The 68,208-nt window shown below is 47.5% G+C and overlaps 9 protein-coding genes across 18 annotated transcripts; 5 read left to right on the forward strand and 4 right to left on the reverse strand.

Moving 5' to 3' along the window:
• Positions 1-4,908: 4,908 nt before the first annotated feature.
• Positions 4,909-9,858, forward strand: LOC101757197 (serine/threonine protein kinase OSK1). The gene is made up of 11 exons (XM_004969771.4): positions 4,909-5,060; positions 5,562-5,743; positions 6,188-6,372; positions 6,562-6,744; positions 6,864-6,995; positions 7,097-7,282; positions 7,885-7,974; positions 8,058-8,141; positions 8,283-8,420; positions 8,511-8,723; positions 9,320-9,858. The coding sequence occupies exons 2-11, from the start codon at positions 5,569-5,571 to the stop codon at positions 9,431-9,433; spliced, it is 1,500 nt and encodes a 499-aa protein (XP_004969828.1). The 5' UTR covers positions 4,909-5,060; positions 5,562-5,568; the 3' UTR covers positions 9,434-9,858.
• Positions 9,859-11,562: 1,704 nt separating this feature from the next.
• Positions 11,563-12,217, reverse strand: LOC101757588. Its single transcript, XM_004969772.3, has one exon. The coding sequence runs from the start codon at positions 12,091-12,093 to the stop codon at positions 11,791-11,793; it is 303 nt and encodes a 100-aa protein (XP_004969829.1). The 5' UTR covers positions 12,094-12,217; the 3' UTR covers positions 11,563-11,790.
• A 2,666-nt stretch (positions 12,218-14,883) lies between these two features.
• On the reverse strand, positions 14,884-17,110 carry LOC101760863 (probable cysteine desulfurase). The gene is made up of 3 exons (XM_004972104.2): positions 16,759-17,110; positions 15,495-16,675; positions 14,884-15,402 (listed from the first exon to the last, which is right to left on the reverse strand). Exons 1-3 carry the CDS (start codon positions 17,108-17,110, stop codon positions 15,010-15,012), a joined length of 1,926 nt encoding a protein of 641 aa, XP_004972161.1. The 3' UTR covers positions 14,884-15,009.
• An 11,869-nt stretch (positions 17,111-28,979) lies between these two features.
• LOC101757985 lies at positions 28,980-33,365 on the forward strand. The gene is made up of 7 exons (XM_004969773.4): positions 28,980-29,829; positions 30,446-30,685; positions 30,956-31,045; positions 31,552-31,701; positions 31,985-32,109; positions 32,448-32,577; positions 32,659-33,365. The coding sequence occupies exons 1-7, from the start codon at positions 29,233-29,235 to the stop codon at positions 32,782-32,784; spliced, it is 1,458 nt and encodes a 485-aa protein (XP_004969830.1). The 5' UTR covers positions 28,980-29,232; the 3' UTR covers positions 32,785-33,365.
• Positions 33,366-33,563: 198 nt separating this feature from the next.
• On the forward strand, positions 33,564-36,828 carry LOC101758397. Its single transcript, XM_004969774.3, has 3 exons — positions 33,564-33,883; positions 33,991-34,082; positions 34,459-36,828. Exons 1-3 carry the CDS (start codon positions 33,690-33,692, stop codon positions 34,545-34,547), a joined length of 375 nt encoding a protein of 124 aa, XP_004969831.1. The 5' UTR covers positions 33,564-33,689; the 3' UTR covers positions 34,548-36,828.
• A 2,698-nt stretch (positions 36,829-39,526) lies between these two features.
• Positions 39,527-42,942, reverse strand: LOC101758808 (F-box/LRR-repeat protein At4g14103). 10 transcript variants are annotated; one of them, XR_002677972.1, is made up of 6 exons: positions 41,795-42,942; positions 41,547-41,687; positions 41,236-41,460; positions 41,040-41,133; positions 40,218-40,487; positions 39,527-39,930 (listed from the first exon to the last, which is right to left on the reverse strand). XR_002677972.1 is itself a non-coding variant. In XM_004969776.2 (4 exons), exons 1-4 carry the CDS (start codon positions 42,860-42,862, stop codon positions 41,098-41,100), a joined length of 1,470 nt encoding a protein of 489 aa, XP_004969833.1. In that variant the 5' UTR covers positions 42,863-42,942; the 3' UTR covers positions 40,218-41,097. The 10 variants fall into 10 exon arrangements, 2 of the variants coding, with proteins under 2 accessions (XP_004969833.1, XP_004969832.1); XR_002677971.1 differs by having other exon boundaries at positions 40,218-40,555; XR_002677970.1 differs by having other exon boundaries at positions 40,218-40,288; positions 40,375-40,487; positions 41,040-41,460.
• A 2,076-nt stretch (positions 42,943-45,018) lies between these two features.
• Positions 45,019-49,592, forward strand: LOC101759626 (probable alpha,alpha-trehalose-phosphate synthase [UDP-forming] 7). The gene is made up of 3 exons (XM_004969777.3): positions 45,019-47,278; positions 48,317-48,590; positions 48,870-49,592. The coding sequence occupies exons 1-3, from the start codon at positions 45,252-45,254 to the stop codon at positions 49,203-49,205; spliced, it is 2,637 nt and encodes an 878-aa protein (XP_004969834.1). The 5' UTR covers positions 45,019-45,251; the 3' UTR covers positions 49,206-49,592.
• A 3,060-nt stretch (positions 49,593-52,652) lies between these two features.
• LOC101760028 (chaperone protein dnaJ C76, chloroplastic) lies at positions 52,653-55,331 on the forward strand. The gene is made up of 9 exons (XM_004969778.4): positions 52,653-53,036; positions 53,317-53,445; positions 53,532-53,661; positions 53,736-53,856; positions 54,021-54,102; positions 54,284-54,334; positions 54,549-54,587; positions 54,726-54,819; positions 54,920-55,331. The coding sequence occupies exons 1-9, from the start codon at positions 52,785-52,787 to the stop codon at positions 55,045-55,047; spliced, it is 1,026 nt and encodes a 341-aa protein (XP_004969835.1). The 5' UTR covers positions 52,653-52,784; the 3' UTR covers positions 55,048-55,331.
• Positions 55,332-55,347: 16 nt separating this feature from the next.
• On the reverse strand, positions 55,348-56,138 carry LOC101760428. Its single transcript, XM_004969779.3, has one exon. It carries the CDS (start codon positions 56,125-56,127, stop codon positions 55,444-55,446), a length of 684 nt encoding a protein of 227 aa, XP_004969836.2. The 5' UTR covers positions 56,128-56,138; the 3' UTR covers positions 55,348-55,443.
• Positions 56,139-68,208: the final 12,070 nt, after the last annotated feature.

Genomic DNA, 68,208 nt, shown 5'->3' on the forward strand with positions numbered 1-68,208 from the left:
TGACTAGTCAATGGGGCCTCGGACAGCGAGGCAACGGGCAACATTTGCAGCGCCTCGACAGCCTCCATGTCAGCTTCTGGCTCGGGGGCTACATGTGCAGCCTCGACCTCACCACTAGCCGCCACCTCAACCTCGTTCTCTGGCTCCACCTCGGCCTTCGGCTGTGGTTCAACATTCGGATTTAGCATCATGGCCACCAAGTTCGTCACCATCGCGGAAGTACTCTCCGCGACTGGTTTGGCCTCCGGCAGCTGGGGGGCTGGTACTACAGAAACGTCAAGTGACAACAACAAGTCGTACATAAGAGCTGCGACAAGAGATACTGCACCTGGGGCAACCTCGGCTGCAGGTTGATCCTCCGGCGGCGGAACAACAGGTGCCAAGGTGGGCTCGGGGGCTGAGCAGATACTGCCGTCAGCTCCAGACCTCGGGATGACTTCTTGGGCTAAGTGGCTACTGCTATCAGCACCAAACTCTGTACTTGGACCCTCGGTTTCCATGCTGGTTGATCTCCTACAGCAAGATAAGCATCACAACATATTACTTGGTGATACCACTCGACGACATCAAGTAGACATGGATACACAGATACTTACTGGATGGACCTCTTTATCTTGATGGAGGGCCCGGTTCCTAGGCGCAGTGCCTTGACGACAGGTGATGACCTCTTTGGTGCGGCTCTCTGGATCACAGGTGGATCCTTGCCAGGTTGGCGTGGTCTACGAGACGGACAAAGACTAGTCGAGAATTAGGAAACTGCTCATAGTAATTAGAGTAGGACTCTCTGGTCGAATCCAACTAGTACTCTTGTACAACAACCGACCTGTAACCCTACCCCTAGCAATATAAGGCAAGGCGGGGACCCCCTCCAAATGATCATCAATCAATACAAACCAACCAACACACAGGACGTAGGGTATTACGCGATATAAGCGGCTCGAACCTGTCTAAATCGTGTGTTCGAGTTCACCTTCGAGTTTCTGGTCTTCGACGAGCCATATGCACAAAACATTACCTCAGGAAGTTGTTTGTGAATGTCGTCTTTAGTTGACTCCACGTGTCGATGGAATGCCCTTCTAGGGACTCGAGCCATGTGAGTGGCCCTGCCTCCATGCAAATGGGGAATTAGATGACTTTGGTGTCATCGTTTCCTCCCGCTGCCTGAACTGATAGCGAATAGCACCTCAGCCATTAGACTGGGTACTGCTTGCCATCGTACTTGGTGATACCCGGAGGTTTGAGCTTGTCGGGTAGAACCGTCTTTCGTACTCATTTTGAGAAGGCGGAAAACCCATCAGAATCTTCTCCTGAGTACTCAACTTCTTGCTCGCGTTCGCGGCGGCACCCTTCGATGATGTTGCGGGCGTCATGACTTTTGTTGATCTTCTTACGGAGGTCATGTACTGGGTGTTCAGGCTCTAGATGAGGCCCACAGTGGCCACGGCCTCCCATGGCTTCCACCCGACTATTTTCTGCCCAGTGCTAACTTGGTCTGGGGTTCTCGATTCTGGACACAACACCTAAGTTTCGGAGTACGAACGGGAATCGACTTGTGTTGTCGACCGATTCGCACGATGGCTTGAGCGCCGGCTCGTGGGAACCAGTTTGACTGGTGGGAGAAGTCGAGTTGTACTCGGATTCATCTCTCGAGCCTCAGAAGAGGTCAAAAATTTTGTTGAATTTTTCAACGAAATCCTCCAAAACTTGGCGATGAAGGTTGATGTCGTACTGTTTCTTCTTCAGGTCTGGCGTGATGTGGCGATGGAAGTTTCCAACGCCGTCTGCGACACAAACCCAGGAGCCGAAGATGAACGTCGCGCCCGCTTCGAATGCGACGGTGAGCTTGATGATGACTTGGGCCATCGAGTTCGCCAGTGGATCTTTAGCGAGTGCCCCTACCTAGCGCACTAGCTGTCGGTGTTTAGACCCAGCAACCTACCGAGGGAGTACCCGAGGTAGTGTTTTATGAGTGGGGCTCGCCGAGATTAGGAACTCGAAGGTAAACTCGAACACACGATTTAGACAGGTTCGGTGTTATAAAAAACGACAATTCATCCACTCTCTTAATTACTGGTTACATTTTGACCCAGTACTAATGCTAGTATTAGTACCAGGTCCAAATTTAGGATCTCGCGGAGGTCTTTTAGTACTGGATCGTAACACCACCTGACCCTATACTAAAAGCATATCTACCTCATCACATGTGCTGCATAGGTGAGATGGCAAGGAAAGCTTGCGTGAGGCTTGAGGTTGTGGGTTCAAATGCTATGGAACGTGTATGATGTGAGATTTTATTTTTTAACGCAAAACCGTACTGAAAGAACGGTAGCTCGCTGGCCGCCGGCGCCGGACAGCCAGGGTTAAACAGCAGCCAGCAGGACACGATCGAAGAAGGTTAGGAAAAAGGGAACATAACAGGGCAAGCTACAGTGATCACAGAGAAGAGAAAGCTGTGGCGAACGCCATCTCCGCCGGCCGCTCCATGCCACCGTACCGTCACCGGCTGCCACGCTGTGTGTCTGTTCAGCGGCGGCGGGCCCGGTTCCGGGCCGAGTGGTGACAGTGCGTCAGTGCGCGTGGTGTAGAGGCGCACGGGCACGCCAACGTGGGGCGCAGGGCGCTGCGACGACGAGGCTGACAAGGAGCGGCAGGTGAAGTGAAGGGCGGTGGGGTTAGCAGGGAGGGATGGCGACGTGAATGGGGGAGCCCGGCCGCGGCCGGCGGGCGAGCCGGGAGTCAGGTACCCTGCGCCCTGGGCGTCGTACGCACGTGTCTCGCTTTGCCCGGTTGCCTCGGGGAGCGCCCCCCGCCGTGTTGGCAACTTGCAGCGTTGCGTCGGTGGCGCCTGGCTTTGGTGGTGCTCGGCTGCTCGCCTGCCGCACTTGCCTGCCTGACAAGCTGCATCGTTGTGTCTCACGATGTTTGACTCGACGTCTCGGGAGAGGGGAGTAGCTGGAGTGGTACTCGTACTAATCTGGGTGTTGGATACTTAGCTACTAATCACATTGAATCTTCCTATACTAATTAGGAGGACTAAACATGAGTTAATTATAAAATTAATTGCATGCTAATTCGCGAGACGAATCTATTTAGCCTAATTAATCCGTTATTAGCAAATGGTTACCGTAGCACCACATTGTCAAATCATGGACTAATTAGGCTTAATAGATTCGTCTCGTGAATTAGACTCCATTTGTGCAATTAGTTTTGTAATTAGCCTATGTTTAATACTTTTAGCATCCAAACATCCAATGTGACATGTGCTAAATTTTAGTGGTGTATATCCAAACACCCCTGAGCAACGATGGTGCATATCCACGGTCCCAATTTTACAGACACACTCGCGATATCTTTGATATACCATCCTATTATTTTAGGAGACGTTTGGTTCCTCAAGCTAAAGTTTAGTCCATATCACATTGAATATTCTAAGGTTAATCAGGAGGACTAAATATGAGTTAATTATAAAATTAATTGGACAGATGGAGGCTAAACGGCGAGACGAATCTATTAAACCTAATTGATCTATCATTAGCAAATGTTTACTGTAGCAGCACATTGTAAAATCATGGACTAATTAGGCTTAATAGATTCATCTCGCCCTTTAACCTCCACCTGTGTAATGGGTTTTGTAAATAGTCTACGTTTAATACTTGTAATTAGTATCTAAACATTGAATGTGACATGTGCTAAAATAAAGCCGCTGGAATCAAATGCCCCCTTAGTATCTGATAATTTGTATTACATATTGGTTCTAATGTATAGAATTGAGATTGAACTTATAAATAGGATTCCATTTCTCTCGCTCTCTCCCCTTTACCTAACATTTTATTGCTTAGAAGTAGATTTTATAGATATAACCAGGTCTTTTTTTCTGCGAAAGAGATATAACCAGGTCTTGTATAGGCTCAAACATATAATGTATAGAAACTGGTTCTATATAATGATCTATTGTATAGAAGTGTCTTAAAACCCTTCATTAGAGAGGTCCGATAGTAAATTCATAACTTAGTTGTCATGTATCTGATCCGAGCCGTAATCTTGAAATACTACAATATTATCGAGCAAAAATGATTTTAACTGTATCTAATGTTTAAATTTTCACAATATTTTGATTCTGTGTGAGATGATTTATGTTTCTTTAGCAACCTAGATGATTCATGTATGATCTAATCCTAACAAAAGAATTTGGTCCATCTGCAAATTCTAACCATCGCTTCAGACCATAAATACTATTAACTCTGGTGAGTGTCTATAAGCTCGATAAATATGGATGCGTCTAAAAGCCGTTATTCCTTAAACCTAGTTTTTTTAAATCATCAAAGGTTTACACATATTCTAGGTATATCTTTCATTGGTTTTGTCACCTCGTTTGGACCTATAGAGCTCATCTTATGGTGACAAGCCCATGGCAAGTTATCGCAAAAAATTCCTTTGATTCCTGATAAATAGAACAAAAAAGATGGTTCAAAGTTAGAAAAAAAACATGTTAAAAAACACTCCGGCTGCCCAGCTACAATGTGAATTGCTCTTGCTTATGTTTGCCGTTTTATGTCCGTAAAACGAATGTATATGCCCGAAATCGTCACTTGTTTGCATCGTGCTTGTGTTTGTCGCCCGAAGTTGAACGATGCGAAGCACGAGCTCCACGACGAAACTGGCCAGATCGCAACGGGAACGTGCCGCCACCCGTAATCGTTGCGCGTAGGAAAAAGGGCACGGGAGCCGTCACATCGAACCCCCCCGCAAAACGACAGATCGATCGATTCCCCCGGCCCCCGTCCGCCGTTGCCCGCCTGGCCCCCCACCGCACCAGCGAGCCGCACGGGCGCACGCATCTCCGCGCGCCACGGACGCCCCCGCCGGCCTCGCGTCGCTCTCGGCCCTGGGCCCCGCTGCCGGAATCGAATCTCGCCTCCTCCGCCCTCCCCCTTCCCCTCCGTCCCGACCCGTGAGCGACGCATCGTTGCGCACCCCCTCCTCCACCCCTCGTGTCTCGCCGCATCTCCGCCGCGCCGCTCCCCGGCGAGCCGGCGCCGCTCCCCCCCTCCAGCGGCCAGGTAGGGGCTCCAACTCACCTCCTCCCTCCCCTTTCTCCGCCTCCTACTCCTCCCTGGTCCGGGAGGATTCGGCCATGCACCTTTTTCGTGGAGCAGCGAATCAGCGTCGGGCGTGGGTTTGGGGCCATTGGCGCTCGTTCTATTGGTCGGGAAAGCGAGTGAGATTCGGCAGCTAGCTACCGTGCAGATCCGTGAGCTCTCGGGCGTGGGATCGCGTCCTGGTTGTTTGGGGGGCTATCGGGTTTTTGACGTGAATCGGGTGGGGAAAAGGTGGAATCAATTTCTTGGGAGATGTGTGTTCCCCCCTTCGAATTATGTATGGCCGTGATTTTCCTTGAACTTATTGTAAGTGCGGGAACAATTTCAGTGGACGAATCAGCCGGATCTGGCCTGCGCAAATGGAATCGGGAGCTTTGATAGCACCGTGTGTGATGTGCATGTGAATTTCACAGCGATTACCTGGAGTTTACTGAATCATATTTGGCTTTGATTGGAATTTAGGCAGAAGATGGAGGGAGCGGGCAAGGATGTGAACCCGTTGAGGAATTACCGGATTGGTAAGACTCTGGGGATTGGCTCATTCGGGAAGGTAAAAATTGCGGAGCATATAAGCACTGGACACAAGGTGGCAATCAAGATCCTCAACCGTCGCAAAATCAAAGGCATGGAGATGGAAGAGAAAGGTTGGTATCTTTCTGTTACTTCCCTTGCCCGAGCATAATTAGTTTTTGGAGGAGTATGCAATTATCTGGTATAGTGGAAAGTGTATGTGTTAAGCTTGTATGCCACCATTATAGTGATTGAACTTCTTGTATGTTGAATGTGGCATGCTGAGTGAACCATGTGGCACCATACTACCATATGCCACTATGCTATCCTTATATGGATGAACATGATAGCAATTGATATGAGCATTGGCACCATCATTTTCTTGCTGTCTGTTTTGAAGGACAAGTTTGCTTACTTCTTTTCATTGTTGGTTGGGACTAATAATTAAATGCAACCTTTAGCTAGTCACCCATTCCAATGATTAGCACTTGTCTTCTGCATTTGCTATTACCATTCTAGTTTCTTGATTATTACTTGATCATCCTGCCTGAATTGCTGAATATTTCCCCTTTTTGCAGTTAAAAGAGAAATTAAGATATTGAGGTTGTTTATGCACCCACATATCATCCGCCTCTACGAGGTTATAGACACACAGGCTGATATTTACGTTGTTATGGAGTATGTTAAGTCCGGGGAATTGTTTGATTACATTGTTGAGAAAGGTAGGCTGCAGGAGGAAGAGGCTCGCCGTTTCTTCCAACAGGTGATTTTCTAATGGTCCTGAGCCCCTTCATTGGTGAATTTCTATTTCGTTTGTTTGTTTTGCTTACATATGCCACAATTGCATGATAAATATAGGTTGACTAGAAGGCTGCAGATCAAACCATCTGTGTTATTCCTCTCAAGTGCTTGTATGTGATAGTATACTCTTTCGTTGCTCCTCTTTATACAGATTATTTCTGGTGTTGAATATTGCCATAGAAACATGGTGGTGCATCGTGATTTAAAGCCAGAAAACCTCCTATTGGATTCAAAATGCAATGTTAAGATTGCAGATTTTGGCTTAAGTAATGTAATGCGGGATGGTCATTTCCTCAAGACAAGTTGTGGTAGCCCAAATTATGCTGCTCCTGAGGTAAGCTTTCTATAATGAGTTTCAGATAAAAGAGAAGCCATTAGATCAGTATGGTTGTACCTTCAATCCCTTAATTATCTGGCAGTACAATAGCTGAATAGCCTTTTTATTTTCTGTAGGTGATATCTGGGAAACTATATGCTGGGCCTGAAGTTGATGTATGGAGCTGTGGGGTTATTCTTTATGCTCTTCTATGTGGTACTCTACCATTTGATGACGAGAACATACCAAACCTTTTTAAGAAAATAAAGGTTAGCAAGTATCTGCAGTCTTCTATGTAGAAATGTACAGCATTACTTGTTCCTGCTGGTTTAGAGCTTATCTATGTCTCCCCTTTTCTCTTGCATTTTAGGGAGGAATATATACCCTTCCTAGCCACTTGTCAGGTGCAGCAAGGGATTTGATTCCAAGAATGCTGGTTGTTGATCCTATGAAGCGAATCACCATTCGCGAGATTCGTGAACACGATTGGTTCAAAATTCATCTCCCACGCTATTTGACCGTGCCTCCTCCAGATAGTGCACAACAAGTTAAAAAGGTATAGTTTGCCTTCATTACTAATGCGCTTCCTCGTTCCACTGCAGTAAATGGGCACCTATGGCGATGTCATTGAATTGGGATTAGTAAATACTATATCTTTTAGGTTCTAGCACCTCTCTATATGAGGAGGCCATGGCCTAGCAAGGAAGTCGAACCAGAAATATCTCCACTCTTATGTCTACACTCTACATGTCTGTCGAAAAAAGATGCGTCCTTTTGTCTGATAACATCCCTTGTGTGGTGCTTACCTCGTTATAATATGAACATCATTACACCTTGTACTTTTGTCGTTATTTTGCTTTGTGTTAGTAAATTCTGTCTATCGTATTAGTATCTTCTGTCTAAACAAACTATCTCATCATTCTCATTATGTTTTCTATATATCTTTTTTTACATTAAGATGTACTATTCATGATATTTTCATACCATATTTTAGATAGAATTGTCTTGTGTGACTTTGTTGATGGTTATTTAAGAATGTGATAAGCTTTTGTAGTCTTGGCCTCTTGGGTCTGCTGTCTGCATTGCGGGAGCATGGGATTTTTTTCTTCTGGTCACAGTACTTAAGTTAACTGTTGAATTTGCTCCCCACTTTTGTAGATTGATGAGGAAACACTCCGTGAGGTTATTGGTATGGGTTATGACAAGAACTTGTTGGTGGAATCAATCCAAAACAGACTGCAAAATGAGGTGTTATTCATTTTGCACTGTTATCTTTATACATCATTTTTTTGCTGCTATGGTCATGACTGGATTACTCGTTATATGTACAGGCAACTGTTGCATATTATTTGTTGTTGGACAATAGGCTTCGTACAACCAGTGGTTATCTTGGAGCTGAATGCCAAGAAGCTATGGTGAGTAACTGGGTCATGTTATTTTTATATCCTTGATACTTCAGCTTCCTTTGTCAAGTAATGCATGTTCTGGCTCACCTGTTGTTAACTTTGGTAATTTGGATCCATATTAATTTTCTGTTTTGATTTCTTGGCACATAGGACTCCTCATTCTCAAGCATAGCATCATATGAAACACCAAGTTCAGCACGTGGGAATCGGCAGCAAATATTTATGGAGTCTCCAGTTGGCTCAAGACCACATTTTCCAGCTGAGAGGAAATGGGCTCTTGGGCTTCAGGTAAACTGATTTCAAGCTGCCCTCCATTATTTTGTTGCTCTCATGCTTCTTCCAACCCCTCCCATTCAACATATCTTTGTTTTGTGTCAGTCGCGAGCGCATCCGAGAGAAATAATGACTGAAGTACTGAAAGCTCTGCAAGAGTTGAACGTTTACTGGAAAAAGATTGGTCACTATAATATGAAGTGCAGATGGAGTCCTGGCTTTCCTGGTCAAATTCATAACAATCATACCTTCAGTGCAGAATCCATTGAAAATGACAGCCTGAGTGAGAAGTTAAATTTAATTAAGTTTGAAATTCAGGTAAATTTCATCTTTTTTGTGTTGCTTTCAGTATAATTAATATTTATGCCTTGAGAAGTATGGCCTCTGGTTCTTGATTTGCTACCTCCTGCTGTCTTTAAACCATTGGGTTGAACACTGGAACCTTTGTTGATCTTATATAAGACTGCAAATCTGATTCTCCACTTGCATTTCGACATCCTTGGATGTACAAAATTTCAGCTGTTAACTTGTGGGAGATATCCCTTTATTTAAAATGTATGGCAGATTTACAAACGTTGAGCAGCAGTAGATAATCGCACTTGTATTCATATTCCATGCATTCGGCCTTGTTTATGTTTGCTCGAATAAAGAAACACATAGCGACTGACTGCATCTGATGCAGATTTAATCAGCCTAATTTAATTGAATTTATCATTATGTATATCTCATAATACGTTATGTTTCCATGTGTTTACTACTTCTTTTGTGCACTCTATGGTAATGATTTGCTGATACACCTACATTTGTGCAGCTTCACACAATCACGAGCCCTATACGATTGGGGCCCCATTTTGTCTTTGTTCGTGTTGTGTGCTTTCTTTTTCATCTTTCTGATGTGTCGCCTTTTGATGCAGCTTTACAAAACAAGAGATGAGAAATACCTCCTCGACTTGCAAAGGTTCAGCGGACCACAGCTCCTCTTTCTTGACTTGTGCGCAGCCTTTCTAGCTCAGCTGAGAGTTCTTTGATTCCTGGTGTCTGCTTTCCATCATTTGTATTCCTTGCGTTTCACTAGAGGAATGTCGAATCGCTCACAAAGCTGTAAATAGTAATCTATCCAGTAGATTGAATTTCTGGAGTATGTAGATTGTATACATGCGAAGCTGTTGTGCCTGGCTATCTTCTGAACCAGACTTTATGGAGCAAGATTCCTCCTGGTTCTTTACGGCTGGCCGGCGGCTGGTGAAGGCACTAGGATATGGATATACAGTGAACTAGCCCAGTGCTTTTGCTGGCATAATGTCTATCTACATGAATAATTTCAGCTATTACAATGGTTAATTGAAAGCTGAGCTGCTTACAGGCCACATGAGATGCCCTTGAAATGTTTACGGTCGTTTATGGATTTCTTTTATAAAAAATTACCTGCCTAATATGCTTTGGCATTATTGAATGGAGAAGTTGTTTGGCACGCGAAGCAATTACGAGTCAGACTGGTTGTACTATGAAATATTATTGAAACATTCTATTGAAGATTTGTGTCCGCATGAGTTCACTTTCGTGTCGGAAGTCGAACCAGACGTCCCAATTTCGCTTCCGCCGGTGCCCGGTAGTGCCGTGGGCCTTGGCGCATCGTCCCGAGTAATGCTACAAATTTATTTATTTATTTACGTGGTGGATAAAAAGAACTAGATAGATCAACGTGACATATCTTGGTTGGTCATTTCAAACCATCATGAATGATTTTTTAAAGGAAAAAGATTTGACTATGATATGTTTGAGCTAACTCTACAAACATATCACAGAGAACGAAATCTTAAATTTAAACGAAGTCACCGTATGTGTCACAATATCGACAAGCACATTAAAAAGAATAACTATTTAAACTGAACACCGTGTTAAATCAGATTTGAACGTACGGAGTAGATGGATTATGCCGCATGTATTATTAGTATATTACTGTTGTCTACATCAACATAATGGTGAAGAAAAATTATAATAGAATAAGCTAAACGACAATCGGATGATTTGGAGGTTGAGCTCACCAAATGTTGGCAAAATCCAATGCTTCGAAATAATGATTTCACCTCTATGCGTACTGATGCTGATTTGTGCGTACCGATGCTAGGCCTGGCGAACAAATTACCATTTCTTAATCACACGGGCCTTGGTTCTTGTCTTCGGTCCATCATCGCCACACCCGGTGGTCGGAGTCCTGCCGTGATATTTTATTCAAGGAATAGGACCCATGTTGATTTCAGCATCAACGGCGAACATTGCGGCTGATAGTTCAAGCATCGTGGCTAAACGACACTAAAATGAGATCTCGGACCTCGATACGATGTGGGTATTAGAGCAAGGATTGAAAGTTGTATGACAAAGGTGGCAAGTACATTACAAGTGGTTGTGCATTGGGCAACGATGGCGTCACCGGTTGCAAGAGGAGGTGGCGGCTGCAACTGCAACCATTGAAGATAGAGAAAAATGACAGGTGATTCTTCGAAAAAGGGATAAAGAACGTGGTTAGTCAACTAAAAACAGAATGATCAGAAGTGTGTGGGTTCTTAAACTCAATTGGGTTTGTCAAGATGTGTGTGAAGGATTTGTCAAGTTGTGTGGCATAATGTTAGCCCTTTTCAAACAAAGAAAAAACTAAAAGATTTTGAAGAATTTCAGTCCTATAGAAAAAAATTCTATATGCCTCTTTGGAACAAATAATTGCACCCTATGAAATTCCTTAGGATTCTCATGTGATGCATGAATCCTTCGAAATTTGGAGAATTAACGTGAAGTTAGACCTCCGGGGAAAAAAATTTCTTTTGGATCTATTCCTCTTCTCCAATTCCTATATTTGTCATGTGTTCCAAAAGTTATGTTACAAACTTCCCTGCATTTTCAGTTACCATATGACTACAAATTTTACAACTCTAATCCTTCACTTTTCCATTTATTTATATGTTTTGAGAATGGTAGAGCCAATCCTATATGCTGTGTCGTGTTTGGATAGATGAAAAGTAAAAATAAGTCAGATTTGTGACTTGTTTGGATAGCTAATCCAAACTGGGCATCAGGCCCAAATCGGACGCAGGAACGGTCGATTGTGTTCGTTCGTCAGCGTAGTTCGCTTGCCGCAGCAATGCCAGCTTACACTTTGGAATCATTAGTATGATTTGCCACGCTCTGACTGGATTTTGACCGGATTTTACAGTACAATGCACAAAGGCAATCCATGAAACAATCACACATCAGCAGTAAACAAGACACGGTAAATCTCAGATCCAGCAAAGAAAAGTAGAAAACAACGGAGGCCCGGCGACAGCAGAGGTCAGATCGAGCGACCCCGAACAAGGCGGGAGCCCGAGCTTCGTCGGCGGCGGCGGCGGCATTACTTCCGGGCATTCGCGGCGCCGGATGGCGAGTCGCAGGAGAAGACCTGGTCCGGGAGGCGCCACGCCTCGGTGGCCCCGAAGCACATGTCGTCGAGCGCCTCGCTGCGGCACCACCGGCACCCGCCGCGCGCCGCGCACTCGCCCCGCGTCGCCAGATCCCGGCACGGTGGCAGCCCGTTGCGGCCCGACCCGCCCTTGCCCTTGCTCCTCCCGGCAGCAGCGGCGGCGGCCGCCGAGAACGCCCCCGCGCAGACCAGGAAGAGCAGCGCGAGCAGGGCCGTGGATCTGCGTCTGGACATCTTCGGATGCAGTCGTCAGAGGTCGGAGAGGAGTCCAGAATGGGTGACCGTGAATCGTCGTCGCGTATGGGAACTAAAAGGTAGCGATCGGTAAGCTGCACCGGTTCCTAAGCCAGACAACACTAGCCTAGATTAATTTTGATCAGGCTAAATTAATGTAAAATACTCGTGTTTGGTTGGTCGGCTAAACATATCATAATTTGCTATGCTCATATTTGATTGTCTGCACAAGGTGATAAGATGACCCTGTATTTGCTAGAAGTGAAGTTACCACCGCTCCATCCTCTCCGGTCCTCTCCTCCCTCCCCTACATCTACTACTCCTCCCAATCCCCAACCCCGATGGTGCGCTACCGCATCGCCGCCCTCCTCGCGGTGTCGCTCCTGCTCCAGCTCGCCCGTCCGGACTCCTCCTCCCTTCCGCCGCTGCCACCACCACAGCGTACGACGAGCTCCACCTCCGGGGCTTCCCTCGAGCCTGCTCCCGACGGAGCGTAGCTATCAAGCACCACAAAGTTGGGTGATGGACCGATTCATGTCCGTATTGAGCTTCGTCGCAATCGAATCGACCTCAAGAATAGTCAAATCAGTCTCCAACGCTACCCATGGGTCCACATCACCACTCACCTGCTCCCCCCGGTTGGGGCCGTCAGCTTGCCAGGCCGCCGGCTAGGCGCCCGCCGCTATGAGCGGCACCTCGCCGTCGCGCCCCCACCAGCATCATCCTGCCGAACCCAAAGTCAGCGGCCTCCGCCACCGCTGCGAGCCAGCCGGGCGGCATATGCCCCACCCGCTCCGTCCACGGTACCTTCGTCCCGGCCAGTAGCGCCGCCCTGTGATGCGCACAGGAGCTCTGATGCGCCGAGGAGCTCCGAGGGCTGCCGCCGTCGCGGCCGATGCTTGCGCAGATCCGTCGGGGATGCGAGGTACGCGGTGTATTCCAGCAGGGGAGATGAGAGGGTGAGGCGACTCTATCAAGTTGGACCATCGGGGCTTGTAGGAGCCTACATTAGTGGAAACGCACACTCGTTGCGTTCCCAGGAAGTCCGGCAACGCCCCCTCTTTTGCACTATCGGAGCCAGGCTTAGGAGCTGGGCAGGCATCCAATCACGTGCATGCTGCTTTACCTAAGCCTATCCAGGGGTCTTTGCAGGAACCTATCACTACCTAAATAACCGAAGGTAGATAACACGATGGCTTATAAAGTTTTAAGCCAGTACGACTAGTGGTGGCTGACAAGCCAACTCGGCTGGTTCATTAAGATTAACGAGCAAAAAATTGAGTTTGGTTCGGCTCGTTAGTAAAGCTCGAGCCAGCTCATTTAGCTTACGAGCTAAGTATTATTTAACATTAATGTTAAGATCAGATGAGATGTTAGTAATATATAATAATTTAATCATGTTTATAATATATAAAAGTATTTTGCTCATGAAAATAAGTAATACAAGTCAATAATAAATTAGAATGATATAGATGTTTGGAGACTCAAAATAGACTTTAGTACCATATTTGACTTAAAAGTCGAATAACAAGTTTATTTTAGCCGAATGATAATAATACCATCATATTAATAAAATAAAAGTTTGGTATTGTTATAATTATCGAGCCTAATGAGTAGTCAAATGCCTCACAAGCGGCTTATTAGAAAACAAGTTGAAATTAAGGTTTGGCTTGGTTCGTTTAAGAGGTCGAGCCGAGCCGAGCTGAGCGAAGCTGAGCCCAACCTATCAACGAGCTGAGTCGGCTCACGAGCCTCGAGTTTTTCTACCAGCCTTAAGTACGATCCATCACTCGTCAATCCATGCCTCGTCCTCCCATATCGTGCTCGTGCCACCACATCTTTCTCTTGTCGTGTGTCGCGTTTATTGTGGCTTTTCATTCCTCTTTGGTCCTTTCCCCCAACCCGGCTAGCCTTGCTCCGTCTCTGACTACCGCTAGATCCACTCGGCTGCCCAGCCGGCACTAACCAAGCCATGACATGATACCCACTATGGTCCTCCATCAATACCCGCCGCTACGTCACACAGTCCCTGCGCCCACCATCGCGACATCACTAACCGAGGCAACTTGCCGCCCCTGCCACAAACCTCGTCCATCCATTTATCTTCTCACCGCCACCACCAAACCAAACATTCCCTCTAAACTGGTGGACATCATGGAGCCTCGACCCCCACCTAAAAACCCTAATGTCCCTCGATTTCTCACTCGTGCAGGCGACGGGATGGTAGAACGGTTGCAGCGCGATAGCTAGTAGCTAGCGGTAAGAGAAAACAAGGGTAGAGGGGAAAGGAGGAGGAGATCAGACAATCCACATAGGCGGTGCGAATCTCCAACGTCGAAAACTAAGGAAACAAATGGATTTTCGGAAGTTATATAGGTTTGCTGGTAGAGGGAAAACGCAGCAAAGAAGTTGCGTCAACTCAATATCGAGCTTGACAAATCACAACAATGTGGTATGGCGCGTCCTAATAATAAGTTTTATTGCCTAACCTGTACGAATTTCTCAAAGAACAATATCCCTGGTCCATCTCAATTTGGACATATGGCGTGGAGGTGGTGGCGATCCAGTGTAAGGGGGCTCAAACCCCCTACCTCCCCACAAACAATGGATACCTCTTTGAGCTCCACCTTCGGTTTTAGGAGAAGTTAGAAAGAAGAAGGAAGAGCCTACTCATCAGCTCAATAATAATAAAAAAAGTTAAAGCCAAGTATTGCAAATCCTGTTTAACAGGGTCAGATAACTTGAGCCGAAGTCTCTCTCCGATGATCTACCAGATTTTACATGTATGTTCTTCGGATCATCACATATACAGTGGTTGTATATCACCGGTTGTTCAATAGGAAATACGGAGTGCTCCAACCCCTGAAGACGGAGCCTGAAGAAAGGAATGGATAAGTGATTCGACTTCACGGAGACTCACACGACGAAATAGACCAAGTGTGGGTCAAGGCTCTTGGGAATACGTCTAGCACGACTGCTACTGCTATCGAGACAACTGCAAGTGGTTGCCAAGGAGTCGGCCAGGCGGTGAGCTAATCCCATGTACTCGCTCTGGTAGCCGTACTCGGCTTTGACTCGCCCACTGGGTGCAGCGGAATTGCTGCCGACGCTATTTGGCACGAGTCCACGGGCGCAGCTGGGGTCGTACTGCCAGTCTCCGGTTTTCCAGTCGAAGGTGTACAGCGGCAGGAACCGGTGGCCGAAGCTGGCCACGAAGTCCACGGCGTCCAGCACGAACTCGGCCTCCTCCACCGACGTGTAGTAGGCCAGGCTGACCCGCGTCCACCCCGGCCTCACCCCGTGGTACCCCTGCATCATGTCGGTGTCAGCTCCAGGTGATCCAAGCATGGATGTGAAGTGATCGCCGGAGAAATCGCTCGGCGTTTAACCCATGGGATTACCTGCTCGACGGCGGCTCTGATGGCTTTGGCGCGCGCCGGGCCGATGCCGAGGAGCCGGTGGCCGTAGGGCCCCGCGCAGGCGCACCCCGCCCGCGCCTGCACGCCGAACAGGTCGTTCAGCAGCTTCGTCACGAACCGGCAGTGCAGCTGCAGCCTCGGCGGCGTTTGTTCCTCCGTGTTCCCGCTGCACCGTCCGTCCTCGAGCCCGGCCTCGTCGCGCGGAGGGTACACGACGAAGGAGAGCACCGGGAGCCGCGGCGCGCTCGCGGGATCAGCGCCGAGCAGCAGGCGCAGGTTGGGGTTGGCGGCCGCGCGGACGCGGCGGAGCGCCAGCGCGAGCATGCGGGCCTCGCGCGCCTCGATGCACGCCTCCCCGACCCACTCCTTCACCCGGAACGCCAGCGCGGCGCGGACCTTCTGGATGATGGCCGGCGTGCCCGCGTCCTCGCGCTCCTCGGCGTCGCCGCTGTACACCGCGTCGCCGTAGGCGCTGACGTAGAGCACGGTGCCCCCGCCGCTGGTGGACGGCGCGGTGCGGCGGAGGCGGTACAGCCGCGACGCCATGGCCAGCACGCCGGGGCTGCCGGGCCCGCCGAGGAACTTGTGCGGGCTCAGGAACACGGCGTCGTAGCCGTCCTCGTCGCCGAACCGCATGTCGACGCGCACGTAGGGTGCGCTGCACGCGAGGTCGAAGCAGGCGTAGGCGCCGTGCCGGTGCAGCAGGCGCGCCACGGCGCGGGTGTCGGTGCGCAGGCCGTTGACGTTGCTGCACGCCGAGAAGGCGCCCAGCATGGGCCGCCCCGACGGCGCGCGCGCCGCCAGCGCCTCCTCCAGCGCGGCCATGTCCAGGAGGCCGTCGTCGGGGCGCATCCCGATCTCCACCACCTCCGCGAGGCTCTCCCGCCAGGTGAGCAGGTTGGAGTGGTGCTCGTAGGGCCCCACGAAGACCACCCACCGGTCGGATGGCGGCAGCGCTGCCAGCGCGGCGGCGCGCAGCGTCGGCGGAACGGCCATGCCCGTCACCTCCTGCAGGCGCTTGATGGCCGCGGTGCAGCCCGTGCCGCAGAAGAGCAGCATGTCCCGCGGCCCGGCGCCCAGGCTGCGCTTCACGTACCGCGCCGCGTCACCGGCGAGCTTGCTCGTGTGAAGGCCCACGTAGCTGTCCGTCGTGTGAGTGTTTCCTGTGTGTACCATGATGGAATAAGCACCCCCAAAGCAATATATTTCTTGAAGAAAATAAGAAGAATTGTGCACGTGGACGCACCATAGTAGGGGAGAACGTTCCGCAGCACGAACTCCTCGGCGAACCGGAGGCAGCGGCCGGACGCCGTGTGGTCGGCGTACGTGATCCGGCGAGTCCCGAAGGGCGACGCGAACTCTGCTTCGGCCCCGATGATCTGCGACCGAAGCCACTCGAGTTTCTCGTCCGATGCGTCCGCGTCGTCCGCGCCGGCCTTGTTCTTGGCGTCGTCACCGTTACCGAGCACAAGATTGTCGAACAGGAGGCCATCGGCATGTTCTCCTCCTGCTGCTGCTGCTGTAGGACTAGGAGCTGCAGCACTGCCACACGCGGTACCAGCAGAAACTGGCTGCACGCGCTGCACGAGAAGCGGCATGGCAAATTGGTAACCCAAGCCGGTGGGCTATCTGAGTACTGCACTAGCAGTCAGTAATCCGATTGAATTGGAAAGCAAGATATGATCTAACGATCGTTGGCCAAGCATATATAGGGAGCTAAGGCTAGTTGCTCATCCTGTAGAACCAGCCCAAGTGCCCAACATTTTCCTGTGTCCTGTGAATTTGTGATTTGTGTGGGAGCTGGATGCCGTGTCGTGGGAGGCGGGACGGGCAAACCATGGCCAGGTCACATACCAAGGGGCCGGCAATACCGCAGACCGCCAAATGCAGTGCTACACGCGCGATCGCTCGTGGTTGCCGGCGAACGAAATCAGGCAGGGTCGCAGGGATGGGTGCACGCACGAGTGGGGGACATGTCGGTTCCGTGTGCTCGATGCCCCTGGGTCTGGTACTCTGGTTCGAGCTCGGCGATGCGGGGGGCTGGAGGCCGCGCTGCGTCACCCCACCAATCAGAGCGAACGGAACATGTCATTCCGGCATCCAGCCCGGCCGCCGCTAGTTTTGTGTCTTGCAGCTGGAATCGGCCCGTTGGAGGACTTCGCAAGACACCGTGTCGGAGGCCCATCAGGAAGCTGAACTCGGCGGCCTGCCGCCCAAATAAAACAGGGAGTTGAAAGCCCATCAGGCAGCATGAACTCGGTCAGCCAACAGAACACATCTGGCCCTTCTTCCCTTATACGTAAGCCCACAATCCAAGAGATCAAGGCTCGCTAAAATAAGAAGCTGCAATCCAAACAAACAAAACCCATGTGCTAATAAAAAAAGAGGATTTCTAGAACTGTTCACGTAGGTGGTAGGACCAAGTACAAAAATAGAGGATTCATACGCAATTTAGTTTAATTTATAATTATCTTCCTCGGATCAACGGCCAGAATTTTTTTTAAATTACCTCTATGCACCGACTGGTACCTTACGACTATTATAACAAAGCTAAAAAAGAACATAAATGGCACTTCAAAATTGCATATGAGTAGTCCGTGACAATCCAATATCTCTCTAGTCTGACAATTAGATTGATGTTTTCGGATCTTTTGGTACTGCCGCATATGGTTGTTTATAACACGACTGGAGAGCATGCAGCATTATCCCTTTCATCCTACGTGATGGTAAACGGCTCACGGTTCATTTTCACACATCACTCTCGTCGCCACAGTCCACAGTTCCACACCACCCTGCGATCCACACTATCCCACTTACACGTTCTTCGTCATGTTCCTCGCCAATATCCTCAAGTTTCTCCACGCATGGGAATGACTGTTGACAAAAAGGAAAAAAAAATATTTGCACGCTGATGAAGCTGCGTTGCAACTTGCAAAAGCTAGAGAAAATGCGCTGAGCTTCCAGTGTGCAGATTTCTTCTCGCCCTGCTTGTACCGGAAAGTCCGCAACCATTGACTGGAAAGAAGAAAAAGGATTCTGCGATATTTCTTTTGTTTTTTTTGCGAAAAAAGGATTCTGCGATATGATGCTTGAATAGTTGCATACGTCTTCATCATGGTCCATGGAAATGTGCAGTGCAGACAAGCAACAGCCAACAGGCCCTCTGAAATATTTGAGCAAATCAGCTAAAGCAAATTGGAGTGACTTATCCCAGCCCCACACGAGTATATCTGTATATGGAATTTCGCGGGAAGGTAGGCCCGAATCCAGGATACGTTCAGTGGACGAAGAACCTTCGCATGCAGGCGTACGCGTGTGGGCCCGCCGGAAAATCTGAATACCGTCGGCTACGGTGAATGATCCGTTGCTAGTTTCCACGTGAAATGGGTTCACGGAAAACTTTTTTGTCCACATTTGAGCCGGTATCACAAGTTCACATATAACTCACCGCTGCAGTTTATGTTTATCCAGAATGAAAGGGACCGTGAAAGCGATAGCGTCTCTGACTGTCACCAGCCTATGCTGATATCGATGTGCTCATCAGTACGTTTGGCAGACTTGTCGCAAAGCACCGGATGCATCTGATGAATATCCTTGCCGGCTGCTCTGAATCCAGCATTGTCATCGATCGGCACGTGGCGTGTTAATTCTTGAGCGGAGCAGTAGCAGTGTCATTTCCTAGTTCTCGTGGTGTTTCTCGGCTCCAATGGCCAAAGGCAGGACGGGCGTTCTTCTCTCTTTTTTTTTTCTTTTTCTGGATTTTACGGTGCTTGAAGGATACTTATTACGGAGTAGAAGTTACAACGACCTCCATCACTCCCCATGCCCAAGCGTCGTTTTCTTTTCGTATTTTCTGTTGCTTTTTTTTTTGCAGCACGATAACGTAAAAAAATATGGCGATGTGCGCCAGTTTGATGATCATACACGACCGTATTTCCTTTTTTCCAATTTCTTTTTTCGGATTTGCCGACATGACACGGGTAGCGGCCGTTTGAATAATATTCTGTACAGGATTATCGAACGATCTTTTATGTGTGAGCACTGTAGCGCCGTTAGACCTGCCGCCTGCGTACGTTTGCTGCCGAATATCGTGCTCTTCAATTATCACCAGTAGTCGACACGCATACTTTTATCAGCGTGTCACTTTCTCCTCATGATGCTAGCGGCACGTAGGCCCAAAGAATTGACCACCTTGTTGCTTAGCGGCCGGTGTTGCAGTGAGAGGAAGCCAGCGAATTTTTAACACTCGGTTACGTTCCTGTCCACCTCCAAATCCCGTCGCCCACTGGCAATTATATATGCGTTAGGAGCCGGGCTGTACAAGTTCATCTGGCCACCAAACTTGTCAACGTCCATCAAAGTTTTATCTCAAGGCTCAAGCCCCAGTCGGCTTTTTCTTTAATTTCTTTTTTTTTCTCTCTTCCCAGGAGGCCCTTGAAAGCAGCTGCCCTAGTGCGGACTAAACTGGTTTTCCTTGGAAAGCAGCCGTATCGTTTTCTATAGGAAAAAAAAAAAGCAGCATCAGGGATTGTTTTGCTTCGGGCTTGAGCTGAATTTCCACGCCATCGCGGACACAAGCTACTGCGGCACCGCACCAACGCAAAGTCCAGACTTGGCACGTGACGCGTGACCTGTTTTCCTCGCGATGCATCGACTCCACAGCCGATTACTCCCTCCGCCGGGCTCGGGCCGGGTCAGGCTGGATCTATTTTGTTCAGTTCTACCTCCTAGTCATGTCACGATGGACGAGCTCACCGTGCGCCACCTCCTCGCCGAGCTCATCAGCAACATAACACTACCCTCCTAGTCACACTCGCCATGCACCGCCTCTCACCACGTCGCGGTGGATGAGCTCACCCCGTGTTATCCTCTTCTTCGCGCTGACCTCTTGTCAAGTTGCTACCCCTAAAGGCCCGCATCTAGCTGGTCGCGCACACGAGAGAGAGGGAGGTGCGGAAGGGGATAACTAGCTAGTAAGCTACTAGGGATAAGGACGAGAGGGAGTGGGACCTGACTGCAGCGTCCCATTTTAGTTTACGTGTCAAAGGGTCATTCAATAGCATTACTCGGAGCTACTAGCACCCGGACGTCCGATGAGAATATCGAACTACAGTCCGTTGCAATATCGAGAAATAGAAGTGACAGGTTCTTGAGGAAAGGGGCTTAAGGCGACCATACGCCAAAAGGCCAAAGGCCCAAACAGCTAGAAGCATCCTGGAAATGGCTCAGATGATGCTACGGCCCACCGCCCGACCTCCCTTGGTCGGCTCAGCTAGCTCGGGGGCGGGGCCCGCAAGAGGCTCACATCGTCTCACCCACTCCTTGACTCAGGAAGATCTGCGCCATACAAGAGGTATTAAATGCAGGGCGTGGCCCCTCTGACCACCCCACGCTGGAGACATGACCGGGCAAGGGGAGCCAACCTTTAACCAAGAGGTCTAAGAATGAGGATACACCCTTCGGACCGCCTAGGACGGTCTGCAGGACGAGGCCACGCGCGGTCGTACATGCCCACGCGCCCCAACGTCTTCATCACCTTCGCCATCAGGGAGACCCGTCAAGATCAAGGGCATGCCACCATGCCAGGCTGGGCCGTGCGTAAGCAGCCCACGCAGCATAGGAGCCATCGTACAAGGCGTGCGAAGCCCACGACCAGTCAAGGGGATAGAACAAGGAAGCCTCTTGATGCAAGGAAGACCCGACCACGCTGCAACCCCCGACCTTTAAGGTTGGGACCCCCCTCCATTTCTCAATATTGTTGCCCGGTCCCAAGCCTATATAAAGGGAACCGGGTCTCCTTTCTGTAACATCCGCAAAATCACCAACCTAAAATCACCCGTTAAAAATCGCTTTTAAAATCTTTTTACCGCTGAGCTCCCGAAAATCTAAAATCTTCCCGGCGATTTCGCCGTCCCGGCACCCAAGCCGACCCCATCTTTTATCCGTGCCCGTAAATCTCGCTGCGTGCCGTCGTCAGACGCCGCCGGTCTCCCCCTTTTTCTTCCTCTTTTCCCTCCCTTTTCTTTTTTTTTCCTTTCCCTTCTTCCTTTCTTTTTCTTCTTTCTTCTCTCTCCTCCTTCCTTTTTCTCTCTCCTCCTTCCTTCTTCTTCCTCGCACCACTCCTCCCGGTCGGCTCCACCGCCACCCCTGGCCGGACCCCCCCGGGCCTTAACTCCCCCGGCCGCTGGGCCGCTCCGGCGCCTGGCCGCCTCGGCCCCGTGCGCCCGGGCCCTGCCGCGTTGCATCGGCCCGCCCGGCCCCGGCCGCCGCGCCGCACGTCGCCGGCGCCGGCGCAACTGCCGGCCCCGGCCAGCCCCGCCGGCATGCCCGCCACGCTGCGCCCCGGCCCCGCTCCACGCCACCGCCGGCCCCTACCGCCCTCCGGTGCCGCCCACCGCCTACCGCACGCCACCGCCGGCCCCACCGCAACACTGGCCGCCCTCATCTCGCCGGCTATAAAAGGGAGCCGGCCCGGCCGCCCTCTCCCCAAGCCGCGCCGCACCCCCCGACCTCCTCCACCCGCCGCTCGTGCCGAGCCGCCGCCGCTCGTGTTCCTCCACCCGAACGCCGCCTCCACCGAACCACCGCCGGCCGCCCCCTTCCCTCTCCGAAGCTCCAAGGTAACGGGAAAAATGGAGCCCCCACGGCCTCTTCTAGCCTCTCCCGCCACCTCCCCTCGCCGCCGGCGAGCTTAGGCTGCCGCCCCAGGCCGGCCGCCCCTCCCTCCCATCTCCTCTGTCTCGGTACAGGGAGGAAGGAAGAAGAAGCCCCGGATTTCTGATCTAACCCCCAACTTTCACCAAATTACAAATTAGTCTTCCATCTCTCTCAAAGGCTGTTTCACAGATCGACCCCTCCACCTCCAAAAATATTTACAAATAGGTCCCTGGTTCATTGCGAACCAGTCATAAACCTCCTTTTTAAGCCCCTAACCCATGTTTAACTCGTCATTTCATGCGCCAAACTTCCTCCAATTAATCCCAAATTTTACCACATCATCCTCCAGAATACTTCCGCCGATCCATATCCAAATTTCCCAAAAATATTCCTTCTACCTATTTTCCGTTCGCATTTTCTGTTCGGACCTCAACGAATAAAAACCAATTTTCTTTTATTTATTTGTGTGCCCGTGTGTGTGTGTCGTAGATCGCGGATTGCACGAGGAGGAGCCCGAGGAGGAGTTTGACTGCGAGCCCAAGCCCGAGGACCAGCAGCATGAGCCGGAACTTCCGGAAGGCTTTGAAGACGGCAAGTCCAATCTCACCCTTTGATGCATACTTAATACCTAGTTTTTCAAACACAACCTATTGGCCTATTTTATAAAATGCATATTGTTTTATTGCAAGACATGGTTGGATAGACACCCCTTGATTGTTATGAACATTCCTTGTTGTCCCATGTTTATCTCTAAATATGACTTGCTCTGTTTAGATGATAACCACTGCTAGAGCGCTTAGGAGCTGGTTACTCATCTTCGATCGTTATTACAATGGCTTTTACGAAGAAATAAATGTGTGTGCGTGTTCAAACGGGAAAGTGGTTTCTTTCCGGGTTCAAGGGATGTGTAGATGAGATGGATGGGTGTTTCTTATGTAAAATGCCAGGGTGTTGTGCTCGTACCTTAGTGGTTGAGCAATGTCAGGAGATATCCATCTTGTCATGGTTAAGGACCGAGTTGATGTGTCATCTTGCCTAATTCAACCATCGTGCAACCACTCGACCGTTGTATGGGCAACGACTTAGCATAAATCCCACTAGCTGAACTGTTAGTCTTCAAGGGTGCTGATGAGCAACGGGAGCCCATGGAAAAGGAGTAAGATCTTGGTGACTTAGGTCCCGGTTACAGTCTCGTGGATGAGCCGCGAACCCCTTGGGTACTTCCGTGAGGACTAGCCAGTCTTAGCTAAGGTGGGTAATGGTTTTGTTAGGATTCGCACCGGCACTAAGGTGATCGTGCTGCGGTACCCTACTTGTGGGAAAAGTGTACAACCTCTGCAGAGTTAAAACCTATCCAGGTAGCCGCGTCCACGGCATTGGACGAGTTACGACTTAGTCACATAACTAGCACTTGGGCATGGATAGTGTGTGTGTGTGTGTGTGTGTGTGTGTGTGTGTGTGTGTGTGTGTGTGTGTGTGTGTGTTTGTGTGAGTTGGATTTTGGAAGTGTCAGGCAGTTGTGCCGTGAGCTATGGCGGACGGGGAGTCTGATAGCGATAAAACTTGGATCCTTTGTGTAGGATCACCCCACTCAATGATTTGGTTATTAAAGAAAAGCTTTACGAAAACTTGTTTGAAAATGAGCCTATGCATGTATTGGAAATTTAGCTTTACCGCAAATAAACTCTAGCCTATCCGTGGATGGGGTTGGACTTGTTGAGTATGTTCGTACTCACCCTTGCTTCGTTACTACAGAGGAAGACCCGGACTTCATCGTCGAAGACCTTGAGTAGAGGTTGTGTCCGCACCCAACGCTGCCTGTGGTGTTGGCCTTTCCAAGATACTGCTGCTGCTGCCGTGTAGTCCCAAGTGCTATCTTTTAGCAGTCGCTTGGTTAGCCGCTGTTGTTTATTTACTTCTTATCGCTGCGTGGCTCTCACGCCCACTCCCTCGGGAATTGTACGATAACTGAATTATCTGTCGAATAAATGTGTTATCAGCCTCCTGGGACTGATATTTGTATCACATTTAGTCTCTACTTATGTGGGGACGATTCACTTTCACTCTCTCTCTCTCTCTCTCTCTCTCTCTCGCATTCGACACATACACCCACACACCGCAGGAACGCTTGCTTGCAAGCACCCCGTTGTAAGCCCAGTGCACTTGATTCAAGGAACGCGACTCCTGCCAAAACTGGACGTAGGGATCTTCTCGAACCAGTATAACTCCTTGTCTATTGTGTGCAAGCCAACGGAAGTGAGGAGAGCACGGCGTACAATTACTAATCGGCGGTATGACACACCGACAACAAGTCTGCAACAGGAACATATACCTTTTGCAACATAAAAATATATATGCTAAAAACAACCACTTAGCATCCAATCCCCAAATATCTAAAGAAAAAACAAATTAACACCACAACATTAGGAGATATTTCATGTAACACCCAATCCAAATCCCTTCCTTTTATCCAAGAATCACAATTTTGCAAAACTGGTTATTGAAACATAGGAGAACATCTCATGCAACGTCGAGAAAATAGTTAATGCAACAAAAACAATTACCATGCATGTTGCAACATAGAAAAGGAAAAAATTGTAACATCTAATCTGATTTTTTTCAGCAAAGGTCACCTATTGCAACATGCAAAATGACATACCACAACATCGAGAAGCATTGCCACCCTGCTCCTCTAGTCGATACCAAATCTGACTCCTAGAGACAAGGCCATCCTCCTCCAGATCAGTCCTTGGATGCCGCTCGACTAGAGAGATGAGCTCACCAGTGAGGCAACGCTGCCCTGCTAGTCATGTCGCGATGGACGAGCTCACTGCGCACCACCTACTCACCGAGCTCATCAGCGGTGCAACGCTACCGTCCTAGTCACGCGTGCCACACACCTCCTCTCATCGCGTCACGGTGGATAAGCTCACCCCGTGTTGTCCTCTTGTTTGCCCTGACCTCTTATCGTGTCGCTACCCAAAAGGTTCGCATCTAGCTGGTCGCATGCGCGTTTGAGAGAGAGCGGGGGTGCGGAAGGGGATAACTAGCTAGTAAGCTAAAGGGATAAGGATCAGAGGGAGTGGGACCTGACTGCAGCATCCGATTTTTGTGTACACATCCGACGGACATTCAATAGCATTACTTGGAGCTACTAACACCCGAACGTTCGTTGAGAATTTCTTATCGGACGGTCCGTCGCAGCATCGAGAAAATGAAGTATGCAACAGGAAGATATACCTTTTGCAACATAAAAATATATATGCTAAAAACAACCCCTTATCATCCAATCTCCGAACATCTAAAGAAAAAACAAATTCACACCACAACATTAGGAGATGTTTCATGCAACATCGGACCTAAATCCCTTCCTTTTATCCAAGAATCACAACTTTGCAGAACTAGCTATTGAAACATCGGATATCATCTCATGCAACATCGAGAAAAAAAGCTAATGCAACAAAAACAATTACCATGCATGTTGCAACATCGAAAAGGAAAAAAATTAATATCTCACTTTATTTTTTTAGCAACATCTGAGGTCACGTGTTGCAACATGCAAAATAACATACCACAACACCGAGAAGTATTGCCATCCTACTCCTCTAGTCGACACCAAATCTGACTCTCAGAGACAAGGCCATCCTCCTCCAGAGCAGTCTTTGGATGCCGCTCAACTAGAGAGATGAGCTCACCAGTGGGGCAACGCTGCCCTGCTAGTCATGTCGCGATGGACGAGCTCACCGCGCGCCACCTACTCGCCGAGCTCATCAGTGGTGCAACGCTACCATCCTAGTCACGCCTGCCACACACCGCCTCTCATCGCGTCACGGTGGATAAGCTCACCCCGTGTTGTCCTCTTGTTCGCGCTGACCTCTTATCGCGTCGCTACCCCAAAAGGTTCGCATCTAGCTGGTCGCATGCGCGCGCGAGAGAGAGAGAGGGGTGCGGAAGGGGATAACTAGCTAGTAAGCTAAAGGGATAAGGATCAGAGGGAGTGGGACCTGACTGCAGCATCCGATTTTTGTGTACGCATCCGACGGCCATTCAATAGCATTACTTGGAGCTACTAACACCCGAACGTCCGTTGAGAATTTCTTATCGGACGGTCCGTCGCAGCATCGAGAAAATGAAGTATGCAACAGGAAGATATACCTTTTGCAACATAAAAATATATATGCTAAAAACAACCCCTTATCATCCAATCTCCGAAGATCTAAAGAAAAAACAAATTCACACCACAACATTAGGAGATGTTTCATGCAACATCGGACCTAAATCCCTTCCTTTTATCCAAGAATCACAACTTTGCAGAACTAGCTACTGAAACATCGGATATCATCTCATGCAACATCGAGAAAAAAACCTAATGCAACAAAAACAATTACCATGCATGTTGCAACATTGAAAAGGAAAAAAATTAATATCTCACTTTTTTTCAGCAACATCTGAGGTCACCTGTTGCAACATGCAAAATGACATACCATAATACCGAGAAGTAATTCCATCCTACTCCTCTAGTCGACACCAAATTTGACTCTTAGAGACAAGGCCATCCTCCTCCGAAGTAGTCTTTGGATGCCGCTGGACTAGAGAGATGAGCTCACCAGTGGGGCAACGCTGCCCTGCTAGTCATGTCACGATGGACGAGCTCGCTGCGCGCCACCTACTTGCCGAGCTCATCAGCGGTGCAACGCTACCCTCCTAGTCACGCGTGCCACGCACCGCCTCTCATCGCGTCACGGTGGATAAGCTCACCCCGTGTTGTCCTCTTGTTCGCGCTGACCTCTTATCGCGTCGCTACCCCAAAAGGTTTGCATCTAGCTGGTCGCATGCGCGCGCGAGAGAGAGAGGGGTGCGGAAGGGGATAACTAGCTAGTAAGCTAAAGGGATAAGGATCAGAGGGAGTGGGACCTGACTGCAGCGTCCGATTTTTGTGTACGCATCCGACGGCCGTTCAATAGCATTACTTGGAGCTACTAACACCCGAACGTCGGTTGAGAATTTCTTATCGGACGGTCCGTCGCAGCATCGAGAAAATGAAGTATGCAACCAAAAGATATACCTTTTGCAACATAAAAATATATATGCTAAAAACAACCCCTTAGCATCCAATCTCCGAAGATCTAAAGAAAAAACAAATTCACACCACAACATTAGGATGTGATCAACCTATGCTCTATCATTCATATCTATTAGGTTTACCCTTCATATGAAATCTATGCTTCATGTTAGGATTAGATCTATTAAGTTAGATAGAAAACCCTAGTTAGTTTGCTGCCGATCCATGGATTGACAAACTTTGGATGAATATTCTGAAGGAAAAGTTACAACTGATCCGTGTGCTTATGATTCAAACTAGCGTGGTAATTGTCGTCAACACTTACGCCATGCTGTCCTCTTATCTGCGCTGACCTCTCATCATGTCGCTGCCCCTGAAGGCCCGCATCTAGCTGGTCGCGAGTGAGAAAGGGGGTGCAGAAGGGGATAACTAGCTAGTAAGCTACTAGGGATAAGGATGAGAGGGAGTGGGACCTGACTGTGGTGTCCGATTTTTGTGCACGCGTCAGACGGACATTCAATACAATTACTCAGGACTACTAGCACCCGGATGTACGATGAGAATTTCTCATCGGACGGTTTGTTGCAACATCGAGAAACAGAAGTCTGCAACATGAATACTTTTTGCAACATAAAAATATATATGCTAAAAGTAACTCTTTAGCCTCTAATCTCCAGAGATTAAAGAAAAAACAAATTCACACCACAATATTAGGAGATGTTTCACGCAACATCCGATCCAAATCCCTTCCTTTTATCCAAGAATCACAAGTTTGCAAAGTGGCTATTGAAACATGGGAGAACATCTCATGCAACATCGAGAACATCTCTAGTCAACACCAAATGTGATTCCCAGAGATAAGACCATTCTCCTTCGGAGCGGTCCTTGGATACTGCTCGACTAGAGAGATGAGCTCATCAGCTGCATAACGCTGCCCTCACGATGGACGATCTCACTGCACGCCACCTTCTCGTCGAGCGTCGCGGTGGATGAGCTTACGCGTCCTGTCCTCCTGGCTGCGCTGATCTGAATTTCCGCGCTGCCCTCCTAGTCAGGGATTGTTTTGCTTCGATCGCATTCGCATGGCTTCTCGGCTTGATCTGAATTTCCAGTTTCCACGCCATCACAGAAACAAGCTACTGCGGCACCGCACCAACGCAAGTTCAGACTTGGCACGTGACGCGTCACCTGTTTTCCTCGCGATGCATCGACACCAAAGCTGCTTTCTTCTTCTTTCCTCTAATAAGATCGCCCCGTTTTGGTTAACGCATGCACGCGGCAAGGCGCGCGCTCCGTGGCAACGAAAGAAAACGGGAAGCGACCAGCATCCAATCCAACTTCGCATGTACAACGTGGCCAAGCATCGGAGCCGGGGTTGCCGAACAGAGCACGCCACTGCCGCCGGGAGATCGTCGGCGACGGATGCCAAAACTAGGCAAACGCGCGCGCGCCCGAGAGGAAACAAACAAAGCATCAGCCCCCCAGCCGGATAAGGCCACGCGCGCGCGGATAGGCACGGTCACCCGTTTTTACCCCGGCACCGGCATGCGAAGCTGAGGAAAGGTAGCCGTGGACCCGCGGTTGTGGCACGGCGGCACGGGCACGCGTTCTTATCCACTCCGGCGCGGGGAGCCGAAGCGGCGGTGGGCCAGGCGGCCGAAGCGGTGCGGGGGATCTCCTTGAGTCCTTGTCCCCCTCGATCCACGTCGACCCGGTCAAGGCCTTCTTTATCCTCCCTCCTCCCCACGCCTACATGATCCCTCGCCCACCTCACCCCCGCCGCGACCATCCCCGGCCACTATTATTATCACACATCACCTACACGCTTTCCCTCTCTCTCCTCTCCCCTGCTTTCCCCATTCCGCCCGCCGCCGATTCCTCGCCGGCTTTGATTCGCTTCCAATTCCGATCGCCTGCCGAACCCTAACGAGGGAAGGAAGGAAGGTAGGTTAATTGGGAGCGCGCTCGCTCAGGCCGGCCCGTGGTTAACTGGTGACGCGCATGGAGATCTCGTTCGAGGCGTGGGAGGGCGTGCAGCGGCACGGCCAGGACCTCGCGGACCGCCTCGCGCAGGGCTTCACGGGCCTGCTCCAGGCGCCGCCGCAGTTCCCGTGGCCGCCGGCACCGCACAAACGGATGCCCTTCGACATCGACCTCCCCGTCGTCCCCTTCGGCGCCGGACGCGGAGCCCCCGGGAAGGACTTCCCCTTCCCCGCGGCGGCGGTCTCCTCGGTCATCGACATCGGCGGAAGGCTCGGACAGGCCGGCGCCGAGCTCGGGGCGTCCGTCGGCGGGGCCGTGCAGCACGCCGTCAGGCAGCTGCCCGTCCCGTTCCGCCAGATCCGGCGCCGCAAGCAGTCGCCTCAGGCGCCCCTGCCCCCTGCGGCTTCGGTGGGCGAGGGGGCCGTAGGGCTCTCCGTCGGAAGGGCTGCTGCGGATAGGTGCCCCCTAGAGGCGGCGGCCGCCGCAGCCGCTGCGGCAACTGGGAGCGCGGCCGCGTCGAGCGTCAGTGGTCATGTTGGCGGAGATGACTTGGATGAGGAGGACGAGGGTTTCGGCTGCGAGATTGGGACTTTTGGAAACTTTAAGAAGGCCAAGGTACGATCCAACTCGTGGTTGTTTTATGGATTCCAGCATATCGGTGATGTTTGCACCTCAAATTAAGCGCACAATTATATTGGTGATGTTTGCATCTCAAATTAGGCACACAATCTTAGTTGAGGGCTCATGTCGTTACCGTACTAGTACACTCTATGTATTCATTCTAGCAACTGGTTTACATCTCTCTTGGCCTGGTCATGATACTTGGAGGAATTTAGAACCGAGTTATCATCTGATTTACTGTAATCCTATTTCTCAAAGTAAATCTGATATCCTCGGAAGGATCTCATATATAAATTTATACATTGAAGCTAATACAATCTTGAATCTGCAATTGAATTGTCCTTTTTCTATCAAAAAATTATAAGACTATCATGTACAATCTTTAAGTGGTGGTACACACATGAATCGAAGGGCTTAAATGCATGGATGTACATCTAAGGTTGTACATGAAATAACTAAGCTAAAACTAACCTTCAATTTTGAATCAATCAAATGTTCTTACTGGACTTGTGGAATTGTTTTACCTTGGCCAATTTTCAGTCATGTTACACTGACCCAGATGGTGTCATTCTGCAACATACTTACCTTCTCTCCTGATAATTATATATAGGGTACTGTAAATATGTCGGCAACTTACAACACCAGGAGTCATGACATCGAGAGTTCTGTTGTTGCACGTGGAGACCTATGGAGGCTAGAGGCCTCACGTGGTGGTTCAACTTCTGGAAATGATACTTCGCCTCTTTACCTTATTCAGTTGGGGCCTCTACTATTTGTTCGAGACTCTACACTTCTCTTGCCTGTTCATCTATCAAAGCAACACCTGCTTTGGTATGGTTATGATCGCAAGGTACTGATCCTTTCTTTTGCCTTCTCCCAGAGTGTGATTTACACTTGAGTATGATAAACGTTGTCTTTGGTCATTTCTTTTGTTATTAAATCATTAAATATTGTTTGCTCCTTTGGATAGGCAAAGTTATGGTCTTCATTATTAATTAGAGATCAAAATTTAGACCAGCTGTACCTTGATTAAGTTATGATTTTCTAGTATATTGTGCCTTCTGCCTATTTGCTGACATTTTTTTCCTCTTACATTATTAAACTTGATATTTCGTTACAGAATGGAGTTCATTCCCTATGTCCGGCTATATGGTCAAAACATAGAAGATGGTTGATGATGTCGATGATGTGTCTCAATCCAGTTGCTTGTGTAAGTCTCATTCTCTTTAAGTTTGTGAATATATTTTAATCTCATGGGTTAAGTGAACAAATCAGTGATTGTTCTGATTTTTATCAAGCATAAGAGTTTGTTTTAGGTGCAACAGAGGTTATCTGTAGTCGCCAGTGACCGGTGGGTTCTGTTAGTATAGAGTAAAGCAACTGACTCTTTTTTGGAGATTTTCCCTTTTTTTCTGGTAGCCTGAGAGATAGGCCTGTTCATTTGGCCTTTAGGTTGGATGTACTGGGCATCGGAATAGTACTTACGATTAATTAGCGTACCATGTTATTTTCTGCAACTGGTAAGGAGTACAATAGCCTAACTTGTATTCTGAAAATTTAAAATGTGTTCATTTATAATGTTACTGCGATGCTTTCAAAATTGTCACCAGGCATGGTCCTAGCATTTCCAGTTAAATTCGCATGATCATCCTTATTTCCTTACAATCTACTTGTGCATATGAACTTTGAGTATTAATAACACTCTCTTTATTGCAGTCCTTTATGGATCTGCAGTTCCCTAATGGGCAATTAACATATGTTGCTGGTGAGGGGATATCAGCAAGTGGTTTTCTTCCGTTATTTGGCGGGTTGCTCCAAGCTCAAGGAAAATATCCTGGAGAAACAAGAGTGAGCTTTTCTGTCAAGGTTAGTATTTTATATTATGTTCCCTATATTAATCAATTTTGGTGTAAAAATTAGTTAAACCACTCTGGAAGTCACTTGCTTATATTAACACGAGATTATCATGCAAGATCCGCTAGTACCCAGTGAGGCATGATACAATGGTAATAAGTATTAAATGCTTATCATACATAAAAACCAATCCATGGCTGATCAGAAATATTTTACGTTGTTTGTTGGTCATATCATGCTCACACGTGTTCCGATAGCAGATGAGTTCAATCTGACACTTGTATTTTTTTTTTAGAATAAACGTGGCACAAGGTTCACTCCTATGTTTCAGTGGCCCGACAAGTCTGTTTCGTTAGGAGTTACTCAACCCTTGGCATGGAAAAGATCTGGTCTTATGGTGAGACCCAGCATACAAGTCAGGTAGTTTTCTAATTACTTATGGACAACACTACAGCATTTTAAGTTTGGCAACTGTGTAGTTTTTCATGTTAGTACCTATTAACCTATAGAGTCTTTTTAGTACCTTGGCTAAAAGTGATTATTTCATTTTTGCCTAATTCTTGTTCATGTGGTGCTAAAAGCTGTGCATGCTGCATTCGTCTTATAAATGGCAATACTTGTCAAGTAATGTTAGATGGAATGTTGCCAGATGCTGATTTCACTGTTCATCAATAGGCTTGCTGTATGCTCCATGTTCTTGGTTTCTTTGAATCCTTTTCTCTGTTTTAACACTTTTTTAATTGACGTTCTGTTGGCAGTTTGTGCCCTACATTTGGTGGAAGTGATCCTGGGGTACGTGCAGAAGTTGTCCATTCACTGAAAGAGGAATTGAATTTGATGTGTGGCCTCTCTTGCACAAGACATCCATCAGCTTTTACCGCGCTCTCTGTAAGCTCTCCTTGCCTAAACATTTCTGATTGGTTCTTTCTAGGACTCTAGTTTTGCTATAACTGAGTCTCTACATGGCAGATTGGCCGGTCCAAGTGGAATGGTCAAGTGGGCAGTTCTGGAGTGGTAATCACCTTGGAAACACCTCTTAATAACATTGGAAGGCCAGCTTTATCCGTTCAACTGAATGGCGGCTTTGAGTTGTGATGTCTTGGCTTCTGCGCTGAAGTTGTACATACCAGTGTATATATTGCCATCACTAATGTCCGTCCTCCATAGTCATTGATCGGCTGCTGAGCTGGTCAACCTAGAAAGTTTGTGGAATTGGGTTGCAAGCTTGCAGCTCGTTTTTGTCTCTACAAGTCTCAAGCCTCACTTGGCAAATCAGCTGCTAGGTTCCCCACTAAAGAGACTTGCATACTTATTCGCAGTCCTCGAAGAGATTGTGGTATTTACTGTTGAGCTTGCATCCTGCTGTGACCTGCTGCTTGTGGGCAGCTATGCAGTCATGGAAGACGACGTTCAATCCAGAAGCTCATTCTTTTAGTGAAGACAAACAACACCTGTCGCGTTTCAACATTGTTGGTACCCAATTGTCTTGTGTTGGGAACTACGACCATCACAACTGACCAATGTGTGGTTTGCGTTGTTGAATTTTGAGACAACCGGTTGGTATGTTTGGCTGCAATCTTGTATTACTCTACAGGTATTGATCAAATGAATGTATGGCAAATCTGGAGTCATGGACCATTCCGGTACTGCTGAAAAATCTGCTCGCGTCTTTTTCCTTTCTTTTAGCGTACGAGAAATTTGACCGTACTGGCCGTGCCGTATGTGTTAATCCTGTCGTTTCGTCTTGTGAGCTCGTTACTATTTTGCCAGTAACCTCTAGTTGTGTCATATTATGTTTCAAGTAAAGTAACACACAGTTCCAACGCTTACGAATGTTATGAAGTACCATCAATAAATGTTCCATTTGTAACCGAACAAGCCAATGCCGCAGCAATATGAGCACAAGGAACAAACCTAAACAGGTAAAGCGTCAGCGCCCGAAAACGTGCTAGTCGACTCGCTCTTCCTTTCCAGGTTTGCCAACGCAGCCCAGCTCGGCCATGAAGATAGCTCCCGCAGCTGCGCTTCCACTGCTGCTGCTGCTCATCTTCTCGCCGGCCGCCATGTCCTCCGCTCTGGCCCCGTCCGGCGCCGACGAGCACGGCCCCAGCGTCTACGTTGTCTTCGTCAGCCGCGCCGACTACTTCGACTCCCCGGACTACGACCTCGGCTTGCTCGCTTCCGTCGTCGGAAGGTCGCTGTGACACGCCGGCGCCGGCACGCGGCCACGCCCATGCCTGCACCAGCTAAGAGCCTAAGACCTCACGAGCACTGACCGACCCCCTGATTGTTCTGTTGCAGCGCGGCGGAGGCGAAGGGCGCGCTGATCTACCACTACAGCGGTGTCGGCTTCGCGGCGCGCCTGGCACCGGAGCACGCCGCTCGACTGTCAAGTGAGTGCGGCCTTGTTTAGTTGGCCAATTTGGGAGGTGCCAAATTACTGTTACAGCACTGTAGCACACTGTAGCGTTTCGTTTGTATTTGTGAATTATTGTCCAAATATTGACTAATTAGGCTCAAAAGATTCGTCTCGTAAAGTACAACAAAACTGTGCAATTACTTTTTAATTTCATCTACATTTAGTACTCCATGCATGTACCGCAAGTTTGATGTGATGGGGAATCTTCTTTTTGCATAGTGTCAAAGTTGGAAGTTGGGAGTAACTAAACATGGCCTGCATATGGTTAATACATCCAGTTCAGAGCTCCGTGACGCATCTTACGAGTCATCTTCCGGGTTGCCCTTTTTTTTTGTTTCGATGTGTTACAGAGAAGGACGGCGTCGCGGTCTTGAAGGACGAGACGTACGGTATTGAGGGGGACGGCCGATTGCCTCGTTTCTTCGAAGAGAATGTCTGAAGGATCAAATGAAGCTTTGGATTGGATTGCGAGCCCACGTTTGCAGCATACCAGCTCATTTGTCCCCTTTTCACGATCTGAAACATCTTCTGTGAAGTTTGGAGTAGACTTTTATCCTCTTCTCATCTCAGATCTCCTGAAATGAAATTTACCTAGCAAATCAATCTCATGGATATCGTACCCTGAAAAAAAGAAAACAGCTTCATATTCCTTTGATCGAATCCCCCTTGTCCCTTGAGGCTTATGATGCACTAACCTGCTTAATTGTCTTATTGGTTCGGTCGCCTTCAGCATGGTATAAAAAATACTATTCAAGCCTTCAAACAGATGATAAGAGTAATATCCTGGAAGCCTACTAATCATCGGGCGGCTGCCCTGCTGCTTTTTAAGATCTGTCCCTAGTGTTATATATCCTCCTCGTGTGTTCCTATGGCCATGGTCACCACCTCACCATCGCCCAGTGTCGGCTCGCCTGACCCCCTTTCAAGGTTATTTTACCTTTGCAATCATTCGCAAAATAGCTCGCATTTTCTAGCACCCAACATTACATGAAGCTGGCTCGCACTCATAACGCAACCCAACTTCATATTCCAATGATCCAATCCCCCTTGTCCCTTGAGCCTTATGATGCACTAACCTGCTTAATATTATTGGTTCGGTCGCCTTCAGCATGGTATAAAAGAGATTATTCAAGCCTTCAAACAGATGAGCGTAACCAGCCAGGCAGGTGGCTCCACGCCTACACCCGCACCATTAGGAATCTGAAAACCAGCCGTGCTCCTATTTAGCATTGCAGAGTGCGGTGCAATAAGATTTCTTTTAAGGGACGAATAATGAACAATCATCAGGGATGAAGAAATATATCACTGATTTCGTTACTGCAGGTCAGATGGCAAATAGAGGCATCAAGCAACCCCCAGCCAAAATAGATGATACTCTGACCACCCAAAACAAGATTTGTGAGAGTTAAAACCTTATAGAAGCTGATAACATTGCTTCCTCTTTGTACCACTGATGGTCTGGTTCCCCAACATTTTCTAAGTGCTGCTGATGACCAAAAAAATAAAATACATGACCTTATAACAAAACATAAGTATCAATGTTTAAATAATCCTTAGGAAGCATCTACCGATGCTAACAAAGCAGAACTTAGCAGCTAATAAGATGAACTACATAGAAGTAACATCACACGTGACCTTTCAGGCTACATGGCAACTGAGAAACACAAACCAGTGCCCTACCTAAAAGCACAAAAATAATCAGAACCGTTAACATTAAGCTGCTGTTTGGTTCAAAAAATGTAACGCAAACACAAACACAAATGTAATCAGAAACCAGCGGTAACGTTAACAATGAAACAGATGGCTCGCTTTGTTTGGTTCGCACGCTGTAAAGGGAATGTAAACCTGCATCTCTAACCACCCACCTGCCATCTTCATCTCGTTCCCCGTTTATCTCCTTGCATCTTGCTGGTCAGGCCTGCTGTTCTCTATCTCTGTCGTGTGCCCACTGCTCACTGGGGAAACAGAGCTTCCAGGATGCTCACAGACCAATAGCCTAGCCTTCCAGTATGCTGTGGCCACGAGGAAATGGAGCTTCGAGGAGGAGGTCGACCTCGAGCAGAAGCTGGATCATCAGCGGCGGTGCATCAAAAAGAAAGCAGATGGGAATGAGGCGGAGGAAGCAGTGGCCGACATCATCGTTGTTGCATCGCCGGCAGCTGTCGCCACTGGCGGAGATGACACGAAGAGGTCGCTAAGCCAGAGCAGCATGGTCATCGGTGGTGACACGTCGAGAAGAAAGCAGAGAAGGATGAGGTGGAGGAGGTAGCGGCCGGCGTCCTCGCCGCGGCGTCACCGGCCACTGCCGACGGCGGCGGAGGTGACTTGAAGAGGCCAGAGCAACGTGGTCAGTGCCTCAGGCGGCGGCGACATGCGCGGCCTGGCATCTTGTTTCATCTCGAGCTGGGCGGCACCGCAGCCCTTTTCTGATTATGGAGTAGCAGCAGCGGTAGGAGATTTGTATAGGCTGAGATTTGATTACGCTGTTAACTGTTTACGGGTTGTTAGAAACAAACGGCCGGAACGTTATTGCTTACCAGGTGTAATCGGATTACGATACATTTAGGCAAACCAAACCACCTAACTCTAACACCCTAATCTCAGACCTCATAGATTTCATTGTAGTACTTTCTCTTGTACCACTCATGGTGAAAAATTTCCCAATGATTACACACCAGCTGAACCCTGAAGAAGAGGAAGCAGGTATCAGTTCTTTGATTTCACGGATTAAAGTTCCGGTCACATCGAACGTTTAGATACTAATTAGCATAGGCGGAGCTACAGGGTATGCCGTGCTGGGGCCCAGCATGCAGCACGGGTACATCCTGGTACAACGACGATTCCTCTTGTGGTCCCCTGGTCCTCTGCCACTTTGCCCAGACCCAGCAGAGGAGACGATGCAACATGCAAGATTGGCAGACGATGCCCAGGCCCAGCTTTTGGCCCCCGGTTGCAACTTGTGTGCGGACTGTGTGCCTGCCTGTACAAGATTGGCCCACGTTTTGTTGCATCAGACTCCACGTCTCGACGAACGACGATCCCTCCACGGCGGAGGCGCCGCCACAACTCCTCCCAGTCCTCCGCCCGCCAGTCCGCCACCAGGTCTCCTCCCGTCCTTCGCGGGCCAGCGCGTCTGCACAAGTGCGCAACTGCGTGGGGGATTTTGTGCCGTTGCGCGAAAACTTTTGATCGTCCACAAGGAAAACTTCTCATCGTCCACAAGCCACAAGGAGGTTTAAGATGAATCTATCTTCTATTTTTTCTTATTTGAAAAGACTTATATTCTTAAATATTTTTATTTATTTATGTAAGTATTTTTTTATTTTAGTTTGTGAGTTTATTGAACGGACCATCAATCCATCAACATTCTTAAATTAATATTGTGTGAGACTGTAGTTTGTAAGTTTTCTACCCGAAAATTTAAAATATGATTCTATCGTTACATGTTTGTTTTGCTATAATGTCTAGTTAATTGTTGTACTTACGTTACATAGACATTATTTTTTCAGAACAGTTGGATTATGAAGAGAGACGGAGATATTGCATCTCTTTTTCAGAAACATGCAACAAAGAAGGCATCAACAACTGCTGCTTCAAACACTATCCCATCTCCAGTTGAAACTTTTGTGGAAGAACAGAATCAGGAGCAAGATAGAGTAGTAGTTGAAGAAATCGCGAATCCTATGCCCTCGCCTCCACCACTGTAACCACCCGCATCATAGCCGCCAGTTTATGACATCAATCGCCTTCCACATGATCCAGGTGAAAGGCAGCCCATTGAAAGTTATCATGTTAATGATCAAGATGCAATTCGAAGAGCATATATTATTAAAGGCCGATTCAAACATGTTAATTATGATTTTCGATCAAGAAAATTTGGAGGTAGGGATCGCCAATTCAATTATGTATGGATGTATAATCATGAGTGGCTTGAATATAGTATCAAGAAGGATTCTGCGTTTTGCTTTATATGCTACTTGTTCAAGAAGGGTGCTGGGTCAAATACATTTATTATTGGAGGATGGAATAATTGGAATATAGAAAACAAAGCACTTCTCAAACATAGTAGTTCTATGGCACACAATGCAGCTCAGGAGAGATACATTGCTTTTAGAAATCCCAAGGTAGCAATTGATTATCACATTGAGAAGTGGACTGATGAGGATCTTCGTCTTTATAAGAAAAGGTTGACATATTCACTTAGATGTATCAAGTTTCTTTTGCATCAAGGATTGACATTTCGTGGACATGATGAAAATGAAGAGTCAAGCAACAGAGGAAATTTCATTGAACTTTTGAAGTTTCTTGCGGGAAATAGTGATGAAGTGAACAAGTATGTCTAGAATAATGCTCCAGGTAATTGCACCTTAACTAGCCCAGAGATACAAAAGCAAATTATTCATTGTTGTGCCATAGAAACTAGAAAGAAAATAATTGAAGAACTTGATGATGAGACCTATGCAATTTTAGCTGATGAGTCCAGTGACATATCACATAAATAACAACTAGCGCTTTGCTTGCGTTATGTTGATAAACTTGGAAGGCCTTGTGAACACTTTATTGGAGTTGTTCACGTAGATGACACTACCTCTTTATCACTTAAGGAAGCTATTGAGGGTTTACTTTTTAGTCATTGATTGACTATGACTCAAATTAGAGGTCAAGGTTATGATGGAGCCAGCAATATGAAAGGAGATATTAAAGGGCTAAAAACATTGATCATGCAAGAATCACCTTCTGCGTATTATATTCATTGCTTTGCACATCAACTCCAACTAGTTCTTGTTTCTGTTGCTAAGAGAAATACTGATTGTAAGAGCTTCTTTGATCAAGTATCTATCTTATTGAATATTATTGGAGTTTCTTGCAACCGTCATGGTATGCTTCGAACTGCTAGGCTTGAGAATATCAGAAAGCACTTGAGTGTGGTGAGCTTGAATCAGGGAGTGAATTAAATCAAGAGATGAGTTTGCCTAGGCCTGGTGAAACTTGATGGGGCTCTTATTCCAAAACTATATGCAGCATCATTACAATGTAATCCTCAATCCATGATGTGCTCATTGATCTTGGTGATGATATTTCACATAAGAATGATTGGACAAAGATACATTTTGTGCTTGGAGCATTTGAAACTTTTGAGTTCATTTTCTTTGTGCACTTAATGTTTGTTATTCTTGGATACACAAATGAGTTATCCGAGTGTTTGCAGAGAAGGGATCAAGATATTCTTAATGCAATCTCCCTTGTTAATGTGGCAAAGAACAAAATACAACAGTTAAGGTCTGATGGTTGGGACCACTTCCTTGAGAGGGTCACTTCTTTTTGCAGTAAACATGATGTTGAAGTTCCTATTATGGATGGTGATTATGTGTCGTATGGAAAATCAGCAAGGTATGCCCGTGCCCGAAACCAAACAGATGATGATCATTTTAGAAGAGAAGTATATATTGGTGTCATTGATCAAATTAGTCAAGAGCTTGATAATCGGTTTGATGAGATCAATATGGAGCTACTTTCGTGTATGTCAGCCTTCAGTCCTTCCAATTCATTTGCTTCATTTGATGCACAGAAGGTACGCAGATTGGCTGAATTTTATCCTAAGGACTTCTCCAACAATGATTTGCTAAAACTTGAATTGCAACTTGATAATTATATTGATGACATGCGACGAGATGATAGCTTCAAGGGTCCAGACAGCATCGTTGATCTCTCAGTTAAGCTTGTTCAAATACGAAGGCACAAAGTGTATGATATGGTTTACTTGCTTCTCAAATTGATATTGCTTTTACCAGTGGCAACAACGAGTGTTGAAAGGGTATTTTCTGCAATGGTTAAAGAGAAAATAAAGTCAAGGAATAAGTTAGGTGATAGGGTTTTGGATGATTGTCTAGTTACATTCATTGAGCGAGATATTTTCTTCCAAGTGAATGAAGAAGATATAATCAAGACATTCATGTCATTCAAAAAGCGGCGGGTAAACAAAGCAGATAAGTAATATTGTAAGTTCTTTTTATACTATATTTTGAACTATTTATATTGTGATTTGTTATTGTTTCTAGCTTAATCTTTGAATTTATCGAACTTGCATAAGATTTTGTTTTCGGCGTACCTGTGATTAAATCCAAGATCCACCACTGTCTGCTGGCCGCTATACATCCTGACGCGCTCCAGAACCGTGCACTGCCAGAGCATGGCGTGACAGGGAGGCCATAGAGATCACAGACATTCCCAAAAGATGAGATGGGTTCGAAACGAAGATACCTTACATTGTATAGATGATCTCAATTTGGCAGTGGATCATATTGTCATACACACAGATCTGGACGGGAACATGAGTATACTATGCTCCATGGAGTTTGACTTGATGCTGAATGTCATGCTGTTCTTTCAGAAAAAAAGATTTGTAATCCACGAACAGAGAATCGACTGCTGAGATGATGACAGTTACTGAAATAGCAAACAAAGACCATATTGGACGAACTAACTGAATTATTGAAAGGTGACCAGAAACAATGATATACAAGCTGAAGAAACCTGGGGAGTATTAAAATGGTGACCTGACAACATTGAGTCAAAAGAGCCTGGTGCTCAAAGCTAAATACTCTCATGCAATTGACAGCAATTTCATGGATATAGATATTACCCCTATATGTACAAGACTACAAGCTATCTTATTTCATTCATAAATGCTAAATCATGGCTATCTTACTTGCTAGTTGATACACATCCAACCAGGGCAACAAGGAACTAGCCTTCTACTTGCTAGGCTGGCAGTCTGCAACCTGCACACATTGTTATCCTGTCGCTAACTAATAAATAAACAGTTCCTCGTACTTCAGATGTAAATATCACAACTTGTGCACCCTGGACGGAATTAGAAAGCTTCAGTTGACACCTGAAATTGCAAGCAAGATCGGGACAGTAACAGCACCTGATTCTTCTGCTGCTTCAAATCATCCTCAGAATTCAGCATGTGAAGCTTGATCAGCTTATATCAGAGCAACTCTGTTTTCCTTCTGGCATCGCTGAGTGCAGCAGTGGCACAAATAAAGATCACTGATCGGCTTACAAAGTCTGAAAAACTGGATCTCGGCATCCGGGGAGGCTCTATTTTTAGGGTTCAGTACCTCTATCTGGTCACTGGCCCAATCCTTGCCAGTCCAACAGTAGAGCTCTACAAGCTTCAGAGCTCTTGCCATCCCAAGCAGAAAGGTCAGAAACCCCCACTGGCAGTCTTCCCCTCCAAAACACTCAAAGACCACTCTGTTGATGGAATGCTCAATACACTGAATAGAATTTGCAGTGTCCCATTCTTCAACATTAACCCGCCGGGAAATGGAACGTTTATTAGGCTGCACAGATAAAGCGTGATGAACACATAATCAGGATTTAGACACATCAGAGGCCGGTAAGCAGTTAAGCGCAACCGTAATATTACCTCGATGTGGAGTGCCTCAAGACGGGGGAAACATTTGAGCAATTGAGCAACGAAGACGGTGTATCCCTTCTCGGAGAAGGGCACTAGGATGGCCAGAGTCTTGACACTGTGCATCAGTGTCCTGAGCTGCACGATCCCTCCCTGTAATATTCGGAACATGATAGCAGAATTAAGAAGTCAGAACCATTTCAGAGCAATATCATCCGAAATGATCAGAGCTGTGACCAGCAGAAGAGGAAAAGCATTACATCAAACACGGTATCATGCAGCACGAGTGGGCGGACGCTGATCCCCAGGTATCCCAGCACCAGCAGCGTGGGCGCGAAGACGATCTTCACCTTCGCCTTGCCGCTCGGCAAACCGATCCCCACCAATTCTTTGAGGTTTGGTGCGTCCTCAACGACGAGCTCTTTCAAGTCGCCGAAGTCACCGTACAGGCGCGCCAAGCTCTTGGACCGAAGGGAAATCTTGTCCACTCCCGTGATGTTCTTGAGCTTCACGCACTCCAGGGAAGTGCAGTGGGACAGGATAGCCTGCAGGGATTCCTGGGACACGTTCACATTGGATAGGTCCAGTATCTTGAGGGCGGGGAGGCGCGGCGCCGGCGCCGATCCGGCATTGGGAAATCTGCAGTAAAACAATTTGAGGGTTTCGAGGGAGGCGAGCTTGAGAAGGGACCCCGGGAGCGTCGGCATGGGGGCCGCGTAGAACATGTCGACGTCCAATTCTCGCAGGCGGTGACGGGCGAGGGCGCGGAACCAGCGGTCGACGACGCCCAGGCGGCCGTCGAAGCCCCTCCCGTACATGACGAAGCGGAAGCTCCGGATGGGGGTGCGCGGCCGAGCGGCGAGGATGCCCGTGACCGCGCGGATGAACCAGTCGCAGCCGCGGCCTTCCTCCGGCGGGAACGGCTGGCACGCGTTGAAGTCGAGGAGGGATTGGTTGAACAGGCCGCGCCACCGCGACGAGAGAACCGCCGTCCGCCCGGCATCGCGGAGGGGGACGAAGGAGAGGACGGACAGAAGAACGGCGTCCGGGAGATCGCTGATCCGATCCCTGCCGTCCCCGGCCGGCCGATCCGCGGTGCAAACCCCATCCCCGCAGCCGGACTCCGGGCGAGCGCGTTTGGCCGGCCTGCCGCCGAATTCCTCGTCGTCGGTGCCGACGGCCTGGGGCGGCGGATCTGGCGAAGGCGGCGGGCCATCGGAGGGCGGGTTCGAGCCGCTCGACGAACCCGGCGGCCACTCCGAGGCGACGATCTGACCCCGCCGCGACGAGGTCGCGGAGGCGGAAGGTGAAGGGCTCAGGCAACACATTGCCTGTTCGGTTTCCTAGCGTATGCCTGTGCCGCTGTGCGTGAAGAAGGCGGCGTGTGAACTGGGAAGGGAGGAATGGAGCGTGTTAAGCAATCGGCCGTTCCTCGGCTTTGATCGTGTCGACTCTAGTTTTACACGTGTACGCGAAGTGGACCATCGAGGATGGACGTGCTCACAAGTCTTCTGTTCTCGTGGACATGGAAAGCGCTCATCAAGGTTGTGCAGGTCGCTCTCACCAAAAAGTCCATTTTGCTGTGTCATAAATCGTTTTTTAGCTTAACTTTAACCATCGATAACTTATAGCAACTATATAGATTCATAGCCTATTGCTACTAGTTTCATCATATAATGTATTTCTATAATATGTACTCCCTCCGTTCAGAAATGCATTCTTATTGGGATGGAGGGAGTAACATCTTCGACATGTTTTGAATTTTATCTTAATTAAAAAAAATTAAGTTTTAACGAAAAAGAACTAAGTCCAATAAAGTTTATAAGAATTGTATTAACACGTGTATACTACATATAGAAAAATATAGAGAAATGTTAGGTGATTCTATTTAACTTTCCTCTAATTTATTAGGCATCCTTAGTCTAGAGCATCAATTGCTAGAAAGATCATATATGTGAGGTTAACATTATATTATAACTAGTACATATGAAACGCAGCCCTCCCGCTGTGGTCGTTTTTAGTAGCCCAAGTTGATCTACAAACCATTCTTTGTATAACTTTATGTTTATGATAACTATTAAATATCATTAGGCTGTTCCTTCATTTCGTAGGTACAAGTTTAAAGTTTCACGGCACATAATTCAAATATTATTGAACTGATCGGTGACCAGAATGTGATATTAGATGGTCAAAGTACATCTACTCTAAAAATGAATGGAAAGAGTGTGGTTTCAAATAATATACTTTTACAAATGTTACCAATCAAAGTATAATTAGAGTACACCTACTTTATGCCGTGTTTGGATAGCAGCACGAATGAGATTGAGTTTAAATAAACTGGGACGTTTGCTTCCACTGACTTATTTTTAGTACGTGTTACATCGAATGTTTAGATACTAATTAGGAGTATTAAACGTAGACTATTTAGAAAACCCATTACATAAGTGGAGACTAAACGGCGAGACGAATCTATTAAGCCTAATTAATCCATCATTAGCAAATGTTTAATGTAGTAACACATTGTCAAATCATGGACTCCAATCTATGTGGATGTACAAGAGAAGAGATTGGGAAGAATAGGAGCGGAAGGAAGATTGGGAAGAATAGGAGCGGAAGGAAAAGCAGACTGGATGCTGACGAACGTCCTGGAAAAAAAAAAGATGCGCACGAACGGCCCATAATCCATGTCAGCCTCAGTCAGTCAGTCAAGCACGAGCGTGGACGGCCAAGGCAGTGCCCACTGGTGTTTGGGCCCACGCCCGAGGAGAGAGAGAGATCGCTCCTGCGGTCCTGCCAAAGTGCCAATCATCCGCTACCATTCATTGTTCTACCAGGACAACCTTCTTCCCTGTAGGCCCCGCCTGCCATTCGCGAACAACCAAAAAAACCAATAAACAGGATCAGCGTGCAGAAATGGTATCTTTTATTTTTTTAAAACGCAGAAAAGCATGTGCTGCCCTGCATGATTGGACCGAGCGGATTCCCAATTCCATTGCTGGTGCTGCTTCCGTCCATCCTCCAAAGGGCCCATTTTCCTCCGGCACTCCTCGATCTGCTACCCGGCACCCGCCGCATTCATGCCGACAGCCGAGCGCCACCGCTCAGCGCCAAAGTGCGGTGCGCCGGTGCCAAGTAGGCAGGCGTAGCCCACCGGCGCAGACTGGGATCCCCGTGAGCGGCCGGTACCCGCGGCCGGCACTGCTCCAACAAACAGCTGGCGCCACAGGCCACGGCCGCATCGGCTTTTGTCCGCGTCAGGCGCCTCGGCCCGGCCGGAGCGGCAGCAACGCGGGCACATCGTGGCATGCGGGCCCCGGCGCACGTCGTCCGCGCTTCGCAGCGGGTGGGGTGCGTGGAGCCCAAGCCCGGCTTGGGGATGCGTGGTCCGGGTGGACGTAGCGTGGCGCCGACCTTATCCCCGCGGCAGTGGGGGTGGTGCCGCTTTCCAATTCCAACGCACACCCCACACACACATCTCGTACGTACTACCCCCTCCCTCCCCTCATGTGCGCGGGGCGCGCACCCAGCCGCTAATCTTTAGCCCCCGCACCGCACCGCACCTGGTTGCCGGCGTGTCGTTGCCCCGCACCCCCTCTTCCCTTCCTCCCCGCTCCGCGGTGATCTCTCTCCGTCGCGATAAGCCGATCGACCGAGCAGTCCAGATCGAGGCGGAATCGGGGGGAGAAATCTGGGGCGCGTCTCGTCCGATCCCCCGCCATGTTCTCACGATCCTACACCAACCTGCTCGATCTCGCCAATGGCAACCTCTCCGCCCTCGACTACGGCGGCGGCGGCGGCGGAGGGGGAGGGGGCGGGGGCCGCCCGCCCCGGGCGAGGCGGATGCAGCGGACGATGACGACGCCCGGGACGCTGGTGGAACTCGACGAGGAGCGCGCGGGCAGCGTCGCCTCCGACGTGCAGTCCTCGCTCGCCGGTGACCGCCTCATCGTCGTCGCCAACACGCTCCCCGTGCGCGGGGAGCGCCGCCCCGACGGCCGCGGGTGGACCTTCAGCTGGGACGAGGACTCGCTCCTCTTCCACCTCCGCGACGGCCTCCCCGACGACATGGAGGTCCTCTACGTCGGCTCCCTCCGCGCCGACGTGCCGCCCGCCGAGCAGGACGACGTCGCGCAGGCGCTCCTCGAGCGATTCCGCTGCGTCCCGGCCTTCCTCCCCAAGGACATCTGCGACCGGTTCTACCACGGGTTCTGTAAGCAGATGCTCTGGCCGCTCTTCCACTACATGCTCCCCTTCTCCCCGGACCACGGCGGCCGCTTCGACCGCTCCCAGTGGGAGGCCTACGTCCTCACCAACAAGCTCTTCTCCCAGCGCGTCATCGAGGTCCTCAACCCCGAGGACGACTACGTCTGGATCCACGACTACCACCTCCTGGCCCTCCCGTCATTCCTGCGCCGCAGATTCAACCGCCTCCGCATCGGATTCTTCCTCCACAGCCCGTTCCCTTCGTCGGAGCTCTACCGTTCCCTCCCCGTCCGCGATGAGATCCTGAAATCGCTCCTCAACTGCGATCTGATTGGCTTCCACACCTTCGATTACGCCCGGCATTTCCTCTCCTGCTGCAGCCGCATGCTCGGGATCGAGTACCAATCCAAGAGGGGATACATTGGGCTCGATTACTTTGGACGCACCGTGGGGATAAAGATCATGCCTGTTGGGATAAACACTGTGCAGCTGCAGTCACTGCTCCAGCAACCTGATCTCGAGCGGCAGGTCGCGGAGCTCCGGAACCAATTCGATAGGAAGACTGTCTTGCTTGGTGTGGATGATATGGATATATTCAAGGGGATTGATCTGAAGATTCTTGCATTTGAACAGATGCTGAAGACGCACCCGAAATGGCAGGGCCGAGCAGTGTTGGTGCAGATTGCAAACCCAAAAGGCGGCAGCAGGAAAGATCTGGAAGAACTGCAGGCCGAGATTGAAGTGAGTTGCAAGAGGATCAATGAACAATTTGGACGGCCTGGATATAGTCCTGTCGTGCTTGTCAATAGGACACTGTCGAGTGTCGAGAGGATGGCTTATTACACCATCGCAGAGTGTGTCGTTGTCACTGCAGTCAGGGATGGGATGAACCTTACACCTTATGAATACATCGTGTGTAGGCAGGGAGCTCCAGGTTTGGATGGTTCTGGGGATGATAGACCGAGGGGCAAGAGTATGCTTGTCGTCTCAGAATTCATTGGTTGCTCACCATCATTGAGTGGAGCAATTCGGGTAAACCCCTGGAACATAGAGTCAACAGCAGAGGCAATGAATGAGTCCATTGCTTTATCAGATAATGAGAAGCAACTGCGACATGAGAAGCATTATCGGTATGTCAGCTCACACGATGTTGCCTATTGGTCTAAGAGCTTTATTCATGATTTCGAGAGAAGCTGTAGGGACCATTTTAGGAGAAGATGCTGGGGTGTTGGACTAGGATTTGGATTTAGAGTGGTTGCTCTTGACCGGAATTTCAAAAAGCTTACAGTGGATTCTATTGTTGCGGATTACAAGAAGTCAAAGAGCAGGGTCATACTACTGGACTATGACGGAACTCTAATACCACAAACTACAATGAACAAGACTCCAAATGAAACTGTTGTTAGCATGATGAATACCCTGTGTGCTGATAAGAAGAATGTTGTTTTTATTGTAAGTGGAAGAGGAAGGGATAGCCTTGAAAAATGGTTTTACCCTTGCCCAGAGCTTGGCATTGCTGCTGAACATGGCTACTTTATGAGGTATAGTCTTTACATAGTTTTCATGACTCTGTTACAGTTCCTCAGTGTCTTTCATTGCCCTTTTGTCTTAGTATATGTCTGGTATTCATTTTCCAACTGCTGATGTGAATGAATGCAGCTCTCTTAAAAGAAAGTGAATAGAGGGGTTTTTTTTTTCATGTTAGCGATTACTTTGTGAAAACCCTTTAGATGAAACAGCATTGTGGTATAGATGGTTCATGAACATGTTGTCATGCTAAACTCGTCTAAGACATCACTGATTCATCAGTACATGTGCCTAAAAATGCTTATATGTACTGATGACGTTTTGGATGAGTTTGGCATGACAACATGTTCTTATACTAGAAAGATAAGAAATTCACTTGCATTATCTGTATGATGCTGATAGTGTGTTCCTGATGCATTCTACTTGAAGTGCAATGTATAATTTGTTCTGATGGTTGACATGTTGGCAATGAGGGTGTTTCCATTTCAAGAACTATGTGGGCAGTGACCATCACGTATTTTAGTGTAAAAATGTTCAACAGGGCAGCCTGCTTATGATATTGGTATGTTTAGGATTTGCAATGATATAGTTTTAAAGACGCTGTAATTATTTGGCTGACAACTATGCTCTTACACATGATCCATGAATCATGAATGTGCTGATCATCAATAAAATGTTTATGTATAACCCCTTGCATCGATATTTTATATCTGCATCCTTACAACACTTCCATATAACTGAAAAAGCTTGACATATCACCAATTTGGTAGGATTATTTTAGAGACAATTTGTTTTTTATGGCTCAATCAAGCATGAGCACACTACCAGGTCTGATTGATAGTTGGGCTATTGGCAATAACCGGGTGCAGTTACCCCGCCTGGGAGATAAAGTAGACTGCAAATGGACAGCAAGTGGATAAACACTCCCAAACTCTGTCGTCTTTGATGGTTTTATATAATTCTTTTGAATATTGTAAAATTGAAGTAATGGCAAACATTGGGATTTCTTTAGGAAGTTTGGGACATATCTCAACAGTTTCTTATGTCTGCAGGTGGACCAGAGACGAACAATGGCAAATACAAAATCCGACCTCAGAATTTGGATGGATGCATATGGCTGAGCCAGTAATGAAACTGTACACAGAGGCAACTGATGGTTCATATATTGAAACCAAAGAGAGTGCTTTGGTTTGGCATCACCAAGACGCTGACCCTGGTTTTGGATCTTCACAAGCGAAAGAAATGCTAGATCATTTGGAAAGTGTCCTTGCCAATGAGCCAGTCTCTGTAAAGAGCGGTCAACATATTGTAGAAGTTAAACCTCAGGTACTGGAACTCTCCAAATAACATTAATATACTTTGCATAGTACTCTCTAATAGTTTATTAGTGTTTCTCCTGTTTACCTGATGCTGGTGTTAAACTTGATATAATCTACTATGATGTCTATGACATACAGGCCACAATAAATATGTGTTTTCCTAACTTCCTAAAACCTATTTGATTGGTCATCAAATTCTCGTCTGGTTTTGTATTGAAAATGATGTCTTTAGCAGCAGTTTAGTTACTTGCTACCCTGGTTTGAATCCATGCTTGTTGAACTGCAGGCAGTCAGCAAAGGATTTGTTGCAGAGAAGATCCTTTCAACTCTCATGGAGAAGGGAAGGCAAGCAGATTTTGTTCTCTGCATTGGTGACGATAGGTCAGATGAGGATATGTTTGAACAGATTTCTGATATCATGAGGAGGAGCATGGTTGATCCCCAAACCTCGTTGTATGCCTGCACAGTCGGCCAAAAACCAAGCAAGGCTATTTACTATTTGGATGATGCTAATGATGTTCTGAACATGCTTGAGGCACTTGCTGATGCATCCGAGGAGGCTGGTTCTGGTTCACCGGAAGCAACTGAGGAAGAGGGACCGTTGACACTGGAGCAAGCATGATGAGGGCATCAGATGTCGTGGAGACGTCGGATTGCTTAGCTGGTGCGAAACTGCCACCAGCAAGTCTTCTGACTAAAACTGAAGCCGATTTAGTTTGGCAGAGTGAAACATTAGCAATACCCGGATAGTTGGATCATGTCAATAACCTAGTTGTTTCTCTATTTTCTGCTTTGTTTTCCATTTTGCCGTATGGTAGTGCTAGAGTAATTTTCATGTTATGTCTAGATAGGAAAAAAATGTGCCTGGAGGGAAGAATCCATGGCAGAATCCTTTGACTTCTTTTTGCTTGGTATCAGGTACAGTATGGAAGATTGGAGTATTTCCGCGAGTTTATAGAATATAAGCTGAAATTAGTAGGTGACCGGGATTAAGCCTACTGCTGGTGCATACCATCTTAACTGTCTTTTCAGTGGAAAACAATGCAAGTAGAAACATGTACAAGTTCCTGAAAGACGCTGCTTCTCGGTTTATCGCAGAAACTTCAGTTGAACAGATAGAAACTGGAAACGGGTTTAGGGAATCGAATATCAACCATGGTGCAACGAAAATTAAAGGGGTGGCCCGGTGGGGCGTATCTACTTCCAGGATCAGTTGAAGGATCAACTTCAACTGCTGGGCAGAGTGGCAAAACTCACTTGAAAAACGTACTATGGAATACAGAAATAGAAAGAAAGAAACATACGCAGTCAATGCGCAAGCTTTCCTGCAGCCAGAGGAATCCCAGCTAGCTAAACGTATGGAGTAGCTAGTGCCCAACGCCAGGGCTCGGCACGGACCGCAGCAGCCGCTCGGCCCTTGCGCCGCCGCTCACCGGAAGTGGAAGGCCCTCCTCCGGTAGCTTGTGCATCAGCACCACTGCTAACCCACGGCCGCCGGCCGGAGACACTCGCCGCGCCGCGCCAGCTCCGAAGCGCACGGCCCCGCCTTCGCCCATCGTCCCCGGGGACGCGCGCCCTTGGCACGACGCGCAGCAGAGGAGCAGGCACAGAGCAAGGAGCACCCGCCCGTGCCGCTGCATTGCTAGCTCCCTTCCCTGTCGTGCCAAGTTGGCTGAGATGACTTGGGGTCGATTGGTTCGGAGGCCGAGTTGGCTTAAGATGAGCTCGGAAGCCAACTGATCGGAGGCGAAGATAATATTGTTGGGCACTGTGGTCTGTGGACCGTGGTGGGAGTGGAAGTGCCGGCAGTGATCTCACTCCCACGATGCCAGGTTGGTGTTGGTCAGGAGATGAGATGGCGCCGCGCGTTGCGTTAGGTCGGCGCCGCCGCCCTGCCACCTAGGAATCGGTAGAGCTACGCGGAGACGCGAGCCGATTGGGCCGCGAAACCCGCCATGTATGACGTAGAACGCGCGCGCGGCGCACATAACATAGCATAGGAGAATCCCTCGCTTCCCGTGTATTCCGGCGCAACTGGCAGCGCCGGCGCCGCGCGTGGGAGTATTCTGGCTGGCCGAACTTTTCCGGAACGGCCCCGTCAAATTCTATTGCAGCATGTCTGCCACTGCCTGCCGGTACCGCCGTCTACGGGCTACGTCGTTGTTGTTTATGCTCGCACCACCTGAAGCCCTGAAGCTGGTCCCTTTGTTTTTTTTTTCAGAAGCACTTGAAGCTGGTGCTGCTGACGTGAACATGTCACAAGGGCTTTCGGGCATTAGGTCTGTATGCGTGAGATTTGGTTTTAGGTCATCAGTTTCGACACTGGTGGGATTGTAGGAGATGAACAGCTAACGGAGTGGACTGCAATGGAAACCATGTCCGTGGCTCGTCTTAGGTCTTGTTTGTTTGAGTTTCCGGACAACTTCTCATAGTGAAAAGCTAGAAACTCAAACAAACAACGAATTTCTTGTGCAGCTTCCGGAAAGCCAAAAGTTCAGAAAAATCGAGTTTATATGGAAAGCTGAAAAACTCAGAAAACACATCTTATAAAAGTTACTGTTAGCTTTTCAGAACAAAAATCATCGTCAGCTTTTCAAAAAATCTCAAAGCTGCAGCTCAAATAAACAATCCCTTAGTCAACTTGCCAGATTCAAAGTTCAGCAAGAGCAAAGTCCTAACGAACTGATCACAATTCAGACTTCAGAGAGTTTACTTGCCTTTACCTAGTGTGCTCGATACATGAGGGAGGGAGTACTAAACAAGCAATTGACGAGCAGAGGATTCCAAACGGGGGCGTGTGGACGATGGCATTGTCCTCCTAGTGGCTGATGTAGTGATGTACTAATGCCTGTCAGGCTTAGTATTGTGCTATTTCAGCTTTGTTAAATGATTGGTTTCCTGGCAGTGCTCTGTGTTACCAATAATGCATCAGCTGCTACCTGATGGAAAAAGACACTTCCTGAATTTTTCAGCTGAGGCTGTGCCCTCTTATCCATAATGATCCATGTAATTGGGCATTTTCACAATATCCTCCAAAAGAACAGAAATGGATTTTTGTTTGGCTTCAAGGCAAAGTGTTGTCTGTGGTGCACAACATGCGGCAAAAACAACAGGACCCACGTGCTCATTCTATGATTTTTACTCGACGTTTATGGGCCCACTCTGGAAGATAAAATGTAAAAGTGGAGGCAATGAGGATGACAGGTCACTATAATAACAAGGTAGAGATTTTATCATTGCCCACAATATTCTCAACAATCCATGTCATTGTCATAAATAATACGAAATGCTACTATCTCTTCACTGGGGCCCAGCCGAATCTTCTTCCCCTCCACAATTTCGGGCAAGAAAATATGCATATTGCACCTTACAGGTCCAATCTTATCAACAAACTGAATGAAATCATGATTTTTCGTTATAGCCTTTCACTGTGACATACGACAAATGCTAGGTGTTTGTGACTATGGACAATTTTTTGTTCCTTACCTTTCCTTTAGTAGGACAGTATTCATTCTTTTTTGTTCACTTGATTCTGAGGGACAAATGTTAGGTGCTGCTGAATTTGGTACTCGTTTTGTAGTGCTATATGAGATCTTCTACAAGTCACCTTACAATTGATTCTAGAAAAAAGATTTAAAAGATCGAAAATAACAGTTTGTCTTGTAAAATATTATAGTCCCCACATCTTTCTTTTTTGTACTCGTTTGCACAGGAAAACATATCAGGTGTAAGGTTTGCAAATGCATGGGCGAATCCCGTGCTTGTTTAGGCGGTTGGACTCTGGGCCTTTGTGTGTTGTCCCCCTAGTTACAACTTACAACTCCAACGCCGAAGATCACCGGCTATGCCATACTTAGGTTTGTTCTATCGTAAGATTTGTTCCATTTCTCCCAGTCCCCAACATTCTTCAATCTCAAATTCTCAATCTGTCTACGTTAGTGGACAAGTCGCTGTTGGATATGTCATGAAGAAAGTTTAAGGGCTGCAGCACAAAATGTGGTCATAGGCAAGGTGGATATTGCTATACGGCAGAGAAAAATCGCGGGAGAGGAGTGGCGGAGAAAAACCAAAACAAACTCAGGGCGCCAAGAAAACGGACCGGAAAACAGAGCAGGAGAACCCCACAGGATCCACACCGCCTTCTCCTCCTCCCTCTCTCGCCGCCGGAGCCAGATCAAAATACACGCTGCCGCCTCATCCGATGGCTCCTCTCCTCTCCCCGCCGCTGCTCGCGGACTCCGTCACCAAGTTCCATGCGGCCTCAACGGCAGTCCCCTGCTCCGGCAGCCCACAGCGATATGCCATCACGGGATTGGCCGGGGCCGGAAGACGAGACCGGCGCCGGTGTCGTAGGACGCGGGGAAGGACGGGCTTGAGGGTGGAAGCGGTGGCGGCGGAGTCCCGCAGCTCGGAGGGGGGCGTCGCTGAGGATTATTACGCTGTTCTTGGTGTGGTGGGTATTTCATCTTGAAAGCTTTCTATTTTGCAGTTTGTATTAATTAGCAAGTAGGAGTGCCTATTTGATTCTTGCAGTTTGTCTAGTTTGTAGACGTGGAAAAACAAGCAGTCCTTTTCTTCTTACTCTGAAACTAGATTGCTCCTATCATCAATTCATCATGGCAGCAATTTCAAATGGTTAGGCAAAAGAAGCACACTGTGTACTGGAGGTAGTTTGTTGCATCCATGAAAATACTGTAGAACATTTAGAAGTTACAGTTCTTGCGTGTTTTCAGATGCCAGATGCCACACCGAAGCAAATCAAGAAAGCTTACTATAATTGTATGAAGTCATGCCATCCTGATCTCAGTGGGAATGACCCTGATGTCACGAATTTCTGCATGTTTATCAACGAGGTCTACACGGTAAAATCCTAAAAGAAATCCTACCATTTTATATGGAGCTTCATTACAATTTTGTCAGTAAAGTTAATATGTGCATATGAAAGCAGGTGCTTACCGATCCCATCCAACGAGCAGTATATGATGAGATCCACGGATACGCTGCGACTGCAACCAACCCTTTCTTGGATGACAATGCACCCAGGGATCATGTTTTTGTCGATGAGTTTAGCTGCATAGGTATTGATGACTTTGCCCTGAACATAAATTTTATTTGGAATCAATTTAATTATGTTCTGCCCACATCTCTGCAGGATGCAAAAACTGTGCTAATGTGTGCTCTAAGGTCTTTCAAATTGAGGAAGATTTTGGAAGGGCAAGAGTTTACGACCAATCAGGCGACATAAAACTGATTGAAGAAGCTATTGAGAGCTGGTACTAATGCCAGAGTCCTTTTTACTTTGCTTTTTGTTTGTTAATCTATCAATTATCCAAGAAACCTTACTGAAAATTTGGTGCAAAGTGGGGCAAATGATTTTCCCGTTATGCAAATATTATGACTCCTGTTATTGTTTTGATGAACTTTCATTTATGTTCAGTCCAGTTGACTGCATTCATTGGACTTCAGCTGCACAACTTTCACTACTTGAGGATGAAATGCGCAGAGTAGAGAGAGTAAACGTAAGAATTTCTTTCTAATAATTTTGATGGCCTGATCATGTTTGCAAGATTAATATTTTGAATGTAGCTAAGTTAACAATAGAACCAAGTAACCAAAACCTTCTATGTTGAAACAAACTACGGATGTTATCCTACCTTGTCTGTACTGTACTAATATATGATTTTTTTTCCATTTTATCAGGTTGGATTGATGCTTGCTGGAATGGGAGGTTCAATTGATGTGTTCCGTATGGTAATCTCTACTTCACATTTTTTTTGGTTTACAAATGGATCACCTATCACCATTCACCGATACTAAACATGGTCATTGTTTTTGTTGCAAATGCAATGACCTCATGAAGATGATATTTATAGTAAACTTAATTTCAAAGCTAGAAATCAAGGCACAACTTTCTTACATCTTGTTAACCTGTTTTATTTATCTTTCTTCCTTTTCACTTTGTCAGGCAAGTTCACGCTGGGAGAAGAGACAAGCCAAAGTGCTGGTATAATTCTCTGTTTGATATACAACTTTCATTGATACACATGAAAATGCTATTAACAAAATTTTCAGGATCAGAAATTTCTGATTATTCACATATTGACTGCTTGCACATTCTTCTGAACTTGTATGCCTCTTGCAGGAAAAGGTGAGAAGGCGGGTGAGCCAGGATGATTCCAGTAAGGGCGGCTCATGGAGTGATATCTGGGGAGCACCAACAAGATACCAGAAAAACGGTAAACTAACACATAGTTTTTGGAAATTGCCCTTGTTTTTTGTGTTTTCTATCCTTCACCTATATGTGTCTTCTTAACGCTCCCACTAACACATTAACAGAAGAGGAGGCAAAGGAGAGAGCAAAGCGAGCAGCGGCTGCAGCGAGGAGGTGGCGCGAGTACTCAAGGAAAGGAGCCGACAAGCCCCCCACGTACAAACTTCCAGAGGCAGTGCCCAACAAGGAGTGAGAACAAGGCAATGAGAGATCTTATGCAGTACTCCAGCATCAGCGATACTTAACCCACATTTACTCAATGTATAGTCTAATCATTTACAGAGAGCTCTAGCCTGTATAGCATTCGCTCTCTCGCACTCGATTCCACATCCTGTACCTGTAAATCCTCTGTTAGTGATAGCTCAGGTCGATTACCCATAGAGTTCAGATCCCAGATGCAAAACAACTGTACACAAAAATGTGGCACCTTGCTACTCTACAATCAATCATGATCTATGAAGCACGGAATCACAAAAATCCGCAAGCACAGCAATGAAGAGAGAGATGCATTTATTCAGAGATGTAGCAAAGAATGGGTATGGCATTCGACATACAAGTACAACACTGCAAGAGTCTGAATCTCGAGTCCTTATCTGACGGAGCAAGCGACAGCGTGAGCCCAGGACCTGAGATGCGCCTTCATGGCCACGCCTTCTCCGGGCGGTGGCATCCGCGCCTGCGAGCACCGGGCCGCCGCAGCAACTCGCGTCCGTCGCCTCTGCTCCTTCTGCCAAGCAACCATGCGCTCGTCCCACTCCCTGTCCCTGCAGAAGCTCCTCGCCGCCGCTCTGCGCTCCGTCGCCGCCGCCGCTCTTCGCTCCGTTGCCACCGCTGCCTCCTCGACGCTTTTGGGAGCCTGACCATCAGAGGAACTGCTGGTCGTCTTGTGGTGGGTATCTGCTTGCTGCTGTCTGGGCTGCAGCTCTTCGGCACAGTCGCTCTGCTTGTGCTTGGATGGTGGTTGGAGGAGGACGCTGGAGTAGAACCACAGGGAATCCATGGTCGCCAAAATGTCGTCTCCTTCCATGTTTCTGGCGAGACTAGAAGTAGAGCACGATAGATCTTGTGGATTTGGTAGTAGAATTGCAGAAAGATATTGGGAGCGCTGGGGATTTGTGCTTGAATGCCAGCTCCAGCTTGCTGTCCGGCCGGCCGTGTCCGTTTGAAATGGAAGCTTTACCTGGGTCGGGTGCCTGTGCCGCAACGGCTCGGTGCCGCTGCCGTACTGCGCGTGCAGCATGGCCGATGGCTGGACGTCCACCAAAAAGTCCATCTTTTGCACGCCTTTTCAGGAAGGCCAGATTGGGTTCCAGGTCAGGGTATGGGTTGGGTCGTTTAGGAGCTGGCCGGTGGGGCCTCTTGCCAGCCTCGGAGCGAACTGGACTGGACTGGACACTTTTTTGAAACGCGGAGCCAGAAGCTCCATGGGCTGGAAACAGTGCTGGCTTTGGGCTGCGTTTGTCGAAGCCCATGCTTGCACATGGGTGCAGAAATGCAGCAGGATGGCATTTCTTCCTTTTACAGAAAGAAAACGAAAGATGGTATAAATGGGAACGAACAAGAGCTGGAACTAGTTTTGAGGCCGCAATGCTGCATCGCTGGGCAAATCTCCTTTGGCAGTGGCCGATCGATCGACCGTCCTGTGCAGCGCTGTAGATGCGAACACTGCCATGGAAGACTAGCCCAGTAATGCAGGCGTCCTAATCAGATCACACTTTCTGATTCACCTCTGGTCAAGAGTTAGGACTGGATGCTTGCTACCTGGCTCCCTGCACGTCTTAGGTTTTCGCCGCCTGTTACTTATAGCTGCACAGCGTCAAGCGCTGAATTAAAGAACGCGCTCACAGGACGATGGAATGAAATCGGCATCATCCGGTTGGACGATTTCTCATTCGGCCTTTCTGGTTAGTTTTGAGTTTTGACCCGTTATTTGCAACGCTTGAGACGGTTTTGTAGTCAGTTTGCAGTGTGTTTCCACTCGGTTACTTCCTTTTCTTTCCCCCAATGGTTACATTAGATGTTCGTGGATATTCTTGTAGCATATGCTATATGCCACAAAATACGCTAGAAAGGGAGATTATCCTTTCTTTTGAGGAAAAAAAAAGGAGGGGGCAAGTCTCGTGCTCTCACTTGTCGCTACTAGCTAGTGTCCTGAATGGCTGAATCCGAATGTAGATCCTTGTTCTTCCGTACCTTCTGCCGTATGATCAAGGTAATTTTCTTCACGCCCGACCTAGTTAAGCACAACTCGGTATTAGTACCGGTTCGTAGGGTACATATCTTCTGAAAATACATTCGGAATTAATCCGTCGAGATAAAAGAGACCGGTCTTTTATCACGGGTCCCTGAACCGGGATATAAGACCCTCTTTTAGTCCCGATTTGTAATACCAACCGGGATTAAAGGGACAGACCATTTAATCCCGGTTGGTATTACAAACCGGGACTAAAAGTCGCCTCTTTAACAAATCGGGACTAAAGTGCGTGTATACAGCGCCATGCAGGCGCCTGCATGGCGCCTATAATTTCATGCATCACGTAACCCTTTAGTTAGTTGAGAGTTTTTTTATAATTAATGAAATCAATCAAACTATATATAGTATTTAAACGAATCAATTTAACTATTACATACTTATATATACAATTCTTATACAATTAGCTAGTATATGTACAATTCTTGATTAGTGTACATATATAGTACAATTAATTCCTAGCTAGCTAGCTATATAACTCTAGGATCTTCGTCAAGGTCTTCCCGTTGAAGTGTTGCTCAGTGCTTCTTAATTTCATCCACCGTAATGAAATTCTTCTTGTGGATTTATCACCTCGTCCACCAGGAATCCTACGAGACTTTCGCATATTGTGTCTATTCTTTTCTTCTCCATGATCTTGTCTCGAATATTATGCATATGTAATTTGGAAGTGAATAATGTTACACGAACAATTAAATATAAGGAGCTAGAAAATAATTAACTATTAATAGTTTTATTTTATATTACGTACTTCCTGTTTTCCTGCGACGTCAACCTGGCCTTGTGTGACAGAAAACTGTGCATGTTCTCACACATATAAGTACCCACATAGATTATTCCCTTGTTCCTGTCTTAAGCACTTCAGTGGGAAAAAACAAGTTATAAAATATTCATCATATAGAATGTACAAAATATGCAAACTTCATACGTACCGGGAAGTCTATGTCCCATGTAAGTTTTTCATGGAATGCACCTTGGTGTCATTTTTTGATGAATTGTTTCCATGCCCTACGGATTAAAATAATGAATGATATAGTGTTAGGCGAAAATTTAGGAAACACACTTTTGTATTGAGATAAAGGTCCAGAATTATTAATTACAAGTGTAGAATGTCTTGAATCTTTTAGTACTCCGCTAGTGGTTTCTGCAAGGAATAGAGGACGGTAACTCAGCTTCTATCAAGCTCAATTACTATTATGATCCAGTGGTAACTGTGTACGTAAATATTCATTAATCAGATAAGAAAAAGGAAACTAAGATAGACGGTATACGGACGTACAGACACTTACTTGAAGTTGTATGAAAGTAGTATGGAGCTCTTGCCACATGGAAGGTCCAGCATATTGAAACATTCCACCAATATTTTATCTGTAAAATCTCGTAGTTGGGTTTGGTTAACTACGGATGGATCCTTGAAGCCAACATGCAAGTATCCTTTTTGTCGGCACTTCTGAATTAGCATCCTACGTAAAAAGAAAGACAAAGTTAGTAGGGCGACGCATGCAAAAAAATAATGATATGGTCCAAAATTTACATATAGATAAACGGATACTTACAGAGCTCAGGCGCCGATGAGAGAGACATCTAGGGCATCTTGATGGTACACTTCGTATATATCTTTGAATTTCAGCCAGAGGCATTTCTCGCCTTCGCTGTAAAAATCTATCAGTTTTACCTTGAGGCCGAACATGAAGTCTGGTCGGCGGACGTCTACATGTACCATTCATGGAATTCGTACATATTTGGTGATAGGCTCCCTACCAACTTAGGTCTTACCAGAGACTTTCCTAGCTCAAACGTCCATCTCGGTTGAAATGGCTGTGAAGCTGCTGGCTCATGACCACCTAGCTCTGTACATTGATCAAGTCCCACTCCAAATTCTTTCATGAATTCCAATACTTGATCTTGTTGAGACTTGGGCATTGCTGCTATCCTTGTAGCGTCTCCTTATGGTAGATGACGAAGGCGGCGATCAACAACACTTGAAGATGACTTTCCTTTTCTTTTTTTCCCTATATTCATCACCTCCTTGGTTGAATCTGACATCTTCTGAAAAAATTGTAATTCAGTTGGATCAATTATTGGTTGTGGCTCCATCTCCCTTGCTTTTTTTTGTTCAACCCTTTTCCTAAACAACTCCTTGCATTCTGCTTGGATTTCGAACCAACGTTCCTCTCGAGTCATTGCATCCCAGCGTTCCTCAGGAGTCACTTCAGGCTCCTTATTTGTTTTCCTCTTTTTATGTGCTGGCTTGGGAGCCGTTGGTCGCGACTTCTTAATCGGGTCTCCAGCAGGTTCCTTTCTCGGAGCTGTAGGAACCTTGCTGGGTGTGGCGGAACACCTCGGATTAACTTAGCTAAAGCACGGTTAAGTCGCCTAACACGCGAATCACATGCTTTAATCAAGTTAACTCGACGATCCGTCGGATTTCATTCGATAAAACCACTTATACAGGACCGAGTTAGCATAACTCACACAAAGGTGAGTGGTTCCAAAGAATACAACAGATCAATTAAGCAGTTCAACACTGGTTCGAAAATTAGAGTTTTACAAGATTCATAAGCAGCGAATAGATAAAACAGAATAGCGGAAGCTAGCGTCAAGTCGGATGTCCCTGATGAGGCCGATCAGGACATCAATGATCCCTTTCCTCGCTGTCCGAGGAGGGATCCCCCTCAACCGTCCACCCAGGAGGAAGCTGGGGTGGCCAAGTGCCAACAGCAGCACACTCAGAAGCTTCAACTTCACCTGAAAGAGATGCCACAAACAAGACTGAGCTACTAAGCTCAACAAGACTTAATCGACCGGTGGGAAAACTACTCCACTAACTTCTAGACATGCAAGGCTCTTTGGCTGAGGGGTTTGTTTTGCCAAAAGCGACTATAGTAGGTCCTTACTTTCATATTTTAGCTCCGATTCTAAGTTTGTTAACTCGTCTACATTGGCACTTATGCTAACAAACATAGTTTCCAAACAATGTATAGACAAGCATCAAGTTCGTGTCATCATCCTGTTTCATCTTTACTCAGTGTAGCATATTTATCAAGCAGTCTCAAACTGTGAGAGGCAGACGAATCGATTCGAGTTTCTTAACCATGCATGGCGGACCTAATCTCACGATATCCGCTCACCACAAAGGGTTGCTTCCTGTGTCAGGCCGTCCCTATCAATTCCCAGGCACGTGTCAGGTCCAAACTTCCCTTGGCATGCAATGCTCCACAGTCCCGACCTCTTGTCGTACTGTGACCGCACTTGCACCCACATGATGCACCATGGGAACCTCGTTCCAGGGAAAGCAGGGGTATAAGCCACGCCCTAGTTCAATCAGGTACTAGGATTCTCCATCCCATACTAGGTATGAGATTAGTACTTTCAAACATTTGATCACGAACACCAACACTTTCCGACCTTAAGCAATTTCATATAGACAGACGGGGCGATCCACCGACCACCAAAAGAGTTCACAAGGCCCCTGCCCCGTCCACCGTCCTTACAGTTGTAACAAAAAGGAGAACAAGCAACTCCTATAACTCGCGAGTGATAGGAAATCACTCGACTTTTACCGAGTCCTATTACGCATTGCAACTACTCAGGCTTATCAGACTAGTGTTCAGATCAAGGGAATTAAGTCATGCATCTATGGTTCCAAACAACTCCTATAACGTAAATGCACATACATACAAAAGAAGGCATGCGCAAGTTTAGAAAAAGTTGGGTTATGCTCCAGGGCTTGCCTGCGAGCGGGGTGGAAGCAAACTGATCTTCAGCGCTCTCGGCTTCAGCTCCTACGGTCGGCGGCTCAGCTACTGCTCCGTCTACTGGCACCGGGTGCAGCTCGTAGGTGCGTCTACTGGCACCGAGTGCAGCTCGTAGGTGCCGTCGGCGAGGTTTAGTTCTACACGAATGCAAATGCAGGGGTTAACACTTAGACGGTTATTTCAACAACGCTTGCAAGCTTTAGCCCAGGAACTGTAGCAAAACTACAGGAAGGGTGTGAAATCCTAAGTTTCTGTGGATAGAGAACAAGGTAAAAGAGTCGGATCGGTAAAAACTTATGATCTAACCCTCAGACCTAAGGAATAATTGTACCGGGGTCCTCAGACTTAACAGGGAGAAGTCCCCGAATTTTACACAGATACCCTTGGTCAAAAGAAAAGGATACAGTCGAGCCCTCGGGCGAGGCGGACAAGGGTCGGCGAAACAGATAGGGGTCGGGCAGAACGGAGAAAGGGGTCGGGCAAGACATAAAAAGGGTCAAGCAAAACGGATAGGGGTCGGCAGCTTACCTCTGGGTCTACTGGTGAAGTCTTGGGGTCGGGAAGAAACAGGCTCAGGCGGAGCGATGAAAGGTGATAAGGCTTGGGCGGCGGCGAGGTTCAGGGTGCTCCGACGACGGCGATGCTTCTTGTGGACAACAAGTCAGCTCTAGCACAGCGCGGAGGAACAAGCGCCTGGTGGGTTGGGAAAGGCGGGTGTTGAGCGGAGAGGGGGAGTCCTTAAGAGCTTATGCGACAGCACTTGAGCATGAAACAGAGGAAGGTGCAGCAAGGTAGCAATGGTGAAGGGAACTCTGGTAGAGGCTCTGGTACTCCCTTTTATAGCTCCACGGAAGAGAAGGAGTTCAGGCAGCGCGAGGATCAGGTCGAAGAGGATGGAGTGCTCTGTCGTGGCAGTGATTGGTCGACGCCTCCATTGGCCGACGAAGCGGAGCTTTGGGGATAGGGTCTTTGGTCATTGGGCACTGAAGACATAGCTTATGCAGGCGCGGTTTTGCCGGAGGGAAGGATTGGTGAGGGCGAGCGCGGGTCTGGTCGCGTCTAGCGGCGGGTTGGGTGCGGCGGCTCGGCTAGCGTGCGGCAGGAAGGAAGGAAGGAAGGGGCACTGCAGGCGAGGGCACTGCAGGCGAGGTAACCAGGCGAGCGGCGACGCTAGCAAGCGCCGAACCAGCGGCTTTGTTGGGGCACGCTACTGGCGAGGCGGGAAAAGGAGTTGTCACTGCAGACGTCATGGTTGGCGAGGGCGGTATCGTCGCGGCGCGCGCGCATGGGCAGCGCGACTGAGGGGCGACGGAAAAGCTGGAAGGCATTGGGACACGTGGCCGGGGATCCGGGTGAGGAGATGTGCGCGGGAGGCGAGGCGAACTGACACGGCAACGGCCAATCCTTGGTCACAACGGCGACAGGGCGCCTGATGCGGCCGGCGAGATCTTGGGCGAGACGAGACGAGGCGGAAAAGGCTGCAGGGGGCTTCCGCGCACGATTGGGAAGGAGGCGCGCTGATCCATCTTGTCGCGGCCGGCGACTGGGCGAGGCAGTGCTCGTCGGGGAGGTTGAGCCACGCGACGACGAGGCTCTAAAGCAGGGCGCACGCTTGCTCTGGCACACTTGGCCTGATAGATCCGGGGAATCCTTTCTCTGGGTCCAACTTCCACTCTCTAGCTCTCCCAACGCTCCAAAGTTCAGAAGAACACTGGTTTCGGGACTTAGAGAAAAACAGCAGGTTGTTGGCTCTCAGGGGTCAGGGCTGATTAGAACTGCAGATTTGGGAACTTGTTTCAAGATTAAGTGGCGGCAATGCGCACGAGGCGGCTGGGGATGCGCGTGTGGACGGAGGACGGCGCGAACATACGGATCGAGGAGGACAACTCTCTCTGGCTCGTGACGTGGAGGATACGCGGTGCAGAGGACGGGGCACCGGACGGAGGGGTCGCGGATCGGGGCTCGCGGCGCGGAGAGAGGACGGGGTGCCGGACGGAGGAGGGAGGACACGGTTCGCGGACGATGACGTACGACAGCGCGGATGGAGGCGGAGGACGACGGCGTGGACGGAGAGGAGGCAGCGACGGGGATGAAGAATACCGGCGGCGATGGGGACGAAGGTGGCGGTGTGACGCATGCGAAGCCGGCGACGGAGACGATGCGGAGGCTAGAGAGGAGGAGTAAAAATTTCGCTAAGTTACCGGGTGCGTGGGAGGGGGTGCAGAAACGACAGTTTCTTTTATCCACCCCTGCCATTTATCTCAGTTTGTAAGAAGAACCGAGATAAATGGTCAACCCTTTTATCTCGGTTCGTAAGCAACCGGGATAAAAGGACAGGCCTTTTATCTCGGTTTTGACGCACCCAAGATAAAAGGACACGTCCAGGCGGGAGCTGATATTTACCCTTTTGTCCCGGTTCTAATTATGAACCGAGATAAAAGGGGCCTCACAAACCGGGATAAAAGGTCCCTCTCCTATTTTTCATCTCCTTCTTCTTTTTTGGAAATATTTTTTTTATGTTTTCGCTAGATTTCATGAAGCAAAAATTAAAAATTTACATATTTCAAACATGCAAAAATATATTTGATTAGCAATTATATTTACAATAAGTTTGAATGACTCATTAATTCTACACTAGTTATATTACCTTCTTAAATTATTATTTTACTGCATCACTATCATCAAGAAATTATTAATTAAATAATTTAGACGCGCGAAAATTTAAATTGATGTATCAATAAATCTTCACCTCAACTAATTTAAGCACACATGAAATTGTATGAAGTAGTACATTAAATTAATCATAAATGTGAAGCAAATTTAACGCATTACAATGTAACATTAAAAAACTTCTCCTTCATGAATGTTCCTTGGTCATGATCGAGGCGCAAGTATGGAGCCTCTTCTCTGGATAGCAAGATGTTAGGGTCAACTTCAACAACGAATGGAGGCATGCCTGCAAACTAATCATAATCATCTGATTGGTCAATTTTGTCCTCGACTCCCACAATTTTTCTTTTACTTGGAAGGACTACGTGGCGCTTTGGCTCCCATGGCTCTTCTAGATTTCTCTTGGGTTTGCTAGACATGTCCTTTACATAGAAAACTTGATGCACATCATTGGCGAGTACGAATTGTTCATCATTGTATCCAGTCTTGCTAAGGTCCACTATTGTCATTCCATACTGATCTTTGGTTATGCCATTTAGCTTTACCCATTGGCAACAAAACAGAGGGATGCACATCGGTCCGTATTCGATTTCCCATATCTCCTCTATAAAACCATAATAAGAGTCCATGCTACTATTTCTACCTATGGCATCTATGCGAAAACCACTATTCTGGTTCGTGCTTTTCTGGTCTTGAACTCTCGTGTAAAATGTATAACCATTTATCTCGTAGCCTTGAAATTTCACGATTGTGCTAAAAGGTCGCCTGACTAACCAAGCAAGCTGTGGGTGAATCTCAGAATTACCCATAAGTTGTTTGCGCAACTAGGAGGGAAAAGTTTCCACGTGGCTTCTTGTAAGCCAAGCATCGGATCTCGCCAGGTTTTCGAAAACTAACATCTGCTTGTGCTGCTCGATATACGGAGCCACAAAGGTTTACTATTGTAGAACAGTGTAACGTGCCTTGTTGAACAAATCAGCATCATTGCTCAAACATACTTTTCTTCCAAGGGTGCCCATTCCCCGCAGCCTCCCCTCGTGGCGTGAAGTTAGAACCCCAATCGAGTCAATTGAGTCAATAAAATCAATACAAAACTCAATCACCTCCTCTGTTCCATATCCCTTAGCGATGCTTCCTTCTGGACAGGCACGATTAAGAACATAGTTTTTTAGTACTGACATGAACCTCTTGAAAGGCCACATATTGTGCAGGTATACTGGTCCGAGAATATTAATCTCTTTTACCAGGTAAACTAGAAGGTGCATCATAATATTAAAGAAAGATGGTGGAAATACCAACTAAAAGCTGACAAGACATTGCACCATATCGTTCTGTAGCTTTGCTAGCTTCGATGGATCGATTGCCTTCTGTGAAATCGCATTGAGAAATGCGCATAACTTTATGAGCGGCAATTGAACATTCTCTGGTAGAACACCCCTCAGTACAATCGGAAGCAACTGGGTCATCAACATGTGGCAATCATGGGCCTTGAGATTTATGAACTTCTTTTCTTTCATATTTATTATTCTCTTTATATTCGAGGAGTACCCATACGGGACCTTCAGACTATTTAAGCATTCAAACATACTATCCTTCTCTTCCTTGCTGAGAGTGTAACTAGCAGGATGTAAGTAGTGCTATCCGTTATCTCTCTTTTTCAGATGTAGGTCATCCTATTGCCCCATTTCTTTAAGGTCCCGTCGTGCTTCTAGTGTATCTTTTGAGGGCCCATAAACACCCATGAAGCCTAGCACGTTCACACAAAGGTTTTTCATCAGGTGCATCACGTCTATTGTGTTGCGGACATCTAGGGTTTCCCAATAAGGTAGCTCCTAAAATATTGACTTCTTCTTCCACATGGCTGCACGTTCGTCATCGTCGTTTGGAACAGGTTGGCTACCAAGACCTTTTCCAAATACTACCCTTACATCCTTTATCATCTCAAAGACATGTTTTCCATTATGGTGTCAAGGTTTTTTACAACTTTCTGACGCCCCTTTGAAATGCATCCCGCTTTCTCTCAGCTGGTGGTGAGCATAGAGAAATCGACAATGACCCATATAAACTAACTTCTTACAGTGATTCAAATACATGCTATCTGTGTCGTCTAAGGAGTGGGTGTAGCCTCGATATCCCTTGTTTGTCTGTCCCGAAAGGTTACTTAGTGCAGACCAATCATTGATGGTTACGAACAACAGTGCTCGTAGGTTAAACATCTCTTGTTTATCCTCATCCCACACATGTACACCTTCTTCCTTCCAGAGTTGTAAAAGTTCATCAATCAACGGTCTTAGGTACACATCAATATCGTTGCCGGTTTGCTTTGGGCCTTGGATAAGCGTCAGCATCATAATGAACTTCCGTTTCATCACATCCAAGGAGGAAGGTTAAACATACATAAGGTCACAGGCCAAGTACTATGACCACTACTCAACTCACCGAATGGATTGAATCCATCAGTACTTAAACCAAACCTTATATTCCTTGGATCACCTTCAAACTCCGGGAATGCTCTATCAATTGATCTCCACAGAGCCCCATCAGCGGGGTGTCTTAGCATCTTATCTTCCTTACGTTCTTTTTTGTGCCATCGCATCAACTTAGCATTCGCCTTAATCCTGAACAAGCGCTTCAAGCGTAGTATTATAGGGAAATACAACATCACTTTCGCGGGAAGTCTCTTCCCGGGAGGTTGCCCCTCGACATCACCAGGATCATCTTGCCTAATCTTATACCACAGTGCTTCGCATACGGGACAAGCATCCAGATCCGCGTATTCAGCACCGCGATAGAGGATACAATCATTAGGGCATGCATGTATCTTCTGAACCCAATCCTAGATGGAAATTCATTATTCTCGGGAAGAATCTTCTTGACAATTTGCAACATCCCCTGAAATGCCTTATCGGACACACCATTTTTGGCCTTCCATTGCATAAATTCTAGTATGGTACCCAGCTTTTTATGACCTCCCTACCAATCTGGGTATAGCAATTTCTTGTGATCATCTATCATGCGCTGCATCTTTGATGCTTCCTTCTAAGTTTCGCAATCTCTGTGTGCATCCCTAAGCACCTGACCGAGGTCATCAGTATGGCCATCTTCTGCAAACTCATCTTCATCAGCCTCACCCATTGTAATATTTGCAAAAGCTTGGCCTATAGCGCAATCCGGAATGTTGTCATCATCCTCCTCCTCTTCACCGTCTTCCATTACAACCCCTCTTTCACCGTGATAGGTCCAATCCAAATAGTTAGACATGAAACCGTATCTAAACAAGTGGCTGTGAATAGTCCCCTAGGAGGCCTTTGAATAGCACTTCTGGTTACTGCATTGGGCACATGGACAATATATGAACCCGTTCTCTAGCTTGTTCGCTTTGGCCACTTCAAGAAAATTATTCATGCTACTAATAAACACCTTGCTCCGCCTGTCTGCGTTATACACCATTGCCAGTCCATTTGCATCGTATTACGCAAGCCATCAATAAAATGGATTACAATAAAACTATCCATCACATTGCTAAAGATTTAGATAGAAATACACAAATTAAAATTTCAAAAGCAAATAAAATGATACACTACAACAAACTCATATATTGCTGAAAATTTACATAGGAATACACAAATTATTTAGCTCATATTTAATTAACAAATAACTAAATTATTAAAAAATTCAATATTTCCCACATAATTTACTTATTCTAAAAATGGCTAATTCCATACCTCTATCTAAAATGTACTAAAGTATGAAATGACACCTACAATTTATATGGCTAATTTATAAATATTAAAAACACATTTACTTTAATTATTCCCTAATACATAAAATTGAAATAATCTCAATTCTACCATTTACTGTCCATTCTCCTTCACATTCAAACTATCCATCACATTGTAGCTAAAAAATATGTATAAATACAAATCCTCTACATGCTTAACAACAAACAAACTTATTTTTCTTCCTCTATAAAGTATAAAACAAAACTTAACAACAATAAATGAACAGAGCTTGAAGTAGCTAACCTTCACAACACTTTGGATGAGTGAAATCCCCACGGAAATGAGGAAAAAAATTCAGCAGCACCTCCCCTAGGCTTGCTTCGGCGTGATGGAGAGGATGGGCTTCTCTGTCTTTGTGGAGTGGAGTGGCTTGGGCTGAAGGAGTGGAGGAGGAAGAAAGACCTCTTGTAGATAAGATTTTATCCCGGTTGGTGACAAAAGATTAGAGCTTTTATCCCAGTTGTTGTTTACTCCCGGTTCCGGTAACGCCAATCGGGACAAAAGCTCCAACCTTTTGCCCCGGTTGGAATTACTAACCGGGAGTAAACCGGTTATCCTGATTGGTAAATCCAACCGGGACAAAAGGTTGGATCTTTTGTCCTGGTTGGTGGCTCCAACCGGGGGTAAAGGGTGGCGCCGTCGGTGCCCGGAAACTAGCCGTTTTAATCGAGACTAAAGGGTGGCCTGTAGTCCCGGTTGTAAAAAAGAACCGAGAGTAAAGGTGCGCCACATTCCAGCCTACCGTGGCGCACCCCCTTTTCTCCCGAGCCAAAATTAAACCGAGACTAAAGGGGGTGGGATATAAAGTCAGTTCTCTAGTAGTGTTATTAGTAGGCACTATATATCAAGGTTGCTCACTAGCCACCGTGCATATACCTATCAATCTTCTTGGT

Source organism: Setaria italica, chromosome V (genome assembly GCF_000263155.2).
Source record: "Setaria italica strain Yugu1 chromosome V, Setaria_italica_v2.0, whole genome shotgun sequence".
Taxonomy (NCBI): domain Eukaryota; kingdom Viridiplantae; phylum Streptophyta; class Magnoliopsida; order Poales; family Poaceae; genus Setaria; species Setaria italica.

Bases quoted from the DNA above. Each gene is read 5' to 3' on its own strand.
- LOC101757197 (XM_004969771.4), top strand. From the start codon at position 5,569: ATGGAGGGAGCGGGCAAGGATGTGAACCCGTTGAGGAATTACCGGATT. The intron at 8,142-8,282 runs GTGAGTAACTGG...CTTGGCACATAG, and splicing joins CTGAATGCCAAGAAGCTATG to GACTCCTCATTCTCAAGCAT. The intron at 8,724-9,319 runs GTAAATTTCATC...CTTTTGATGCAG, and splicing joins TAATTAAGTTTGAAATTCAG to CTTTACAAAACAAGAGATGA.
- LOC101757588 (XM_004969772.3), bottom strand. From the start codon at position 12,093: ATGTCCAGACGCAGATCCACGGCCCTGCTCGCGCTGCTCTTCCTGGTC.
- LOC101760863 (XM_004972104.2), bottom strand. From the start codon at position 17,110: ATGCCGCTTCTCGTGCAGCGCGTGCAGCCAGTTTCTGCTGGTACCGCG. The intron at 16,676-16,758 runs GTGCGTCCACGT...TGGTACACACAG, and splicing joins GAACGTTCTCCCCTACTATG to GAAACACTCACACGACGGAC. The intron at 15,403-15,494 runs GTAATCCCATGG...GACATGATGCAG, and splicing joins TCAGAGCCGCCGTCGAGCAG to GGGTACCACGGGGTGAGGCC.
- LOC101757985 (XM_004969773.4), top strand. From the start codon at position 29,233: ATGGAGATCTCGTTCGAGGCGTGGGAGGGCGTGCAGCGGCACGGCCAG. The intron at 29,830-30,445 runs GTACGATCCAAC...AATTATATATAG, and splicing joins GAAACTTTAAGAAGGCCAAG to GGTACTGTAAATATGTCGGC. The intron at 32,578-32,658 runs GTAAGCTCTCCT...TCTACATGGCAG, and splicing joins CAGCTTTTACCGCGCTCTCT to ATTGGCCGGTCCAAGTGGAA.
- LOC101758397 (XM_004969774.3), top strand. From the start codon at position 33,690: ATGAAGATAGCTCCCGCAGCTGCGCTTCCACTGCTGCTGCTGCTCATC. The intron at 33,884-33,990 runs GTCGCTGTGACA...GTTCTGTTGCAG, and splicing joins CTCGCTTCCGTCGTCGGAAG to CGCGGCGGAGGCGAAGGGCG. The intron at 34,083-34,458 runs GTGAGTGCGGCC...GATGTGTTACAG, and splicing joins GCACGCCGCTCGACTGTCAA to AGAAGGACGGCGTCGCGGTC.
- LOC101758808 (XM_004969775.2), bottom strand. From the start codon at position 42,862: ATGTGTTGCCTGAGCCCTTCACCTTCCGCCTCCGCGACCTCGTCGCGG. The intron at 41,688-41,794 runs GTAATGCTTTTC...CGAATATTACAG, and splicing joins TGCATGATACCGTGTTTGAT to GGAGGGATCGTGCAGCTCAG. The intron at 41,461-41,546 runs GTAATATTACGG...TTATCTGTGCAG, and splicing joins TTGAGGCACTCCACATCGAG to CCTAATAAACGTTCCATTTC.
- LOC101759626 (XM_004969777.3), top strand. From the start codon at position 45,252: ATGTTCTCACGATCCTACACCAACCTGCTCGATCTCGCCAATGGCAAC. The intron at 47,279-48,316 runs GTATAGTCTTTA...TTATGTCTGCAG, and splicing joins GAACATGGCTACTTTATGAG to GTGGACCAGAGACGAACAAT. The intron at 48,591-48,869 runs GTACTGGAACTC...GTTGAACTGCAG, and splicing joins TTGTAGAAGTTAAACCTCAG to GCAGTCAGCAAAGGATTTGT.
- LOC101760028 (XM_004969778.4), top strand. From the start codon at position 52,785: ATGGCTCCTCTCCTCTCCCCGCCGCTGCTCGCGGACTCCGTCACCAAG. The intron at 54,335-54,548 runs GTAATCTCTACT...TCACTTTGTCAG, and splicing joins CAATTGATGTGTTCCGTATG to GCAAGTTCACGCTGGGAGAA. The intron at 54,820-54,919 runs GTAAACTAACAC...ACACATTAACAG, and splicing joins AACAAGATACCAGAAAAACG to AAGAGGAGGCAAAGGAGAGA.
- LOC101760428 (XM_004969779.3), bottom strand. From the start codon at position 56,127: ATGGACTTTTTGGTGGACGTCCAGCCATCGGCCATGCTGCACGCGCAG.